At 41.8% G+C, this 70,935-nt stretch overlaps 4 protein-coding genes and 2 non-coding genes across 7 annotated transcripts; 3 read left to right on the plus strand and 3 right to left on the minus strand.

The window, feature by feature from the left end:
• Window positions 1-2,031: 2,031 nt before the first annotated feature.
• brd1a (bromodomain containing 1a) lies at window positions 2,032-20,698 on the minus strand. Its single transcript, XM_037696069.1, has 13 exons — window positions 20,672-20,698; window positions 17,102-18,521; window positions 15,482-15,638; window positions 15,147-15,278; window positions 14,935-15,063; window positions 12,275-12,587; window positions 10,731-11,045; window positions 8,358-8,924; window positions 8,084-8,225; window positions 7,576-7,709; window positions 7,004-7,113; window positions 6,564-6,718; window positions 2,032-2,727 (listed from the first exon to the last, which is right to left on the minus strand). Exons 2-13 carry the CDS (start codon window positions 18,502-18,504, stop codon window positions 2,544-2,546), a joined length of 3,741 nt encoding a protein of 1,246 aa, XP_037551997.1. The 5' UTR covers window positions 18,505-18,521; window positions 20,672-20,698; the 3' UTR covers window positions 2,032-2,543.
• Window positions 12,709-12,781, minus strand: trnak-cuu. Its single transcript has one exon. It is a non-coding gene; the product is annotated as a tRNA-Lys (tRNA).
• trnak-cuu lies at window positions 13,689-13,761 on the plus strand. Its single transcript has one exon. It is a non-coding gene; the product is annotated as a tRNA-Lys (tRNA).
• A 2,991-nt stretch (window positions 20,699-23,689) lies between the features above and the next one.
• alg12 (ALG12 alpha-1,6-mannosyltransferase) lies at window positions 23,690-37,461 on the minus strand. 2 transcript variants are annotated; one of them, XM_037695677.1, is made up of 10 exons: window positions 37,291-37,461; window positions 35,616-35,748; window positions 35,363-35,536; window positions 35,087-35,281; window positions 34,906-35,009; window positions 34,579-34,802; window positions 34,257-34,426; window positions 32,693-32,768; window positions 32,335-32,613; window positions 23,690-23,718 (listed from the first exon to the last, which is right to left on the minus strand). In XM_037695677.1, exons 1-9 carry the CDS (start codon window positions 37,447-37,449, stop codon window positions 32,370-32,372), a joined length of 1,479 nt encoding a protein of 492 aa, XP_037551605.1. In that variant the 5' UTR covers window positions 37,450-37,461; the 3' UTR covers window positions 23,690-23,718; window positions 32,335-32,369. The 2 variants fall into 2 exon arrangements, with proteins under 2 accessions (XP_037551605.1, XP_037551604.1); XM_037695676.1 differs by lacking the exon at window positions 23,690-23,718 and having other exon boundaries at window positions 31,537-32,613.
• Window positions 23,697-31,444, plus strand: zbed4 (zinc finger, BED-type containing 4). Its single transcript, XM_037695675.1, has 2 exons — window positions 23,697-23,836; window positions 27,488-31,444. The coding sequence occupies exon 2, from the start codon at window positions 27,618-27,620 to the stop codon at window positions 31,353-31,355; it is 3,738 nt and encodes a 1,245-aa protein (XP_037551603.1). The 5' UTR covers window positions 23,697-23,836; window positions 27,488-27,617; the 3' UTR covers window positions 31,356-31,444.
• A 265-nt stretch (window positions 37,462-37,726) lies between the features above and the next one.
• On the plus strand, window positions 37,727-43,263 carry creld2 (cysteine-rich with EGF-like domains 2). The gene is made up of 10 exons (XM_037695660.1): window positions 37,727-38,103; window positions 38,290-38,372; window positions 38,617-38,727; window positions 38,914-39,005; window positions 39,133-39,309; window positions 40,527-40,625; window positions 40,960-41,043; window positions 41,258-41,353; window positions 42,725-42,865; window positions 43,205-43,263. The coding sequence occupies exons 1-10, from the start codon at window positions 37,954-37,956 to the stop codon at window positions 43,261-43,263; spliced, it is 1,092 nt and encodes a 363-aa protein (XP_037551588.1). The 5' UTR covers window positions 37,727-37,953.
• The last annotated feature ends 27,672 nt before the right edge of the window (window positions 43,264-70,935 follow it).

A 70,935-nucleotide genomic window follows, 5' to 3' on the forward strand; every position in this document is an offset into this window, starting at 1 on the left:
GTCCCTCCGTTTAGCCTTCACCCCAATATGAGCATATAAACAAATAAAAAGGCTTAAGAGGACGGGTTGTCTGTCGCTCTTTGTGAATAAAGAGGAAATATTAAGTTGGAGGTGTTCAGTGGCTGTGTATCTTTGTACATAGACTCCCAAGACTTGGAGAAAGTCTTCCAACTGGTTTGGCATCGATTTACGTTCAGCGGCTCAATACACTGATTAAAAACGGCTTATTTGATGAGTTTCGATGCGTGCATGAGAGGAGAGATGGCTTGGGCTGAGGAGAGCAGGTGGACGCAGGTATGCTGAATTTGTTGGGTGTCTTGGCAATGATGTTTTCAGTGGAGTCACAGCGCCCCCGTGTGGACTAAGACTAAAAGGCAGCTTCTGTTTTAAAGGATTTGAGCATCTTCTATAGCTCAAATATTTATTAAACGTATCATTACAATTTAGAAAAGTGTTCATTTTACTCTAACATTTGTGTCTAGGTTTCCAGTTATTTAAGTTCATGTAGGTGTTACATGTTTTTGGATTTGCATCAGACATGTTTAGACGTCAACTGCTCCTTTAATTTAAATGACAATTTAGTGTTAGTGAAAATAAAATATATACATTTACAATAAGAGTGCAGAACTGTTTCCTGAATCGACTTACGAGGGGTTCAAACTTCAGGCAGAGGCACTTGTGTTTATGTTAAATACGTTGACTTTTACTGGTTAAATGTTGATAATTAAGCCAATTAAACAAGTTCAGTGACGACGCAGCAGAACTCTTTTATTGCGTTACAACGGAAACCAAAATAACCAAAGCCTTGAAGGGTTTCACCCCAAAGTCCTTGAGTTTGTTCAGAGAGGAGAGAGGCAGGGGACCAATGAGTACAAGGGCTGGATGAAACAAAGACCCAGTATGGAAGAGAAGAAACTGGAGGCAAAGCCCCCAACTGGCAGGTCCCACCAGCAGATGGAGGAAGTGGCTGGAACCAAAATGAGAGCATGGCGCCAAAGGGACAGAACAAGTGGTGAGATGTAAGCAAGTGACTAACATCAAGAAGAAAAGGCAAGAAATAAGAAAAAAACGTAGCAAGTCAAAGTATGGTGGTACCAGTGTCACTGGATCAGTTGGGACTGTGGAGCAACAGGAACCTCAAAGATCTCCATCCAGAAGAGTGCAGCCAAGACCTGGGTCAGAACCCTCACGCATCATACTTTAAGCTGAGAATACAGGACTTGCATGTTCTGCTGGTCCATGTGGGGTCCGGCACCTGGAGGTGAAAGCTGACCACCTGGACGCTGTGCACTCCTGCAACTTTAAAACAAACATTTACTTCACCCGGCTCAACGTTTTAGCTAGTTCTGTAAACATGTCCAAAATACATAAACCACTATTAGTAAAATAAAGCAGAATTACGTGTTTATATTCATGTTTTTATTTTTGCTACAAAAACAGTCCCCCGCAATATTTTTTACGCCCCAATTCAAAAATAACACTACTGCAAAGTACAAAAAGAAGTATACCAAAAAACTACTGATTACTACCCAGAAAATAAAAGGAAGAATCATAAAAAAAATGAAATGTCTCCAAGTCTACAGCTAGAAAATTACAAAAGAATGTACTTAAAATAAGGGCAAAGTCACTTTAAATGTCTTTGAACTATAAAGTAATACATTATTTTTATAATAAGTTAACGCAGGCGCATCGTTTTACGACCACAAAGAAGTAATCTGACAAACGCATCACTTAAAACACTTCACCTTCGTTTTTTTTTGGCAACATCTTCTCGCGCACCAGAGAATCAAGCGGTAAATAAGTTCTGGGTAGCAACATTTTTTGGTTTCTTGAGAACAATTCCTTCAGTATGAGCCTCAGCGACAAACATAAAAAAAACATTCAAATCATATAAATACCATATACGAAAAATATACCAAAACTATTTTTTGTTTCTACAAAAGGATTTGTGTGAAATGGAAGTTTACTTTATAAACCTCAATAACTTAATAACAGAGAAATAGCTGTTTTTGTTTTCATACCTATTCTCCCCAAATTATTCTTTTTATTTTTTTGATCATACAGCACTCGTGCTGTAGAGGCAAAAAGAATATAAATATTAAAAAACCCTGTACAGTGGCCCTGTATGTCATGATATAAGTTAGTGTCAGGCAGCTGTACACATCATTTACAGTTTAAATACAAAAAAAGGCGATTTGTGTACAAAAAGAGCTCACTTAAATATGGATATGCAATAATTCAAAACAACACATTTGTCATTTACAGCTTATATTGAAGCGTTGTCGTGCCGACGCTGCCGACGTGAAAGCGGTCGCTCTTCATTTGAAATGTTTGTGGAGTGAACAAATAAAAATAGGACTCTTATTTTGCACAGCTACCAGCCTGGAGGTGGAGAGAGAGAAACAGACATTCATTGCTGAGAGCACCTGCTACAGCAGATGCCCGGTAAACATTTCAGTCTCCTGCAGAGACCGAGTTGATGAGGGATGATGGGGGGGGGGGGGCTTTTTGGTTCAAGGAGGGGGTGCAGATCTGAGCCATGGTCAGTCCACGTCACTGAGGTCGCTGACTGGCTCGTCCTGCACGATGCTCAGGTGGTTCATGGCGCGGCTGAAGGCGATCTGGACGGCCTTGCGGATGCTGGACGAGCGTCCTTCCATCATTTTGATCTTGTCGATGGTCTTGTCCATCCCGAGCGGAACCATTTTGGATCTAGGAAGCCACTGCCTGAGGGGGTAAAACAGAACCACGGTTTGGATGTTTTGTCCAGATATGCAGTCCAGGACAATGTCACACTTTTTAAAAAGAAACAAAAGTCCAATCCCAGTCACCCTCTGTGCAGCAGAACCTTTTAATTCGTTTACTGTAAATGTACGGATGCAGCACACAAGTCAACGAGGTCGGAAATAAACATTTAGCTTCTACGAGTGATTCAGCAGAAAGAAATCATTTGAAGTTTTGAGATTTACTTTTATGTTTTTTTTTTTTTTTTTACTTTGTTTTTTTTAAATAATACATAATACAGTCCAGTACATATCTAGTACTTACCAGGTATTCACAAGGTCATTCCTAGTACTGAACAGTGTACACTCTTAGAGCCTTATGGGGTACACATCTGGTGCCTAATGGGATACATATGTGGTACCTAAAGAAGTACAAGCCTGGTACATAACTAGGAACGTACCCAGTTCCCAACAGCGTGCATGCTTGGTACTTTCTAGGTACAGGTTAGGGTTGTTTTATAAAGTTACTTGTTACCCTGTACTTGAGGGGTATATAACTGGTACATATGGGGTATGTACCTAGAAAACGGATTCCAAAAAAGTTGGGACACTAAACAAATTGTGAATAAAAACTGAATGCAATGATGTGGAGGTGCCAACATCTAATATTTTATTCAGAATAGAACACAAATCAATTCAATTCAAAAATACTTTAATAATCCCAGAGGGAAATTATATGTTGGGTAACTCATCATCCTGGTTTCATTAATGAGTTATTATAGATGCTGACGGCTGTGGGCAGATCACAGATCAAAAGTTTAAACTGAGAGAATGTATCGTTTTAAGGGAAAAATCTGTTGTTTCCAAATTTCATGGCGTCAACAAATCCCAAAAAAGTTGGTACAAGTCCATTTTTACCACTGTGTGGCATCCCCCCTTCTTCTTACAACACTCAACAGACATCTGGGGACAGAGGAGACCAGTTTCTCAAGTTTAGAAATAGGAATGCTCTCCCATTCATGTCTAATACAGGCCTCTAACTGTTCAATCGTCTTGGGCCTTCTTTGTCGCACCTTCCTCTTTATGATGCGCCAAATGTTCTCTATAGGTGAAAGATCTGGACTGCAGGCTGGACATTTCAGTACCTGGATCCTTCCCCTACGTAGCCATGATGTGATTGCTGCAGAATGTGGTCTGGCATTATCGTGTGGAAAAATGCAGGGTCTTCCCTGAAAGAGATGACGTCTAGATGGGAGCATATGTTGTTCTAGAACCTGAACATAGTTCTCTGCATTAATGGTGCCTTTCCAGACATGCAAGCTGCCCATGCCACAAGCACTCATGCAACCCCATACCATCAGTGATACAGGCTTCTGAACGGAGCGTTGATAACAACTTGGGCTATCCTTGTCCTCTCTGGTCCGGATGACATGGCGTCCCAGTGTTCCATAAAGAACTTCAAATCTTGACTCATCTGACCACAGAACAGTCTTCCATTTTGCCACACTCCATTTTAAATGTCCCCTGGCCCAGTGCAAACGTCTGAGCTTGTGGAGCTTGCTTAGAAATGGCTTCCTCTTTGCACTGTAGAGTTTCAGCTGGCAACGGCAGATGGCGTGGTGGATTGTGTTCACTGACCATGCTTTCTGGAAGTATTCCTGAGCCCATTCTGTTATTTCCTTGACAGTGGCATTCCTGTTTGAGGTGCAGTGACGTTTAAGGGCCCGGAGATCACGAGCATCCAGTAGAGTTTTACGGCCTTGACCCTTACGCACAGCGATTGTTCCAGATTCTCTGAATCTTTTGATGATGTTATGCACGGTTGATAACTTAAAAGTCTTTGCTATTTTACGCTGGGTAACACCATTCTGGTATTGCTGCACTATCTTTCTGCACAACAATGGTGGAATTGGTGATCCTCTTACCATCTTGGCTTCTGAGAGACACTGACACTCTGAGAAGCTCTTTTTATACCCAATCATGTTGTCAATTGACCTAATTAGTGTTAATTGGTCTTCCAGCTATTCGTTATATGCTCAATTTCCTTTTTCCAGCCACTTATTGCTACTTGTCCCAACTATTTTGGGATTTGTTGACACTGAAATTTTGAATCAACATATTTTTCCTTTAAAATGTTACATTTACTCAAATTAAACTTTTGATCTGTCATCTATGTTATATTATGAATAAAATATTGACATTTGCCAACTCCACATCATTGCATTCAGTTTTTATTCACAATTTGTTTAGTGTCCCAACTTTTTTGGAATCCAGTTTGTAGTACATACCTGGTAAACACCAGGCTGTATAGTAATCTCTCGTTTATCGTGTGGGATCCGTACCCTGAAGCCCTGCAATAAGTGAAAAACCGCAAAGTAGAAATAGTAGTACATGTAGTTTGTAGTAGTTTATTTTATTATTTATATAGATATATTTTAAGGTGTTTTAAACCCTTCTCACACTCTTGCAATATTCCAAATGTTTCTAAACTCTAAAAGCTCTAAAAGTGCACAGCATGTCATGATTTCAGCTCCCTGCCTCCTCTGCTCTTGGCCACCTAGCAAACTCTCTTGGCCACGCCCACTTCTCTGCTCAACAGCTGATCAGCTGCAGCAGGAAGTTTATCCTGCAGCAGTACGGGCTGCACAAATATGCAACAGGTGCTAAATAATTTAAAATACTGTAATCCATTTTAAATAAAAATTCCATGCCGATTTTAGCGACTCATCCATCAATCAACTAATTGTGTGTCGTGTCCAATCTTATTTTGAAAAACTGAGAGCGAATCCGCAATAAATGAAGCGTGAAGTAGCGAGGGACTACTGTACTGCTACCCTTTAATTATTTTAATGGTGGGTTTTGTCGTCTTTCTGCTGCTCCCGTCTTCAGGAGGTCGCCACAGTGAACTAACTTGCACGAAGACTTGCTGATTGTGTGGAGCAGGGGGCTACCATCGCATTGTGTCAAACTCAAGGCCCGGGGGCCAAATGTGGCCCTTGCTGACATCTCATCTGGCCCTCAAGATGATATGTGAAACGTAAAATACTTGTATCTCTTGGATTTTTCCAGTAATCTTTGATTATGATGTCAACAGCACAACAGAGAACATGAAATGAGACCAATCAAACTCTTGTTGAGGAACCTGTGACCAAGAAAAGATGTTGGCATCTGATTAGAGTTCATGTAGTTTCTGAAATTGGCCCTTAATTTTAAAAAAGGTTTTAATTTTGGCCCCATTTTGTAAGCGAGTTTGACACCCCTGATCTAGGGCATCCGGGGGAGCAGATGGTGGGGGTTGAGGGCCTTGCTCAAGGGCCCAGGGTGGGGCGAACGAGGGTGGATGCTTCACATTTTCCACCCGTAGTTTGACGTTTTCGGTCCAGGGGATCAAACCAGCAGCCTTTCGATCAGAGGCTCGCCTTCTCTAAACCTCTGTGCCACCACTCCCCGTTTTATTTATTTTCATAATCAAGTTAGTTTGTTATTAGAAAATCACTTTAATCAACACCAAACTGAGTGGAGCACAGAAGATACTGTCACACCAACAAAAGCTGAAATATTTTGCAAAACAAAGTTTCTTCACAACGTGTTGGAAGATATTTACTCATCCCGATTCTTGGATTGATAACACACTTGTCTGGCATCCTTCGACAATAATTTAATGTGGACTCAGGTGAAAATACCAGGAGCCTCTCGAGGCGAGAGCCATTTGTTTTCCTCCTGACAAGCGGAGCCACGCAGGCACAGGAGAAGAACGATCCGCTGACGGAGACGTTGACAGGTTTACCCTCGTAGAAGCTCGTGTCGGCTTAAATCACTCGGGCGGGCGGCGGCACTCACCAGCTGCGCTTGTTGTCGAAGAAGAGAACGAGGAAGAGCTTCTCTCCGGTCTTGTACTGCATCTGCTCTCCAATGCGGAGCACGTCCATGGGGGGAGTGGGGATGGACACCCCGTTGTGCTGGCAGCCAACACGCGGCATGTGGGGGTCTATGATCTACTCGGAGCAGGAAAGAGATTTTGGGGATGGGGTGTTACATATGCATGCGTGCAACCATGCATTCACAACAGTTTGAACCATTTACGAACGCAGTAGTGTTGACAGTTTTAAATGGGATGGCGCCATCTGGTGGCGAAACTGAACACTGCAACCAGTAATTAATTATTGCTCCAAACTAAGATTTATCAGGCTTTAGTGCATCCTAATAAAAAAAAAAAAAAAAAAAAAAAAAAAGGTCAAGGTCAAGGTCATTCAAGCATGCCGTCTGTGCTGCACACTCACCAGGGCAGGGTAGGAAGGGTATCCGCTACATTTGGCCCAGACTAGCTTTAGGGGTTCCAACACAACTGTAGCAGCGCTAGCAGGCATCCAAATATTGCTGTTGCCAACCTCTACAGAAGCGGGAACACCAAAAAAGTTACGTGCGCGTTCGTACACACAGACACAGATTTTAAAAGCCAAGTTATACAGAAGCTTTAGGTTAAAGACTTGTGGGGACAAATGTTTAGTGTACAGATGCTGACGTGGCAGGCCGAGTCTTTCAGCTGCTGTTAACTTCCAACAACTCGTTCTATGCATGTATAAAAAAAAACAGATGTGTGCACGTTGCATCAGCAGGAATGTTCAGAACTGGGGTCATATTTTGAAATAGTTAAAAATGGACACAACCTGCAGACATCATTAACAAAAACAGACAAAAATCTTTTAAAAGTTATAAAACATCACAGAGAACGGAGCTTATTCAGGCTGCTGTGCATAAAAAATGTTAATTCAGCATTTTAATGCATCTTCACACCACTGATATTTTATTTTACTTTAGAGATCAGTCTAAATATGTGCTTTATTTGTGTTACCTGCAGCGATTCGTGCGGCTTTTGCAAAGTTTCCAGATTCGATGCAGGCGATGAGCTCGCTCTTATCATCCACAGTGTTCCTCCGGACCAAAGCAGGCTTCCCCTTTCCACATTTTGGAAGACTGAGAATTGTACTGAAAGTACAACAAATACAAGAGAACAACTTTATCCTAAAAAGCACCGATTGCCAAGAATCTTTAGAAGAGCATAACAGGACTACAAGTGTTCCCAACTCTGCTCCTTGAGGAACACCATCCTGCATGTTTTAGTCGTTTCCTGCTAAGACGGCTGATTTTAATAAACGGGTGATTAAGAGTCTTCTGCAGAACGAGATAAGGTAATTAAATCCCTGAATCGTGTGTTGGAGCAGGGAAACAACTAAAACATGCAGGATGGTGTTCCTCAGGGAACAGGGTTGGGAACCACTGCCTTAGAACAACATAACCCACGACTGAAACTTGTCCCCACAGTTAATCTGAACCGTAAGAGGCTGCAGAGTCTGGATTACCTGGTGCTTCCCGGTAAACTGCTACATGACGATATGGAGGACTCGGAGGCGCAGCGTCTCCGTGGTTCCACAGGTCGACTGCTTCTGCTGGTTCGCTCCAGTTCCTTCTCCTCCCCCAGGTCCAGGAAACCTCTCGACAGGCCTGAGAAATGCCAGAACCAGTTTTAAAAGCCTAGAAGTTGGATCCAGAACCAGAGCGGCTGCTGTCAGATACAGTTGCCGTGCGGCTACGATCCAAAGTAAACGAAGAAACGTGTCGGTGAGAGGAACGCACCGGTGTCGAGTCGTTTCACACGAGACTCTCCCTCCTCCCCATGCTCTGCCTCTCCCCCGTCCTCCTCATCTCTGCCGTCACTGCGCCTCCTCTTCTTGCTGTGCAGCAGCGTCTCGAGTCGGGGGAGGACCACAGACAGGATGGATTTGGAGCCCAGCTGAGCGCCGTCTTCATCCTCCTCTCCTTCCTCCCCCTCTGGTTTCCCGTCAGCCCCGTCTGACTCCTCGTCGCCTCCGCTCCCGGGGGGCCTGTGCGGCTCGGCGCTGTTTGATTTGCAGAAGAGGACGGCGGTACGGTGGTTGGCGGCGGCCGCAGGCTCAGCGAGGGCGGACACCACGCTCACGTCTCCGTCCAACAAGGCGCTCTGCAGGACGTGGCCGTTGAGACGCGGCGCGGAGGAGACCAGCTCGGGGATGTCCTCGTCCAGCTTCAACCTCTTGCTGAGAGTCTCGCAGTCCAAGGCGGCGTCGATGGGTTTGAGGGTGGGGGGCTCCGAGTCCGAGTCTGAGCGGATGAGGGGGGGTAGAGCGTCTGACAGCTCCAGTTTTGGAGGAAGAGACTTGTCTCCTGCGCAGGCAGACATCATGGGAACAAACAACTAGTCAGAGCAGATGCTAACAACTTTATTCAAGCAAGACCCAATCACCCAGAACATTATGACACCCCCCCACCCCCCAACCTTTCTGTAAAACTGGAGATAATCGTTGTTCCTCTAGAGGAATCAGAGTCGAGAGAGGAGTTAGGTGCTTTAAGACTGTCGTCAACGCTGTGTAAAAATCTAAATGTACAACGTACTTCAGTGGTTTGGAACAAACTTGAAAGCTTTCTCGCATCTTTGAACAACTTTAGGTTAAAGTTAAGTTTTCCTTTACAGCAAATCGATCAAAGCAGGGTTTATCACAGCTTCATGTTTTTTCTTTAAAAGCCTTTTCCTGAATATAAATAAAACAACTGTTTTCCCTCAACTTTGTGTTTCTAGCTCACTTTCACAACCCACTGAGTCCAACATGACAGGTCTGTGTTCTCTCCATAGCTCGGAGCTCGACAGCACTTTGATTCATTCCAACAGAAACGTGTTATAGAACAGCCTTATAACAAGATAAGATGACAAGACAGAGCTTTATTGATCCTGCAGGAAATTGTTGCATGTGTAAACTACATTTTCATGTAGCAACATAAAAGGCTAGTTTTATAGCACTTATTAAAATCTTATACGCGTCTTCATAACAAAGACGCTGTGAAGAGCGAGTCACAACGTCGGCTTTGTGGGACTGACATGAAGCCGCTGCCTGACCTGCCATTCAGGATATTTAGGGCGTGTAATCCTTTTCACATTTATAGAAACAACATGTATTACAGGAAAAACTGTGGCACGTGCACCACATTTCTTATCTATGAAAAAGTGAAGATTATAATGAAACGAGTCAGAAACTCTGAAATTTAAATCTTAATTTAAGTCAGAAAATTAGAACGACAGTAAACAGGCTCGTTTTTATCATGTTCATAAAAATACTTTGATTAACTCGAATTTTTATTGTTATTTTCGTTGAACAGCTCTTTAAGACAACTTTTGTTGTGAACTAATTCTACATAAATAAACCAAACTGAAACAAACATGCCATATTTAGATTAAATATGCCGTTTGTTTGCAGTCTGAACAGTGATCATTGCAGTTATCTGCGAGGTTCAGCCTCGACTTCCTTCGTTTAGATAAAACAAGCCGCAACTTCAAAAACTGCACTTGTAAATATATTAAAGCCATACGTCAGATCTTAAAGTGAGGATAAATGAAAAGATAATAAACAATATTTTACCTGTTGTAGATAGCTCTTTGAATGACTTTAATTTAAAAAATAAAAGTTTATTTCTGACCAGATTGACCAGTTAATGGCTCGTCAGAACAAAACTTAAACTAAAGTCTTAAGATCTTAAAAAAGAGCCATCACTTTAAGCCACATTAACAAAACTCTAACATGTTGTTGCTCTAACATTATAAATGTGAACTATTCATTCCACTGTGGCTTTCTTGCAATAATTGAAGTAAATGCACTAATGAAGTTTAATAATAATTATGTTTCAAAATGCTTTCAAAGCAAGACATCTCACTGAGACGAACGTTTGTTCCCCAACGTGCACGTTGTTGGACTGTGGGAGGAAACTGGAGCACCCGGAGAAAACCCACACAGAAAGACCCCAGGTCCTACCCAGAGATTGAACCCAAGACCTTCTTACTGTGAGGCAACAGTGTTAACCACTAGGCCACCGTGCTGCCAATAAATGTTGTTTATGAGCCAATTAACCACGTTCCAACCGTTACGATTCTAAAACTAGTTTTTACAGCAAACATTTAAATCATCCTGCAGCCTCACATACCTTCATCGTCTGGGAACTGCCTCTTGGGCTTGAGGCTCTCCTCTTTGGGTTTTTCCAGCTCTGGCACAGAGAGATCCGATGAAGACGAAGCCGGTGTCGACGTCGAGGTGGCACAGTGACGGGTCGAGGGAAGAGGTTTCTTAAGGCTTAATTCGTTTCGCACGTCGTTGATCGTCTTTTTGAGCAGCTTGATGCGTTTGCTGCGGGAGGGGCTGGACTTCATGGCACAGGTCAGGTCGAACCTCTCCAGGAGCTGCTGCAGCTGCTTGTCCAGAGGAAGATGCTCCCGATTGGCCGGTTTGAGTAAACGGTCCACTGAGGGGAGAAATGAAACAGGAAGTCAGCGAGATGGAACAGAACTATCAAAAACACAGCTAACTTAAGAAATGGCATTTCCTGCAAAAATACTGTGTGAATGTTTATTGTAGAAGAACTTGCTGAAAAACAGCTGAAGTTAGCTAAAAAACATGTTGAATACATCGAATAAAATACATAGATCCAAATGCCATCTGTGTACTTTACTTGTTTGTTTCTGCTGTGCAGCACTTTGTTTGGCCTTGTTGCTGTTTTTAAGTTCTTTATAAATAAAGTGGTATGGTAAATGTAGCTGAAATGGAAGAACGAGCCAAAGTTAGCAGAAGAATTTGCTGAATAAGGTTTCCATAAGCAGAAATGAGCACAAATATAGTGAAAAAGTCTAAAATTAGCAATAAATAGTTGAAAAGTAGCTAAAAAAAATAAGAAGCTTAAACTAGCAAACAGAATTGGAGAGAGCACAGTTGTACCCAGTTAGGCTGAAAGAAGCCGAAATGAGCACAAAAAAAAGTGGAAATTATCTGAAAAAACAGAAATTTTACCAAACAGCTGAATAGTAGCTAAAAAGGCAGAAAGAAGCTTAAATTACCAGAAGCAAGGGAAGAGAGCGGTTTTGCTGAATAAAGTGTATGAGTGCAAAAAATGTGGAATTATCTGAAAAAGCTAAAATTAGCATAAATTTTTGTAGCTGAATTAGCAGAAATAGCTGAAACTTGTATAAATAAGCTGAAATTAGCAGAAAGGAGTTAGAAGAAGCACAAAAATGTTGTAGTTAGCAGAATAAAGTAGGGAAAAAAAACAGCTGAAAAAAAAAAAACAACTGAACTAAGCTGAAATTTTATATTTTTAATTCGGACCAGGAAGCTGAAAGAAGCTGAAACAGAACAAAATGTGAACGGAGCAGCAAAAGGTTGTGAACACATCTAAAGATTTGAAGGAAGTAAAATGAGCTCAATTCATTTTCTATTAGGAAAAAAATGGCAGAAAAGGCTAAATATTTCAAAAAAGCTAAAGTTGCACCAACACCAAGTCACAGCACCTTCTCCTGAATGAGCTGAATGTTTTGATGCATGAATTGTTGAAAAAGCACAAACACTGTGGAACGAGAAGGATGCTGAAAATGTACGGAACACATAAAAGTTGTCGGAATAATAAATATAAACAATATACTTAATGAGCTTTCACACATCGACCCACTGCAGAAATGGTTTTCTCTGTATCTTTCATACCGTCTTCCCAAGAAAACGACGCTGCTGCTTTCATTTCGGGAGCTTGGGGCAGATGCATGCCACTCTCCGCGTCGAAGCCGATTTTCTCTGCGTCCCGTCGGGCTTTTCTCAGCAGAACTCCCCCCTGGTCCCTGAGGCGAACGGCGGCACGGTAAAAGTACGTGTCCTTCAAGTTGTATTTCATGCAGTTCTCAACGATGAGGTTGAAATCGGCCTCAAACTGGTCCAAGTTGTTGTAGCCCTGGGCGTCGACACGCTGCCGCATGGTGGAGAAGTCCATCGGGTGCTTAATGTGGTCGAGGTAGTCCGGCACCTGCAGGGGACACCAGATGTTAAAAATGTGGAGACCACACACTCCTCTTTTATAAACTCCATTCTAATGAGGTAAAAACAAGGAAAATAAATAGTGTAGAAAAGTCCCGATTCAAAAGATGCGCCCAACGTGGGGCTCGAACCCACGACCCTGAGATTAAGAGTCTCATGCTCTACCGACTGAGCTAGCCGGGCTTGAAGGGAGGGGCGCCCGTTGCTTTTTTCAGCTCCAGCAGCTGCCGGTGAGCTCGTTCTCAGGTGACGCCCTCCTGCTAATGGAGAACCACGTTGCACAACTCCACGTGCACGAGGCGGGTGGCTGCGATTTATAACCCGAGCCATAATATCTGCGTTTGACAGAAACGAGCAGCTGAGGGCGCAGCTCCGCCACGTGTTCAAGGGCAACTCTAAACAAACGAAGCTCTCCTTTACAAGCTCGTTCTTGTTCGTTTGGTGAAACTGATCATTTTAAATGAACGCTGTGTTGTCCAGACACGTGGACACTTGTTCTACAAACGGTGTTTACAACTAATAACTATAATATTCACAGAAATACTCAGCGGTGAGATCATTTCACTGCTCCAGAAGGTCAAATACATCTAGAACAATTTGAATTTTGTGAAAAAGCTGGACATTTTGCGTCAATCCCTTCAGAAAGTGAAACTCGTATAGAACAGATTCATGACAGAGTGAAATATTTCAACCCTTTCTTCTTCTTCTTCTTCTTTCAGCTGCTCCCTTCTTCAGGGGCCGCACCAAGACTTAGTGAATGTTTTTACGCTGGACGTCCTTCCTGACTCAACCGCAGACCACCGAGCTACCACAGCCCCCTGTGGAGCAGAGAGCTGCATCTAGGGCGCCCAGGGGAGCAGATGGTGGGGGTTAAGGGCCTTGCTCAAGGGCACAGAGTGGGGCAAATGAGGGTGGAGGCAGGTGTGGGTGCTTCACCTTTCCAACCACATTTTGATATCTGTTCGGGGAGTTGAACCAGCGACCTTCTGATCACAGGCTTGCCTTCTCTAACCTCTGTACCACCACTCCCCTCTTACGGTCGCCGGCAGCTGCTGGAGCTGAAAAAAGCAACGGGCGCCCCTCCCTTCAAGCCCGGCTAGCTCAGTCGGTAGAGCATGAGACTCTTAATCTCAGGGTCGTGGGTTCGAGCCCCACGTTGGGCGCACCTTTTGAATCGGGACTTTCACCGAGTAGGAGAGCTTAATATTTCAAGCCTTTATTTCTGGTCATTTTGATGATTATAGTTAAAAAAAATTACGACAAACCAAAACTCGGCGTCTCAGAAAATGAGAAAACTCCACAGCCAGCTGTTGGCTCCTTCGTCAAGAGTGGGCAGGAGCCGAGTCCTGCTGGAAAATGAAACCAGCATCTCCATAAAGCTCGTCAGGAAGCACGAAGTCTCTAAAATGTCCTGCTAGATGCTGCGTGGACTTCAGAAAACACGGTGGACCAGCACCAGCAGAGGACATGGACTGAGACCATCACAGACTGTGGAAACTTCACTCTGGACCTCTCCGCTCTTCATCCAGTCTCTGAGACCATGACTTTTAAATGATGTGCAGAATTTACTTCATCTGAAAAGAGGACATTGGACCTCAGTCCAGTCATTTGTCTCCTCAGCAGGTAAGACGCTTCCAACACCTCTGGTTCAGGAGTGGCTCGACTTGAGGAATGTGTCAAGATTCGTCTGTGCACGAGTTTCCAGTATGGAACTTTATCACGAGATTCTAATTTTCTAAGACACTGAGTTTTGGTTTTTCATGATCTGTTCGCCACAATCATCAAAAATTACAAGAAATAAAGGCCTGAAATATTTTACTAATTTATTAGTTTTAACTTTCTGAAGGGAGAGACAAAAAAATCTTCAACTTTTTCACAATATTCTGATATTTTGAGAGGGACACGATGGGAGTCCAATCTGAAGATCAATCATCATTTCAAAGACATTTACATCAAACATGTTTAAAGTCAGATTAAAGTTCAAACAATGGACACAACTACAGTTACAGATGCACCGAACATCAGTTGGGTTTTACCAACAGTGGAAGGGTAACAACAAATTAACAGCATCCGTAATTCTCTGCTTTTATTATGTCGATGCAAAAGATGTAATCGAACACTCAAACGTGTCTCGTTAACAAATTCAATGAACATGATGAGGATGAGATTTAGTTACGCAAAACAGCAAACACCGTTTCCACAAGAATCCACAACTTGGCAAAAGACTTTCAGTTTTCCACAAGTTAGATGAGCTCACAGCATCAAGAGAGTAAAAACAAACCGTTTGCGGAACAATCGCACAAATAAAATAAAACCACGGCGTCTGCTGTAATCACCTCATTGACATCGACCGGCTGGGTGAAGATCCGGGCCTGGTCTTTAGCCTGCAGCTGGTCCAGGAGAACTCGTAGCAAAATACTAAACGGTGTCAACTGCATCTCCAGAATGGTCTCCTGCAGTTTAATCTACAGACGAGAAAAAGAAGAAATGATCCGAGTGTCTCGTGTTTGGTGTAAAACAGTCGTGCATGCTCAGCCACTTCTCCTACCTCTTCCCTCTTTAGCTTCTCTCTCTTGCGAATCAGTTCCAGCAGAAGTCGAGCTCTCTCCAGGTCGTGTCGGAGGCGGTGCCACTCCTTCAGCTGCTCCTTTAAAGTCCTGCTTCCCTCCTCTTTCTGCCTCTGAGGAGAACATGTACTCTTTTTGTTGTCGATTTGACTACACGGCTTCATAAAAGCACCTACACTTGGCAGTACGTCAGCGTGTGCATACACAACTTAAAGAAAAATAAACGGTAAGCATGAAGCTTGTGGAATCAGACTGTATGGATATTTATTCTATCATTTTAATCACACAAAGATGGTGACGTGACAGATGGACGTACAGGCAGTGTGCTCTTCTGTGCCTGCAGGCTTGTCTGCAGGCGTCTGATGAGAGGCACGCCATTCCTTGATAGCCTTTTTAACGTCCAATAATTTAGGACCAGCTCCACAAACGCTCTCTTTTTCTGAATGGACACCTGATTCAGAATGGTTTGTAACCTAGAGGGGGATGAAGGAGAAGTATAAAAAGAAAGGAACCACCACCAACGTATATAAAACATTTCGACTTCACCAGCTGCTTTTAAACATGAGACTGCATCAACCTTAAACAGCCACAGAAAGAACAACACGTCGCTGCTGCTCAAAACGTTTAAACTTCCAGTGATAAACGTTAGCCATGTTAGCTTCTCGACTGAATTTTTAATGTTAGGTTTGCATCTAGGGCAGTGGGTTTTCTCCGGGTACTCCAGTTTCCTCCCAGAGACCAAAAACATGCATGTTAGGCTGAATGGTAACTCTAAATTGTCCCTAGGTGAGAGAGAGAGAGAGAGAGAGAGAGAGAGAGAATGGTTATTTGTCTCGATGTGTCCCTGTGATGGACTGGACCTGTCCAGGGTGTCCCCCGCCTCTAATACAGTGACAGCTGGACATGGGCACCAGTGACCCCCGCAACCCGAAACGAAAGAAGCAAGTAAAGACATAGCTGCCCGGGCCTAATAATGGATGGATGGAAGGTTTGCATCTAGGCTAGCTGGTGGTGATTAATACCCATATTTTTTGCCATATAGGTCGCATCTTTTTGCATAAATTTGCAAGTCCTGCAACTTATACGCTGAAGCGACTAATATGTGTTTTTTCCTCCATATTTATATACCCCATTTTTGGCTGAGATCTGACGATTTCATTCATTCTGACATGAAAAATATGGCATACTAACATTTTCAGCCGCTAGAGGGCCCTCGACTCATATGGCGAGCCAAGTGTCTCATTAATAGGTAAATGTGGCTGTTAATGAGACACTTGTCTTGCCATACCAAGCCACCTTCGTCTCACTCCAGAACCGCTGGAGCAAACGTCAAATCAGCTGCATTTTGCCGCCCAAGTGAAATGCAGCGAATTTGACCATTAAAGTGCATTTATTAAGGAAAAGTTAACATTTAACACACTTTTGTTATAATTTCAAGCAAACAATAGTTTTAAGTGTTAATCTTGTTAAAGTCTTCCTGTGCATGCTCCCGGGGCCGTCAATTGGCAGCCAATCCATTTTTGGCACAACACCAGCCCACATTTCCAGGTTGTCAGCGGTGACGCATAATGGATGTGACTTACACAGCGAAGCAACTTATTCGTGTTTGTCTCCACATTTTTGGATTGATGCAACTTATAGGTGGTGCGACGTTTACAGCGGTAAGTACGGTAGTGTTTTTCTTAAACATACTTTTGTGCACTCTTTATTACACAATTATTTATGTGAAATAAGTCAATGCCATTTCAATTAGAAACTAGTTTCTGTTTCAGTGTTTAGATCAACAGCTTCCTCCAGATGTTCATTCAAAGCCTGATGATTGCATGGATCATTGTTTTATGAATGTACTGCAGCCTTGAAATAGTAATTTGAGGTGCCAAAAGATCCCCACCCTACCAAACAACCCTCCTGAGCATAACACAGCTAGTCTTTGTACCTGTGAGCAGGAATAGTAGGAACGGCAGCAGGAGCTGCAGTTTCACTTTCATCCTCCGGTTCAGGCTTTTTGATTTTACTTTTCTTTTTCCGTTTCCCTTTCGGCTGTCCTGTATCGTCTCCTCTTCCTTTAGCCACTCTCTTACAAAGTCCGTTTATTGGCTTGGGGTCGTCATAGATGGGAAAAGGCCTCCTCACGCTCCCGTTAGGTGTGTGAGCTCCGCAGTAGGCTGTCTTTTTAACAGAGAGGGTGGATTCTCCTGTGTCCGTCACCTCGTTGATCGGCTCCATCTTCATGAAGAGGCCGACCTTTTGGGCACAGCTGACGTGAAACGCAGTGTAACAGTTGGCTTTGTGGCACTGGATGCACGCCCCAACACCTTTCTCCTTGCAGATGTAGCAGGTGAGCTTCCAGCGGGCTGAAGGAATCTGGCTGACACCGTCGATAGGTTCGATGAAGGTAGGGTTGGAGAAGCCGACCTCTGGAATCCAGAGGGCGCACACTACGTGGCCCCACCGATCGTCGTCTGTCTTTTTCACAGCTCCTCCCTTGTTAGGACAAAGGACGCAGTCTGGCAGCCGGGTCGGCGACTGGAGGCAGTGTCTACAAAGCCACTGGCCCTCAGGAGCGTAGGGCACGCCGTAACATTCCTGGTGCACAGCCACGCTGCAGATGTCACAAAACAGGATCGTGGTGCTTTTATGAAACTCTTTGCTCGTACAGATGCAGCAAACGGCGTTCTCGTCGATGGGAGCCTGATTTTCACTCGCCTGGTCCAGACTCTCCAGATATAACTCTTTTTCAAAGCGGTCGATGAGGAACTCAAAGACGTTGTGAGACACCTGACTCATCCCCTCACTCCTACGTTTGTCGTTGACTAAATCCAACCAGGCGTAGTCTTCCTCGTCCATGTCATACTCCGTCTCCTCGTCGAGCTCCTCCTCTGTCATTTCGATGAATTTATAAAAGGCAGCTGGGCGCTTTGGAACTGCTGGCAGGTTGTATTCAACATTGCGAAATTTAGGCTCTGGAAGCTTTGGGACAGCAAGGCTGGTGACGTGATGCTCGCCTGCCTGACCATGACTGCTGATGCCCAGCGCCGCGTTTCTCTTCTCCCGGTTGTTTTTTAACCTGACCGACCTCTGCCGGACCTGCTGCTGAGGCTTCTCTGCGTTCTCCTTGTTGCCTTTGCTCTCCATCATCTCCTGAACCGACGGGTCGTCATCTGAGATAACGTCCAGCTTGTCGTAGATGCTGAGCCGATGGATGTGGCCATCCAGCTCGAACTCCACCATGCGCTGCGCCTGGGCATACGTCAGGATCTGCTTGTTGGGGGAAGGCTTGATGGGAGATGGTGACCTCTGCTGCACCGAGACCCGGTGCTGCCGAGCTTTCTTCTTCATCTCGGCGCTCCGTGTTGCTGTGGAGATAGAAGACAGCATGAGTTCTGTGAGGAAAAAAAAACAAAAAACTATAGTGGCAGATGTGATAAAGTATTTTGCTGATGTTCACAATACGACCAGTAAATCTTTTTGCGCAATAAAACGCCCTAATAATGCAACATAAATGATATGACTGTCCAATTACTTTCCAAAAGGAGGGAAGGTTACACCAGCGTTAGCCTCTTTTGACCATTCCCCATCTAAAAATGGAAGCTATGATATTAAGAGGGCAGGCCTCAAACAACAACAATAAGACTAAGAAATAATAAGGACGCATCAGGAAATAAAGACAAAAGAATGAATAAACAAACAAACGGAACACATGAGGCGGCTGTGGCTGAGTGGTTAGAGCAGTTATCCTCCAATACAAGAGTTGGGGGTTCGATTTCACCTGCGGTCACATACCGAAGTGTCCCTGGGCAAGACACTGAACCCCTCATTGCCTCCGAGGTGTGGCCCATCGGTGTAAATGTGACACAAAGCCGATTATTCTTTGTAGAGATCTAGTAGAGTGCTGTGTGAATGGGTAAATGAGGACAGATTGTGCTGTAAAGCACTGAGTGTCTTGATAAGATAGAAAGACACTCGATAAGTACAGTCCATTTACATAAGGATACTAAAAGACACACAAGGAAATGAATAAAGGCACATGGAGACACAAACAGAACAAGTATGCTGAAGGTAATTTTAAATAATGCAACATAACATAAAAAAGTATTAAACCAAAAGTCATAGATGTAATGTCTTGAATGAGCTGAACATTTTGATACCTGAATGGCAAACGTAGCTGAAAGTATGCCAAAGCGGTTAAAGTCCAAAAAATATTTAAAAAAAACTTAACAGGAAAAACAATAATGGCGAGCCAATCTCTAAGTGCACTTTAAATGACAGGAAAACCAGGAGGTTAAAAAAAAATGACTGATGCTGTTCCGCTGTTTAGTCAACATATTTTGTAGTGCTTCTCTTAGTTCATTTTTTAATACTTTAAATTTAACATTAGTTTTATTACATTGTGGAGAATCCTGGAGAGTTGCAAGTAGTTTAGTAATTATGAAATTGCATTTTTATGAGTCTCCAAAGCTTTCGGAAGAAGGTGTGATTAAATGTTTGCATAGAGTTTAATGGTTTTTTGTTGTTTAGGGGGGGGGGGGGGGGTAGTATTTATTTTAGGCTCTTACGGGAATAAATTCAGTTTGAAAGGCAAAACACAACTTGTTTGTTTGCAGTAATAAATGCTGCAACCTATAATCATAATTAAATGTTTCGATCACAATCTGACATTTCCAGGTTGTGTCGCTCAACTTTAGCTGAAATGTTCATTCATTCAACCTTTATTTTTACAGGTTAATCCCATTGAGCCTCGGGGACTCAATACAAGAGACCTGAAATTATACTATTGTGCGCAGACCTGAAATCTGAAATTAAGGTTTGAAAGCAAAAAAAAAAACAGCAACTATACATTGCGTATTCAGATAAATCAATTTGTTTTTTGCTTTAAGGGAGACCTATAACAGCAACAATAGCAGCCTAACTAGCATTTAGCAAGTAAAGCAGCTAATTATACATTTCCAACTAATAACATCAATTACCTCCGGTTGCTAGGATACCGTTACACACCGACAAAAGAGCTATGCTAACTCGGGTATCTTTTTTATGAACCAAAACGGATTAAAAGCGATATATATATAAAAAATTTATGTTGTTTTTTAGATGACTTTGGGCGTCCTGAAGATTAAAAGCAAAAGAAAGCAGCAATGTTGCAAACTCAAAGTAACGAAGTTAGCTTGTTGTGTTGGAACTTGTAAACGGAGAAAAGCATCAACAACATGAGACGTTTGGGAGACGGCCAGATACAGTTGTGAGAAAATGAACGCGGGGAGAAGGCAACACTTACCAGTTTGATCGAAAGAAGCGTTTCACTCGCATACCAAGTGGAAAAAATGCTAACAATACCGTTAGCTAGCTAGCTAGCTAACAAGAGGAGCGCACGGTGTCAAACAGAAAAGCGACGTTTCGTAGACATATATCCTTCATGGCTGCATGACGTCAAGGCTACAGAAAGGTAAACAAACAAACAAACAAACAAAGCCAAAGCACAAACAGCGTGTGCATGAACAGGTTACCTTACAAAGCAACGGCCTGCAGAACGGGCTCGGATTCCGCGCACAATAGTATCATCCAAAGGGCGAGACTCGGCTCGGTTCTGCTAGTACCGACACAGAGAGAGGCCTGCTCGGCGCCCGAGAGGTTCCGGCGGTGAATTCTGCAGAATACGCGTCGTTATTTGCTTTGTGGGCCATTCAAAGGCTACAGTCGTCGACCACAGGCGGCAGCAGGAGCGCAGACGAACTATCCGCCCACAACAATGCGTTTTAACCCGCAGACAACTCCCACCCGTGCGCGTGACGCCGGAGGTCATGTTTTGGAGTCGTGGGTTTCACACAAAAGAGTCCATCTGTCACGCAGTCGTCGCCGTTTGTCGGTCCGTGCGGGGCGGGCAGAGATCCAAACAAAGCCTGGGGTCTGTGCGGGACCTTTCACAGCTGATCTGGATCACAAACGGTTTAAACCCAAGAAAATTAAAGCGCCAAAGTCTCTACTAACTGTTGCATTCATGGATCTATTAGAGCTCAACATATGTGCTGGGAATGACTCTCAGCTACTACCATAACAAATTATTGATCAATATATGTCAAAGTGGCAGATGATGCGTCTTCTAAAGTAAGTTAGCTGTGGCAGCCATCTTGAAAGGCGTTGGCTGGTTAAGTACTGTACTTTCCGCCGTATACTGCGCTGCCCTATAAGTCGCATCAGTCCAAATATCTCTAATAAAGTGGAAAAAAAACACAAATACATCACTTCGCCGCATAAGTTGCATCTATTATGCGTCACCGCTGACCACCTGGAAATGTGGGCCAGTGTTGTGCCAAAAATTGATTGGCTGTCAAATGGCGGGAGCGTGCACGGAAAGACTAACAAGAATTTAACAAGATTAACAATTATTTGTTTGCTCGAAATTATAGCAAAGGTGTGTCTCAGTTGAACTTTTCCGTAATAAATATACTTTAATGGTCAAATTAGGCCTGTCGCGATAAACGATAAATCAATTAATCGCATGATAAATGAAAATTATCGACCTCATTTTCATTTATCGGCTTTATCGTTTCTTCGTGTCTCTTTCTACTGAAGACACTGACCCCTCCCTTTCTCTTTTCTCTTTTAACTATCCAAAATCACATTTTTGGATCGTTAAAAGCAGCTAAGCTGACAAGCTAAGCTACGAGCTAAGCTAACAAGCCGACCTCGGGAAAAACCTCCGTCTTGTCAAAGCTCCAAAATTCACGGTTGAAACCTGTGCCTTCATGTAAAAAGTTGCTTTTCTCTGTAAAAAGAAGCTGAGAACTTGTTTAATGATTTTTTTTATTAAAAGCTTTGTGTGACAAATGTTATGTTAAAGAGCTCAAACCACACTGAGCGTCCGCCATTTTGAGAACCGAAGAAAAGGAACGAGAGACAGCCCATGTCACGTCAAGAGACGCTGCTCGCTCCCTCACTATCCATCCTTTGGTTCAAACAGTCTTATGCTGCCATCTGGTGGTCAAAAGAAAGGTACTACACACAAAAATTAACCAGCAATTCTTCTTAAAATTGACAATTACTAATTATTGTCAAATTTCAAACAATATTATCGTTTATCGCAATAATTTCTGAGACAATTAATCGCCCAGCAAAATTGTTTATCGTGACAGGCCTAGGTCAAATCAGCTGCATTTCACCTGGGCAGCGAAATGCAGCTGATTTGACGTTTGCTCCAGGAGTTCTGGAGCGAGACGAAGGTGGCTTGGTATGGCAAGCCAAGCGTCTCATTAATAGCCACTTGTAACTATTAATGAGGCACTTGGATTGCCATATTACTCAAGGGCCCTCTAGCGGCTGGAAATGGTAGTGTTCAATATTTTCCATGTCAGATTGAATGAAATCGTCAGATCTCATCCAAAACTTGGTTTTTGCATAAATTTGCAGGATTTGCAAATTTATACAAAAAGATGTCTTATACAGCAAAACATACGGTACTTGTAGACGTACATCCGATGATTATTTTCTGCAAGCTGCATTAAAATTCAGCAAGTGGTTCATGAGATGTTTTGCTAACAGACAGACACAGGCAAAAACATTATTGTTTGCTTTTTGCCTTTTCCGAACAGTTACCAACATTTGCACTGAACTGAACAAAACTCTTAGGAAGTAATCACTGGATGGACATTTACCGATTCATTTGTAGATCCAGTGCAATTCAAGATGGCCGCCACAACAGACAGCAAACACAAAATGACTCCAGTCAGTTTTACAGATACCGAGCTAGAATTTGGCTTGGCATTGTCCCTAACATGTACATGCATGGCACACACATGTGGAATTACTATTGGAGTCAACTTTGTCTGTTAGCAAAATATTCCATGAACTAGTAGGATTTTAATAAAACTTTAAAATTGAATGCACATTTACAAACAGTGACGACATCATTTAACCATCACAAAATGGCTATAACTCGGCCGTCTTTGCAGACAATGAGGTAAAACTTGTTGTGGTAGTAGCTGAGAGTCATCCTCAACATATTTATGATTTGAATATGTAAAGAACCAAAATAAACTCTTTCGTCGAATTTCGGCTGCTCCCTTCCGAAGGGGTCGCCACAGTGAACCAACTCGAACTAAAACTTGGCATTTGTTTTTATTTTGCGACACAGCTAGACCGCCGAGCTACCACAGCCGTCTGTGTGGAGCAGGGGGCTGCCATCATGGCGGAAGGTAGGAGCCTTGCTCAAGGGCCCAGCGTGGGGTGAATGAGGGTGGAAGCAGGTGCGGGTGCTCACCTTTCCCACACGTTTGATGTGGTCAGTCTGGGGCTCGAGCTGGCAACCTTCCAATAGCAGGCTCCTTCTCCCAACCTCTGCACCACCACACCCCCCTTAACCAAAACAAACTCATTCATTCCTGGTTCACACGGGTCAGTGTCTGCACACTTATAAACCTGCAACTTAAAACAAGCAAGCCATTATTCTGTAATGAGTTTTTCGAACCTTTAGCCCCGGATCCGCGAGGAGTCCGGGTCTGGTGACATCACTAGACGAGTTCCTTCCGTCCGACGCTGTGTGGAGCTGCTTCTCCGGCCGAACTGCGAGCGAACCAGGAGACAAAAGCAACAAAGTGAACCCCCCGCCGGATCAATCAAACGTGTCACATTTAACCGTTTAGGAGCCGAAACCCCGTGATCCCACCGTCCCCGCTTCACAGTAAGTACACCGAGCTCGCGTGGGCGTCAGAGAAGCCCCGTGCGGGCAGGACGTCGTGGCGAGTGCCGCTCGTCCGGTTCTGATCCCGTGTGGTTCGTGTTGCTGCCTGGGCCGGGTTCTGCTGCCTCGCCAGGTTAGCTTGTGTCCTGTATGTGGCCTAGCTAGCAGCTAGCCAGCTAGCGTTCGTGGTGCGGACGGTCCGACGCTTATGTACCGAACGGGCACGGGTCAGTCCGTAATAACATTAACAGCAGAAGGTGCCATCGCTGTGAGGATTCGTGCTACAGCTCACGTGACACCAGAGTTTTACCTGTGTTTGTTTTTGTGTTGTTAGCTCGGTGGCTAACAGCTAGCCGCAGAATAGCCAGCGTCGTGTTTACTGCTCGTTTAGCCTCAACCGCATGCGGTATGTTAAGTTATTTTTTGCGTGAGACGTTCCAGAATACGTCGTAAACATGACAGCTTTTCTGTCATTCGGGTAAAGTGAAACTCTGTGCGTTGTTGTTAAACAGTTTTAAAAGGATACAGGCTGTCAGTGTGTTCTGCTGTTCTCTAGCATCTTCCTGACGAAACCCGGAAAACTAACCTGCTCTCCTGCTGTTTGCACTTTAAATATATGCTACTAGAATAAGAATGACTGGCTTGTATCATAACACAAGCTCTGTGTGCCTAAAATAACAATGTGCAATTGTCAATTAAAAAAAGCTGAAATTAATGACTTCTAGAATTAAAATGAGTAACGCCGTGAAACCATTTGTTTGCCGTTGAAATCTTATTTTAAAGGCGAAAGGGCCAATACTGTTTTTGCTTAAATTCTGTTTGGTTTGTCGCAAACTATTAAATCGATTTTAAAGAAATTTGCAGAAATTAGATCAATGATTTTTTTTTTTTTAGAAAACCTAGAAATGTCTGTCAATTTTACAGGGTAAAATCTGGTGTAGTGGTTGCTTGACGTCCATGCTCAAATCAGTTCGCTATTAAAACCAGCCTGGTTTGTCTGTTAGCAAAATATTCCACGAATCACTGGATGAATTGAAAGTGGATTTAAGTCGAGCCGGTTCAAGGTAGCAGCCACAGCTAATGGACTTTAGCACAAAAATGGTGGCTCATGAGCTAACATTTGATGTGATAGTAGCTTAACATATACTTTTAAGTGCTAATAGATATTGCAATATATCACACGGGACTTTGCATGTTATTATTTACAAGTTTGACCAAAGTGCCGACGCCTCCTGCCCTGTCACATAAGATGATCTTTAACATTCTGGTATGTGGGTTATGCATCCTTTCAAGGAACGCTACACATTTAATTATGACGTGGTTTTAAGGTTAGTAGGGCAATGTGACGTCAAGTCATACACTAACAAAAATGGCACAATTATAAAACAGTATTGCTTTTTTAACATTAACTTTATAATGAAGCTGCAAATCCGTTTCTTGTTTATAATAGTTGTAACTGTAACTTCATGGTTATTCCTCTAAACAGACCACTGAATGTGTGGGAACTCTAGATGTCACAACTTGAGCAGTAGTTCTACGGAAAAATACGTTAGCCACCTGCATATAAGAGACATGACACCGTTTGTGGGCCCAGTTCTAACAAAAGATCATGAGGGAACCTTCCAGAGTACCAGTAGACCTGGTTAAACCAGTACCTGTAACTAAAACAACGTTGTAAGGCAGTTCCTGTCCCGCTAGAGATTCAAGTTGCATTTTTTTTTAAACAGTAAAGGTGTATTGAATTTTTGTGGCAGCACTACTGCTTAGTGGTTAACTCTGTTGCCTCACAGCAAGAAGGTCCTGGGTTCAATCCCTGATTAGACCTGGGTTGTTTCTGTGTGGAGTTTGCATTGTATTTGCGTGGGTTTTCCCCGTGCGCTCCGGTTTCCTCCCACAGTCCAAAAACATGCACGTTAGGCTGCCTTCAGGCCTCCTTTGCTAGTGATCTCATTAGGATTTGCCTGGTTAAATGAAGGTTAATAAATTTAAATGAATTAGTCCACACTGCTGCAAAATTAAGTAAAAGTAGATCTGGCAGCATGTGTCGTGTCTTACTTTGGTAATTACCGTACTTGCCGCCGTACACGTCGCATCGCCGTATAAGTCGCATCAGTTCAAAAATGTCTAATAAAGTGGAAAAAAACGACAACAAATAAGTCGCTTTGCCGTATACGTCGCATCTATTATGCGTCACCGCTAACGTTTTGTTATGAGTCACCGCTGACCACCCGGTGTTGTGCCAAAAATCGATTGGCTGCCAGCGTGCACGGGAGGACTTTAACAAGAATTTTTAACAAGATTAACACTTAAAAACAATTATTAGTTTGCTCGAAATTATAGTAAAGGTGTCTCAGTTTAACTTTTCCTTAATAAATGTACTTTGATGATCAGATCAGCTGCATTTCACCTGGGTGGCGAAATGAAGCTGATCTGACGTTTGCTCCAGGAGTTCTGGAGCGAGACGAAGGTGACTTTGTATGGCAAGCCAAGTGTCTCATTAATAGCCACTTTTACCCATTTTTGAGACACTTGGCTTGCCATACTAGTCTAGTGCCCTCTAGCGGCTGAAAATGTTGTTCAATATTTTCCATGTCGGAATGAATTAAATAGTCAGATCTCAGCCAAAAACTGGTTATAAATATGGGAAAAAAAACGTATATTAGTCGCTTCGGTGTACAAGTCGCAGGACTTGCTAATTTATGCAAAAGGTGTGACTTGCACAGCAAAAAACACGGTATGTGATGCTGCGGTTTTGAACAATGTCCAGTAGGAATGCGCGATATACACGGTAGAAACGATAGAAATTTAGTCTACGATAGAGATCTGTCTTCTACCGGCTAACCGCAGTAATGCTGTGTCTGATGTAAAAACAGAGCTGTCAGTTTAATCGTTACTTTTTTTGAGTTGAAAACTTTGCGCAAGTGGCGTTAAAGTATTTTCTTCGAGAGCTAAGTAGCGAAGCTACAAGCTAGCTACAGCCGGCTTGCCGTTGTGTTGCCGTATGTTCTGTAGAAAGTAAGTGTTGGTCATCTTTAGAGAAACCTGCTCTCTGATCTGTGAAAAGAACGCTGTGTTGTGTGATTTTACTGCGAGACCCTCTGGTCAAAGCCACAGACTCATTTTGTGTCGACTCTCCATTGAAGCAGAAGGAGTCGCCCACTAGAGGTTTGGAGGGTGAAGTGTTTCAGTGTAAAATGCTGCTCTGTTGCTGTTCATTTATTAAGTGAGACTGGAAACTGTTAAGAGTTAACAGCATATTTTTTAGTTTAAAACATATGGCTAAAACTACATTTGATATCTTTTGCACTACAAGAAAGAAGCCTAATACTTTGTTTATTATTTAAAAACTCTCTGGACCTAGTAGTGGAATTTTCGTAATTCAAAATATGATGGCAAAAGGACACCCCATGCTTTTTTTTTTGTAAGTTTTATACCACAAACATATTGTGATGTATATCGTTATCGCCACCCTTCACAATACATATCGTGATATGAATTTTATGACATATCGCACATCCCTAATGTCCAGTAGGTTTTAGAAAATAAAAAAGTAAAACGTACGAGGCCTGACTTGTCTCTACACCTGTATGTACGATTTTTATTTTTTTTTACGTTCACACAAAGATCTAATCTATTTTCTTGTCTCTGTAGGTTGCGTGCCGAGGAGTGCAACTATTTTCAGTAATAAATGGAGAGGGACACGCAGGCGCTCTGTGGCACAGACACCAACACAGACGTCACATCACCTGCTTGAGCGCTAACAAAGTGAAAACGACTAACTATGGAAGCCTATTTCGCTGACACTGCTGCTATGGATGGGGAGGAAGATGTTCCTGACATGAGTGAGGATTTAGGATTTAGCGACTCTAGTGACTCCACAGAAAGCAAAAAAAAAGAGGCGAAAGGAAGCTGCTTGAGAATTGAGGGGCAGGAAGGATATGTGTTCAAATCTTACAGCATTAACCCTCATGACGCCTCAGACGCCATGTCGCCGGCATGCTCCTCAACACTGGATAAAGACCCTCTCCCCTCCTGTTTCCATTTATCTTCTCAGGTAGACAAACGGCTGGAAACGCGTCGCACTGATTCCGCTTCTCCTGACACTGACGCTGAGGAACACACGGAGAGTGAAAGGTTTGAAAATGGCAGCGGATCAAGTGAACATATCAGAGATGACCTTGATGATGCAAATGAAATGGAAGAGGATGCGCAATATGATGACAGATTAGCATTTGGTAGCTCAATTGGCCCCTTTTTACCTAGAGATGTTGACGATTATAGTAGTTTATTTGGGGGCTATACAAGTACTCTTTATGATGTTGCCATGGACGCTGTCACTCAGAGTCTTCTGTCATCTATGAGGAGTCAGGCCAACCCGAGGAAGAAATCTCCCGCTTGGAATCATTTTTGCATATCTCCCCGAGACAACACCAAAGCAATCTGTTTATACTGTATGAAGGAGTTCAGTCGAGGCAAGAACGAGAAAGACCTTAGTACGAGCTGTTTGATGAGGCACGTACGAAGGGCTCACCCCACTGTGCTTCTACAAGATGGAGATGCATCCTTTCATAACCTGCCCAGCTTTTTCGCTTCGTCTTTGATACCTTCCTCCCCCAGCTCACCAAAAAACGGCGACTTCAGCAGCATTCTCGCCTTCGCTTCAAAGAACACTTCACCGTCCACATCCTCAGCTGAAAATTCGGACACATCGCCCAAAGAAGTGCTACCCAAAGTTGAACCAAATCTAGACCCGTACGCCAGCGTGGACTCTGTTTGTGGCACCCTCTCAGATTTACATTCCAGTGAAAATAACATCGAAGACATGTCAGACGGAGTGCCCGAGCACCCTCCGGAGACCCCTAAAGTCTCTAGCTCCCGCCGCAGGTCTGCTGTGTGGAAGCACTTTTACTTGTCACCTGTTGATAATTCCAAAGCAGTATGTATTCATTGCATGAATGAATTCAGCAGGGGTAAAAATGGAAAGGATCTCGGGACAAGCTGTCTTATCCGTCACATGTGGAGGGCACACAAGGAGGTTGTAATTGAGGAAAATGGACAGGGAAATCACATTCCCCTACCCTATACAAACCCACCCTCACTTTTGTCCCGTTCACGTCTACATGGTTCACTAGATATCAAAAAAGAGTCGCCCCGTCTTCTGTCCTCACCAGAAACAGTATCTGATGATCTGCCGCAAAGCATGGAGGAAAGTATGGACATTAAGAAAGAATGTGAAGAGGCGATGCACCTCTCAGTGCACAAGTCCTCTTTCAACCTTTCCTTTCAAATGCGAGGGGGTGATACGCCACTCACTTCCTCACCATGTGATCTCTCCGAGGGTCCCAGCTTCAAACAGGATCACGCAGTTTTCCAGCAAAACAAAAGGATAATGAAACGGGTGAAATCTGAAGTGTGGCACCATTTCACAGTCTCACCAGTCGACCAGTTTAAAGCACTGTGCCGTTACTGTCCATGCGTCATCAGTCGAGGGAAACGGGGCGACTTCGGTACAAGCTGCCTAATGAGGCATCTTATGAGACGTCATCCAGACGTCCTGAAGAACCAAAAAAGCACAGACAAGTCGTTCCCTCATCCCTACATCAACCTCCCCACAACAAACACAGTTTCAGCCAAAGAAACTGACAGTCCCACCATTGAGAAAAAGCCTGTTTTCAGTAAAAAGACGTCAAAACTGTGGAACCATTTCTCCATTTCACCCACTGACCCTACAAAGGTGGTATGTTTGCACTGTAGCCGTACAATTAGCAGAGGCAAAAAGACTACAAACCTCGGCACGAGCTGCCTCTATAGGCACATGCAGAGGTTTCATGGACATTTTCTTGAAAGTAAAAATACTATCTCAGGTATTGTGCCGTCTGCTGAAATCCGTGTCAAACAAGAAGTCATGGACACAACCGTTTATCAAGCAGAGCAAAACTGTGAGAGGTTTGATGACGATCATCCGGTTTCCAAAAAGATCACCAAGCTCATTGCAGAAATGCTCGCACTGGATCTCCAGCCATCAACTGTGGTAGAGAACGCTGGACTCACCAGACTGCTGGAGTTGCTCCAGCCTCAGTACTCTCTACCATCTTCGTCTTACTTTACCAGCACTGCCATACCAGATATGTATGAAAAAGTGAAGAGTGTTTTGCTGACCCACTTAAAAGAGGCTGAAGCAGGTGTTGTCCACTTTACATCAAGCGTTTGGGTCAGTAGTCAGACAAGGGAATACCTGACCCTTACTGCCCACTGGGCGGCATACGAATCAGTTGTCAAACCTCAAGGTCAAGACTGTCACTGTTCTGCTCTCTTAAGTGTCTCACAAATAGAAAGTGATATGCACGACATCCCAAAGCAGCTGGAATATCTGTGGGAGTCTTGGATCACGTCAGCGGGGCTGAAGAAAGGCTTCACTGTAACAAATAACAGCACCATCAGGCATATGTTGGATGCACATGGCCACGCCACCCTGCAGTGTTTCGGACACACGATCGATCTCATTGTAAGTGAAGCCATAAAAAGCCAGAGGATGGTTCAGAACGTTTTGAGCATTGCACGGAAGCTCTGCGAGCGCGTGCACCGCTCGGCACAGGCAAAGGAGAGGCTGATTGAGCTCCAGAGGGCTCACCAGCTCCCAGAGAACCAGCTGGTTCAGGATGTGCCGTCCAAATGGAGGACCTCCTTCGTCATGCTGGAGCGGCTGGTGGAGCAGAAGACTGCCATCGACGAGATGTCAGTAGAGTGCGATTTCAGGGAAATAATCAGCAGCGACCAGTGGGAGGTCTTACTGTCGGTCTGCAATGCACTGAAACCTTTTGAAGTGGCCTGCAGGGAAATGAGCACTCGTACTGCCACTCTGGGACAGGTGATACCACTCGTTCACATTCTCAACAGAAAAATAGACCTTCTGTTTGATGAGACCGTGGGAATAGACAACATGCTCAGGTCTTTAAAGGAAGCAATGGTGACCAGGCTGTCTGCAATTCTGCGTGACTCACAGTACACCTGGGCAACCATGCTGGACCCGAGGTACAAGACGTCCATGTTCACAGAGGAAGAAGCCGAGCGCTGTAAGCTAGATCTGATCCAGGAGCTGGACTTGTCCTCCTCTACCTCAGTTAACTCTTTCTTGCCCAACGGCTACAGTGAGGACCCAGTTTCATCCAGCACTTCTCATTTAAACAAGAACCTCTGGTCAATGATTGACATCAGGCAAAAGATAAAGACGGAGGAGAGGTCCTCGGAGCTGGACGTGCTGGAGTATCTGGAGGAAGATATTCTGGATCAAACCTGTGACCCCATGGACTATTGGAACCTGAAGAAGTTCCTGTGGCCTGATCTTGCCAAAGTAGCTGCCCGTTATGTGGGCTGCCCCCCCAGCATCGTCTCAGCAGAAACGCTGTTCAGCACCCCCAGTGTCAGCTGCGCTCTGAGTCAGGCCAGGCCAACGCTGGACAACATGGAGGGTCTGCTGTTCCTGAAGGTCAACCTCCCTTTGATTTGTTTTCAGTACTGAGTCTGAGCATTAAGCATCAGGACCAAGTTGCATAGCTGTGAAACGGGAGGCGTTTGTAAAATATCATTTAAACACTGATTCTACATGCAAAGGCCAGATTGAATATTTTATTGTTTGCTGTACTACTGTTGAACACTTTGGTTCTGTTGTGAAGAACAGTCTGGGTAAGAAGGGAGGGAGGGTTCGTCTAGCTGTAGGGGTTGGTGATACCGTGGTTGTAAATGTTTTTTCTTGATCGTTCCGTCTTCTCTCCCCTTGTGCCTTATCTAAAACTACTTCAGGTCAAAAATGCTGTAAATATCATTGAAATTGTGCAGAATGTCAGGATTCTTTCTGTGTTTTTTTTTTTTGTTTTGTTTTCTGAATGAATTGTGCAAAATTAAATGCTGTGACTGAACAATGTTTTAAGTTAATGCTATTTAATTATTTTGTGTGTGAATTTGAGGCTGATGGTACAGCTTTTAAAACTTTTTTTTTTTTTTTTACTTGCTGATATGTTTTTCAAGATGATCATTTATAATATTGCTGTATTTTCAGAATAAAGGGGATTTTTTTGTATTTAGTTTGTCTTAAGCACAATTTTATGTTGGGGGTTTAAATTATGGGTTTATTGATTAATACAGTGTACTGTACATTTTTCTATGAAATTGATTTATGAGCTTAATTTGATAAATGTTCTAGCATTGAAACTGGACAAATTCTCATTTTTGTGGTTATTTGTAAATAAAGGTTTTCAATTTACAATATTGTAATACAAAAGATGGGAGTTGTGTATAGCTGAGTTTTTAAGTGCAAGGCTCCATTTGCTTTTGCTCCAGTTTCTATTGATTTATTGAATCTGCAAAATACACCAATCATATTCTGATGTAAACAATGCACTCATTTGTTGGGGTAACATTTTAGATCTGTACTGCAATGTGAAACTTGAAGAAAATCCTTTTTTAATCTATAAAACGTGTTTTAAATCACATTTGGTCACCTGAGAAATCAACCTTTTAATCCAGAAAACTCCCGTTAGTGTTTCTCTTCTTCCAGCCGGTGTGTTCTCTCCATCAGGACAGTTTTATTCTCTAACTTTATGCTGACGGGAGGGAAGTGAGCCACGTTGAAGGCCGTGTTTTTGTAGCCCTCAATGAAAATCAGGGGCCGATGAGTGTCCTGGAGCTGCAGGATCCTGGTGATGTTGGCCTCCATCAATAAGTGCGAGTACATTCTGATCTCGGGGCTCGTGATGCTTAAACCTTCCCGTTTGTCATATCTGTGAAAATAAATACATTTTAAATGTTAGGGGGGCACATTTTGCACAAAGCTCCAAAACAACTTGTGTAAACACTAACCTCCAGTTTTTGTTGAGCTCCATGAAGCGTGACGCGCCCGTTTCAGCAACGTACGTGTCGATGTGAACGGAGACATCTGAGGGGAAAAAGACATTTTTTAATTATTGTTATTAATTCCCAGATCGCTTTTCCTCTAAATTAGGGGCTGCTGCAAACTGGCTTCTTGTAACTACCGGTAATCAAAGAATGACCAATGTTTACATCGTATTACAACAGAAGTAAACTTGAGCAGTTTAGTTTATTTGCAAGAAAGTAAAAAACAGGATTCTGCTCAATGAGTTTTGTCTTTTTTTTTAGCAATAAAATCTGTCATAAATGCATACAGCTTATTATAAAACTAAAAAGGAGTGCCTCTGACATAACCAGGCACCCAAAATGTTTTATCTGTACCGGTAGATTCAATCAATCTGAACAGTTATTTTCTTAAGTACCGGTAGAAATATAAAGTACTTTTTATACGCATACAATACAATGTGACAAACTAATTTTTTTAGTAAAACATACAATTTATTCCGTATGTTTTTAAAGGTCAAGACGTACATTGCTTTAGTTCTGTACTATTAAATCAGCAATAATGCATGGCAGACCCCTACCCTAAGCAGATACAGTATATTTTAGGGATGCATAATATCAGTATTGGCCGATATTAGTGACAAAGTTAAATATCGGCCATTCCATCAAAAATAACTCCGATATAAAAAGGCACTGTTTTAGTATGACAACACAGTGACAAGGACGCCTGCAGCACCAGCACAACTTTATGATGTCACGCACGCTGTTGAGTTTAGTGAAAATTTGCACTGTTCGACAGTTATCACTGCGTTAAATGTCATGAATAAATTTGACATGAAACTACTCCAGTTCGTTTATCGCGGACTCGCTCTATTGCGGTTTTTCACAACAAGATTGGACATGACACACAATTGGCTGATTGTTATTTAGAACCTGCTGCACCTTTGTGCAGCCCATACTGCAGAATAAACTTTCTGCTGCAGCTGATCAGCTGTTTTCCGTGCAGAGTGTAGAAGTGGGCGTGGCCAAGAGCGCTTGCAGGTGGCAAACAGCAGAGGAGGTAGGAAGCTAAAATGATCTGTGCTCTTTTAGAGCGTTTAGAAACATTGTTTAGAATATTGCAAGAGCGTGGGAAGAGTTTAAAACACCATATATATATACACACACACTAAAATAAACTACTATTTGCACTACTATTCCTATTTCACGGTTTTTCACTTATCGCGGGGCTTCAGGGTACGGATCCCCCGCGATAAACGAGGGACTACTGTAATCCAAGTTGACGTGTTACATCATTGTCAGCCCCCCTTTTGGCATCTGCATTTGGAAGCAGGCCAGATTGACAAAGACCATGCAGAATAATGTATTTTAATTTCACAGCAAAGAAAGCTAAGTAGGTCTAGGTAAAAAAATAAATCAGTATTGGATATGAGCCAAAAATCCAATATTGAGCATCCCTAGTATATCTGAATTTAAGATTAGTACAAACTTCACTAATCTCTGTGTCCTGAATCTGTGAGTTCAAGTCAAATCAAAAGGATCTGACTCCAACCTGCTGCAGCTGGCAGAAGCTCGTGCAGTTTCTCCAGTCCTCGAGCTCCAGGGTAGTTGTAGTAGGAAACATGGAGACAACCAAGAGAGTACGTTGTGTTGATCAACAGCTGGCCAACCACAGCTGCAGAGCCCAGTTTGTACATCCACGACTTCTCATAGTTGCACAAACTAAATCAAATAGAAAAAAACGTGATTATTAAAAAAGAAACGTTACATTAAATATATATATTTGGAGTGTTCTTAGAGCGTATTTCCTGCTCTAAACTCCATAATAGGATTCTTGATGATTAAAAAAAAAGAGGTTTTGTGATTCGGCTCACATGAATGAGCAGCCGCGTGCAGCAGCCAAATTGAGCACGGGGATGGTGTAAATGATGAAGCGCAGCTCCTTGTGAGGCAGCAGTGAATAGATGAGAATGAAGCCCACTGTGGGGAGCAGCAGAGGCCTGATCCGCCTGTCAAGGAGGCCGAGCGGCACAAAGAGCAGCGTGCAGCCCAGGGCTCGAGGTACTGCGGAGTAAAAGTACCATAAAAAGGGCGAAGTCTAAGAAAGAAGTTAAGAAAAACTTAAACTAAAAGCTAAGTCAGTTTTCAGCATCTAATTTGGTTTTAGATAAACATAAAATGAATGACTTTTAAAAGGATACTCCCCAGTTGGAGCTTTTGTTGAGAAAAGTGTTGTACCACAGCACCTGGCCCTCAGGCCACAAAAATTTCCGCCAAAAGAAGGAGTCGACAGACACCGTCAGAGCTGCAGAGCGCAAAGAAAATAAGAGTCACTGTTATACACATATTACTTAGAATATAACGTGTGAATTAACCACTCACCCAAGGACAGGATCCCAGCCGGAGCAGCGCAGTAAATCAGCGTCAGCAGCCCCAGCTTCCTGCTCAGCAGTGACCTCAGTAACATGAGACCCACGAAGATGCAGAGCTCAGACCGGAACACGATGACGACCAAAGCCGAGAGGCTGATGAAGCGAGCGTATTTCTGAGCCATCCAGGATGTGAACGCTACGAGAACTGGGAGCAAAATTTAACTGTCAGCACGTCTTCAAAGAGGGACAGACAATTTTAACTGAGGCTTTCAACAAGGAGTCTTGCCTATAGGGAGAGCAAAGATGTTCGGGAGCGTCCTCGTGCTGTAGAACATCAGGTGAAACTGGGACGCGCACGTCAGACAGAAAAGAGCTGCAACTGTGGAGCCAAACTGCCTCCTCACCTCCTTCTGCATGTGCCACAGAGCGGCGATGACGCACACTCCCAGCGACGCTCGGACTGCACAGAACACACATTTAGAATGGTTCTGTTTATTCTCTGTAAAAATACAAATAATCTCTTTTTTAAATTTATCTACCTGTAATCTGAGTGTAGAATTTAGGTGCATCCAGCAGATGTGACAGGAAAACAACAGGGGAGCAGAGAGTGGAGAGGAACAAGGGGCCGAGGAAAGTCCGAGGAACAACACCGGGGAATTCATGATGGTCATACTGGAAGACAGGAGGGAGATTTGACAAAGTATTTAAGTTATCCAAAAATATGTTACCATCTTAAAATGTGACATTTTAAATACATGTAAATATATTGGTACATTTTTTACATACATTTTCAATTGGTCAAAATTAAAATTCTAGACTCAATTTTCCTGAATTTTCTTTAAGTTTTGGTTATTTTTGACACCCAGTTACACAAAATTACTGTAAAAATGTACAGTAGACTGTACGCAGAGCAGAAAACGATGCTTCTGAAAAAAATTGGTGCCTGTTTTAGTAATGACTTTATGATCTTAATGGTTCACACTGGGGTTTTTTTAAACACAAGGTGTACTGGTAAAACTATTCTGATTCAGAGTACAATTGAAGTGTTAATGACATTTTGTAGCTCTATAGAGTATGCAACACATGGCAAATAATTTGCTTTTTCATTTTTCATAGTACATATTTAAGTTTTGTGCCGTTTCCATGATGTATAACATAAAACTCAAGTACTGTGCAAACATTTGGAGTCACTTCTAATTTATTTCTTCTTTTATTTCCAAAGAAACCAATTTTGGAATCAAATTATAACAAAATTAGTGCAGATCTAAAACTTCACAGTATTCATGTCAAAATTTGAATATGTAGTGTATATGAAAAGCACTCCGAAAAGTACCCCGCCTCTCGCACCGTGATTGCTGGACATACGCACCGGCGATCCCTGTGACCCAAAATGGAAGAAGCGGGTAAACGATAATGGATGGATGGAAGAAGGGATAGTATTTTGAAATGCAAGTGTTTATCCTCCATTTTCTTTTACTTCTTAAGATATAGAAAATATTAAAAGCAAAATCCAGTCATTTCCAAACTTTTCAAGACAGGAGGAACTCTGCTCACAAAAACAGCACAGGCACAAATTAAAGACATACACGTTTTCTTTTCACTTGTTGCTCACTACAGTTTGTGATTCCACTTGACAACTTAAAATAATTTACTTTCATTTTAAAAGTAAAACGTGTTCAGATTTCATTCATCCTTATAAAAATAAGTCAATTATTAAACTGGCAATTTCCGAACATAATTTCAGTTTTAAAACTGTGATATAATTAACATTTAGAGTTAGCCATAAAAAGTTTTGTGTGGCCATAGTCAAAACACAGCAATTTTATTTTAGCAAATTCTATCATAAAGTGTTTACAATTAAAGTAATAAAAATGATGGCCAATAAGGTTATATAGTCTCATTTATAGTCTGATTTTTTTTTTAGATTAAACTTTTGTTATCAATATTAAAAAAAATGATATTCCTGAAATAATAAATCATCCTTCTGTGATCTATTAACACTTTTAAAGAGCTGAAACTTTTTTTTACTATCAAAAACCCTTTTGTTTTGATAGTTTAACCATCAAGTTTTCCAATGACTTAACTTATTAATTCGATTTCATGTAGCTTTATCAGAACTACGTAATTACAGTGAGCGATACAATAAAAACAAGAACTCACAGCGGTTTGAACGTTTGTGTTAGCTTGTTAGCACATCATTTAATGACTGCTTACCTTGTCAAAGTCAAGTCTGTGATACAAAATGTCGTGTGCCGCCTGTAAATTGAAACTCTCTTCAACTTTAGTAAACGGACAAATAAATAAATGCAAAACAGCGACAAAAATCAAAAGAAGCAGCAGTAGAAGCCTCACAGCTTTCCTCTTTTCAGCCATGACAGCTGAAAGCTCGCTTTCTATCACTTCCGGTTAACGCCGGAAGCAAAACAAGTTTTCACAACCGCTGAAACAAAATTATTTTAAAGCAAAATACAATTGAAACAGTGTTCTTATACGATTATAATCATTTGGAAAAAATGTGTTTAAACGAAATTTATTTTAGAAATATCAACGTTTGACTCCATTGGATGTCCCGCGCGTGGCGGCTTGTGATTGGCTGCAAAATGATTGACAGGCCAACTGACCAATCGCTACAAGCCACAATCCCGACTCCGAGGCTGACGCGGAAAACTACAACCGCATCCTTTATTTTCTGTCGCCGGCATGTAAATACAACTTTGCGGTGCTTTGCATAGATAGCGCTATCTTTGATTTAATGTTAAGAACGGCTCATTTAGATGTTTCCGACCTTTGTGGCTCGTTAGAACTAGCTGAAAACTCGCGTGTTGAGGGGGTGAATCGCGATTCCTGACATGAAAGTGTGACTGAATTTGGACTACGATGATGCTGTCCGCATGTCCACAGCTGAGGCTCCTCAGGCTTTTGTTTTTTATAGTTCTTGTTTTACTTTTTCAAGCCAACGACGCCAAAAAGAGGGATCTGAAAAGCGCCTGTAGCACGTGTCAACAAATTACTGACAATTTCAAAAAGGTCAGATGGCAATTCAAAACATCTCTTGTGCATTTTTTTTTTTCATTTTATTGACACAAATCATCCTGTTATTGTGTGTTTTATAGTTATTTTAGATGCCACCAACACCTCACAAGGCTGTAAATGCAATGGTTCCTTTCCATTCCCTTTTGTTGAACAGTATCTTGTGTTTTTCTTGATTTTTAGGGCTTTGAAAGAACAGCAAAGCAGAACTTCGGAGGAGGCAACACAGCCTGGGAGGAGAGGAAACTGTCCAAGTATGAGACGAGGTGAGGCTGTTGCTCCGGTCCAAACTGCAGGTCAACCTGCCACAGACGCTGTTTGCTTTGCTCCATATATGCAGGGTGTTGCCCTCACCTTGGAAAGATTATCAGTGCTTTGGATAACAAATAAACTTGTGAATTTACGCCAAAGAATCAGCGTTTCATTCAAGAATACGTTATTGAACCGTACAGTGCACAAGCTGTCGGCGGTTCTTCATAAATTCTTGTTCACGTGTTCTTTGCTGTACAGTGAGATTCGTCTGATGGAGATTTTAGAGGATCTGTGCGAGAGCAGCAGCTTTGAATGCAACCGTATGGTGGAGGAACACGAGGAGCACTTTGAGACGTGGTGGTTTCACAAGTGAGTGTTAGCGTTCACTTCCTGCGAGCCAATTTTACAGCTATCCAGCTACAACTGAACGTGGTAGTAGCTGAGGGTCATCCCTTTAGTTCATGGAACGCTAAACCTTTAATTTGCTGTAACTAATTTGCTTGACTTGTTTAATTTTTGCACCTCTTTGTGTTTGCTTCCCCTGTTGTGTCACAGGAAAACAAAATACCCTGATCTGCATAAATGGTTCTGCGTAGAAACCATTAAAGTGTGCTGTCCAAAGGGAACGTTTGGACCAGACTGCAATGGTGAGAATAAACGGAGCACAACCCAGAAGCACATCCTTAATGTTTTCAGCAGATTATACGAGCCCGAATCCACCTAACCTCTGCTCCATCGAGCAGTTTGCTGACCGACTTGTTTTCTGTCTTGAAGCTTGTGTCGGGGGTGCGGAGTCGCCTTGTCACGGTAATGGTGACTGTGATGGCGATGGCACTCGTGGAGGGAACGGAAAGTGCGACTGTAACCACGGGTATAAAGGGGAGTTCTGCTTGGACTGCATCGACGGTTATTTCGGTGTAGAGAAGAATGACACGTTCTGTTTGTGTGCAGGTAAAAACACGGCTGAAGATCTTTTGTTAGTTAAGCCAGTATCGCCTCGTGCTTCTCCCGACTGCAAACAGCATCGTGTGCGTGTGTGTCTTGAAACGTGCTCAAGTGTTTTCAGTCTCCTTGCGTAAGTGACATGACGGCTCATCTGTGTCACATGGAGTTTTAACGTTATTAAAAAAACACACACTAGATTAATGTCTTCAAAAAGATGCAGGGATCTGAAACCTGTCTCAGTTTAGAGTGGGTCACGTCGGCACGGACTGAGTGTTTCACACCCTTTGGGGCTTCTTACCCTGCCTCATAGATTAGTGGAGAAATAATCGGAGTAGTGGTATTTTCATGAGTCCGAATGAACAGTACATGTCGGCAGTTGCACCCTCACCAAACTATATATAAGTGTAATTACACAACAAGTCACAGATTCATAGTACAGTATACTGTCCCTCGCTACGTCACGGTTTGTTTATCGCAGACTCGCTTTGTCGCGATTTTTCAAAATAAGATTGGACGTGACACAATTGGCTGATTGATGGATGAGCCCCTCGATCGGCATGGAACTTTTTATTTAAAATAAATTATTTTAAATTATTTAGCGCCTGCTGCACATTTGTGCAGCCCTTACTGCAAGATAAACTTCTTGCTGCAGCTGATCAGCTGCTCTGGTGCAGAGATGAGAAGTGGGCGTGGCCTAGAGCGCTTGCAGGTGGCTGAGAGGGAAATCATGACATTCTGTGCTCTTTTAGAGCGTTTAGAGTTTAGGAACAATGTTTAGAATATTGCAAAAGTGTGGGAAATATTTAATATGCCTTATACATAAATACAAAAAAAAACCCTACTACTTGTACTACTATTCCTACTTCGTGGTTTTTCACTTATCGCAGGTCTTCAGGTACGGATCCTCCGGGATAAAAGAGGGATTACTGTACAAGTGTTTTAAAGTAAAGGTTGAGGGACAAGGAGCGCAGGACGTGAGTCAAAATGGGCAACTAAATGATGTGTATGGCCTCGTACTGGCAGAGCACATGAAAACAGACCCTGCTTTTCAAAAACTGGTTGCACTACTTGTCTTGCTGGACGCAAACACTCAATCCAGCGAGACTGCGACTAAAGCTTTGCTTGTTGTCATCACTTAACAGTTGCAGCTAAAGGAACTACAAGCTTTAGAGGGGTTTTTTTTAGAACGTGTGGAGTAATTTTGAGTTCATGTTCGCCCACAGAGTGTCATGCTTCTTGCAAAACCTGCAGCGGCGCGACCAGTCAGGACTGCGATGAGTGCAAGGAAGGCTGGGAGGACGATGACCAAGAAGCTTGTGTTGGTAACAGCAACGTCACGAGCTGCGTGAAGTTCTGACAGTCGTCTTATCAAAGTAGTTTATACCTGAACACATGAACGATGGATTTATGACCTTAGTCTCTGTAGGATTCATTTCTACTTCTGAAGGAAGAAGGAAAAAGATGGACTAATATTGAGATGCAGAACAAGCACAAAATGCTTTTAAATGTGTAAATAATTGAGTCAAATTTAGAAAAATAAACTATTAATCCTGCATGTAATAATCGTAATTTGAAGGAAGCTGAATCTGCAGTTAAGAGGTTTCATTTTTTGTATTTGGTCAAATGCGAATCACAGCACAGGTTTATAAATTGCAGATGTGAACGAGTGCAACAAAGACCCTCCTGTGTGCAAAGATGACCAACACTGCCTGAACTCTGAAGGCTCCTACTCCTGTAAAGGTGAGAACAGGTGGCGTTTCAGCTTTGGGATACATTACATGCAGTTACCTTTTAAAAAATTACTAGTAGAAGGGAACTGTTCGTCCTGTTGGATGGAATATCTATAAACAAATCATATTTCTTAGTTTAATAAGTCTCAGACAGGAAAACCATGTTCCTTGGTGTTATAATTTAAATCCTATTAGAAATGTTTGCCTGTGTTTGTCCTCCGCAGCCTGCGACAGTGCGTGCATTGGCTGCTCTGGACCTGGTTCTGATAAGTGCCAGGCTTGTGCCAGCGGGTACCAGGATGTAGATGGCACCTGCACAGGTGAGGAGGAAATACTTCACCGTTTGTTGCAAGGTCTTACAACTTCAACATTAACAAAGACAAAAATCGTCCTCAACACAAACTGCAAGCGCCAACACATCTTGATCATTTACTAGCTTTGACTAAAATGACTGACTTCATCCCTTCTCATCAGAAGATGAGCTTAGTTTAAAACTCTGGGGCTAAGGAATGCTAGGCTTCTCATGAAGACTATTCAAGTGTAAATAATCAGATTGAATTTGAAAAGATTTAGGTTGAATTACGGAGAGGTATACAGTAGTCACTTGATACTTCGTGGTTCGACTTTTGCGGACTCACTCTTTCGTGGCTTTTCAATGCAGGATTATACATGATGCATGACTGGAGATTGGGAAAAACAGACCCCACCCCCTCCTTTCTCTTTCTGAGGCTGTGACAGCCTCAGAAAGAGAAAGGAGGGGGTGGGGTCTGTCTTTCCCCATCTCTACTGTTCAGTCTGTGGGAGCTGATACCTGAGTGAGCAACATGGATTGTTTATTTAAAATAATCAAGCGCGACCCAAACCGAGCCTTTGGTCCAGCCCCTCGATGATAACCGAGCGGGCCAGGCCACCGGGAAATGTCCCGGTGCTTCTGATGGCCAGTCCGCCCCCAGTGTCGTGCCAAAAAGTGATGGTCTGCCAAAAAGAGATTGGCGCCGCGGGAGTTTTTTTTTTTTTTTACCATTCAAGTGCATTTATTAAAGAAAAGTAAACGGAGACGCACCTTTGCTATATTGTCGAGCAAACAAATAATTGTTTTTAGGTGTTAATCTTGTTAAATTTTGAAGAACTGAAACAGCGAGTCCTCTCGTGCACGCTGCCATTCGATTTTTGGCAGACCATCACTTTTTGGCACGACACCGGGATTGGCTCAGTAACCGTAGCATCAGTCTGTCTCCTCTCTTTCACTGTGCTCTTTTAGAACATTTAGAACATTGTTTAGAACATTGCAAGAGTGTGGGAAGGGTTTATAAAGCTTTAATATATATATGTAAATACGAAAATAAATATAACGTCCCTACTTTGCAGATTTTCACCTATCATGGGGTTGTCTGGAACGTAACCCCCTGTGATAGGTGAGGGACTAATGTAATACCAAATGTATTACGAAATGATCCAGTTTAAAAGGATCCGGAACAATAAATCTCTAGGTCGTCTGAATGCAAATTAAACAAGCAGTTTAGAACAACAGACTTGTTTTTATGTTAGCCTGGAGTGATTACAAAAACATAATCCAAGTGTATAATATTACTGGAATCAAGAGAGATGAGTTGGCCTTTGAGATCAGATCAGTGGTTTCGATGTAGAAAAGAAGCCTTGGCCTCAGCACTGTTGTGGTTCTTGTCTTTCAGACATCGATGAATGTTCTCAGTCAGAGCCCGTGTGCACCAAGGACAACCAGGAGTGTGTTAACAGTAAGGGAAGCTACGTGTGCGTCTGCTCCGGTGGCTATGAGGAGCGAGACGGCGAGTGCGTCCAAACCCAAGAACAAGGTGAGGCTCAGCGCTCCAGCCACGGCATAACTCCTGCGTGAATGCTGAGTCAGCATTAACACGACCGTTTCCCTGCTTATAGTTTATTCTGTTCATTTGTTGCAATCAAACTACTTCTGCACAGTTTGTGGAATTTAACCAATCATCTATCAGAACGTTCAACTTAAGCAGAAACAGTTTATTTTTGAAAAACAAACTTTACAGAAAGTCTCAGAGAACTGCATCGGTCTCTGAACCCTCTAAAACCTTTAGTGCTCTTTGGCCTCTGCTTCAGCATACATCGTCTTCTTATGCTTCCTGTTTGACTTGATGGTCTCATTGTCCTTTTTTTAACGTTAGAGACAGCGGAGGACTCGGAAGAATTACAGACGACCTCTAGTCCACACGGTGAGCTTTGATGTCAAAACTGGGACCCGCCTGAACGAGCGCACCGGAGCTTCATTTGGACCGTTTTCACCACATGCACTTCAAATCCCGGCTGCTATAAAATCTCATTCAGAAGATGTTTTTCATGCATTGGATTAAAAGATAGAAAATGGGACGTTTACTGCTCCTCAGTATGAATTGCTCATGTTGTTGCATCAAAGATGTTTCAATAAAGATCAATTGTGTTAATTTCTTTACATGCGCTGCACTTTTCTTAGACCTGTCTAAAACTTTTGACACTGTGGATCAGAACATTTTGTGTCATAAGCTCTCAGAAATTGGTTTCTCAGATCACACCATTGGTTGGTTCTCTATCTCTCAGATCGGAGGCAATGTGTTCAACATAACGGTACTTCCTCCAGTTATTTAACAGTCAACAATGGTGTACCACAAGGCTCAGTCTTAGGATCCATCCTCTTTACAATCTACATAGGTAACATAGGTCAGAGCATCCCTGATGCATCCATACATTTCTAAGCTGATGACAGTTATTTATTGTTGAGCTAAAACAGTTGATAAGGCTTTCCAGCTTTTGCAATCCACCTTTGACATGATCCAGTCAGATTTGTTCCGTCTCAAACTTGTCCTAAATGCTGACAAAACCAAAGGGATGCTTTTTTTCAAACAGGAAGTCATTCCAGCAGTTCTTACTCTGATTTTATCCTCAAATGATGTCTCTATTGAGTTTGTCGATTCCTACAAATATTTGGGTATCTTGGTCGACTTTACTAGGTTTTCCACGTGAAGCTTAAAGAAACTGAAAGTTAAACTGGGTTTCTTTTTCAGAAACAGATCCTGTCTAACTGAATGCTAGGAAACGCCTTGTAACTGTAACTTTCCTTCACTCCACTGATTACGGTGACATTTCTATGAACGTTCCTACAAGAACCCTGCAGATGTTGGACGCTGTCTATCATGGTCCACTAAGATTCAAAACTGGCTGTAACTACCGTACTCACCACTGAACCCTGTATTCACTGGTTAACTGGTCATTAACTTCACATAGACTCTCACTGGTACATTTTCATCTTTAAATCACTTCTTGGTCTGCTGCCTTCATACATCTCCTCCTACATGTCACTACGTGAGTGCATCTACAGCGTGCGCTCTCAGGACATTATTACCTGCAGTGTTCCCTCAGTGAGAACTGAACTAAGCAAAAGGTCCTTCTCCTACTCTGCTCCTGTTTCCTGGAATATCTTGCAAAAAGATCTGAAGCTCTCGACCTTGACCTCTAAGTGACTAAACATCTGTTAAGTTCCTGGCAAAAACCAATGCAGACATGTTCCTGTTTTTAGTTTTCTACACCACCTTACAACCTAGCTTTTTTTTTTTTTTTGTGCTACTTTTTAATTACTATTTTATTTTCACTTGTTAAAGAAAAAAAAATTGTACGCATCCTTTGATTGTCTACTGTTGTTTCTGTTGTCCACTGTTGTCATCACTCTGTTAAAATCGGGTCTCTCTTGTAAATGGTTCCCTGAGGCTCAATGGAAATAACTTGTATGAATAAAGGTTGAATGAATGAATGAACATCTCAGTCACAAGTTAAATCTGAAGGTTGTGGTGATTGAGCACGGCCACATGATGGTACTGTTGTCTTTAGAAATGTGTCGTCCTCCTGTAAATAAGAACCCCGGTGACCTAAATGAATCCAGAAATGTTTTTCTGCTGTTGTTTAACCACCAGCTCAAGCCTCGCAGCTCAGATATTTTCATGCTAGATAAGATTTTATGGCTTCATATCTGCATTTACCATACCTGCATCAATTTACAAAAACATGGTGTGAATATTTTTGTTTGTCACAGTTCTGTGTTTATAATTACGCAAAGAAATCATCTATTGTAGTATTCAGCTCTTTTCCTTAAAGTTGATATATTAGCTGTGGTAAAAAGCTCTTTGAACAGCTTTCGTTTAAAAAAAAAGTTTAATTCTGACCAGATTGACAAGTCAAAATTGACTAATTTGAGATGGGTTTTCATCACGGATCGCATGCTCTTTTATAAACCTTTACACTGCCGTCGATTTTATGTTACGTTTGCAAGAGCAAGCAGCAGCTAGCTGTAGCACTTCAGGTGCAGCAGTGTTGTATTCAACGATGCACTGGGAATAATTTCAAACCAAGTTCTCCAACATTCGCAAGAGAAGTCTGCGATCGCACCTAGAGATTGACGAGGTACAACAAAGATGCTGCAGCTGGGTGGATGGGGGGGACTGCATCATCATTCCCACCATCCAGGAGTGGGTACCAAGCTCCACTGACACGTTCTGAGGAACTGAAGTCAAAGAGTTGACCTGAAATTAAGGGTACTGACCAAAGTTGGACATGAAACTGGAGAAATACCAAGAGTTGGAAGAGTGGACAGTAAAGGTCTCAGAGAATTTGGTGCCGTGACCCCCCCTTAACTGGATGAGTGGCTCCTGCAGATCAGGAACGACCTCAGAGAAGCTCAGTCCAAGGAACAGCTATGATGCTCTGCAGAACCCTCAAGCTGCCAGACCTCTGGCAGAGGGTCCAAGCTTGAAGTAAAAGGAAAAATCAAAACGAAACATTTACACCATTGATTTTATTAATCAGTCAAAGTGCAGATTATCTTGGTTCAATGTTGTCTCTCATAAAGGAAGCATTGACGTTCCCGTCCTTAAAGAATTTGTCCGGCTTGAATTGTGGTCGTCTGTTCCAGGTCATTTCACTCACTCGGGATTCTCTTAACAAAAGAAGACAGTTCAACCCACAGCTCCTGTCCACCCCCCCACCCCCCATCCCCCCGGGCAACAAGACTTCCTTCACCCTCTGGGATGATGTCAGTTGTTTTGACTCGCCAGGCCTGCTGGATGGTGGAAGAAGCAGCCAGTTGAGACTCGTCAGAGTTGGTAGCGAGCCAGCTAAGATGCAGACTTCTTCAAGTGTTTATGTTCATCTTTTTTTAAAAAGCTGCCGTGGCTACAGATAAAACAAACCATAAACCGTTATAAACCCAATTAAAGCCTAACGATGGGTCAATCAGACAGACTACCAGGAACATTGAAACCCCTGCGTTGTATCTAATAATTCTTTTATGAATAGCTCAAAGGAGAAATTGTTTTCTCATAAGAGGTGAGTAATATATGGTCCTTAGTGAGTACCAGCATGAGTCAGTGTACTTTGCAACATTCATCCAGCTGAATACGGTCTTTATTACATTAGATACGTTTCATCCCATAGAAACAAGATGCTCTCTGTCACTTCAGGAACAGCTCAAGCTTAGAGATGTTGCTATATATTCACAACAGATTCACTTTTTTTTTAATTTACCTTTATTTTTGCTACGGTAGCTCAGTGGTCAGTGTGGTGGTCTTGAATCTTTAGGCTGCAGGGTTGAGCCCAGGTTGCATCAGGAAGGGCGTCCAGAGATAAACAATGGCCAGATCTTTGTAAGTCTCGGTGGCGACCTTTTGAAGAAATGAGCAGCTGAAAAAACAACAATAATTTTAATATTTGCGGCAGAGAATCGCAGAATTGATGCATATATGTTTGGAGTTGGGTCATTTATTCACACATATCAGTCTGGCGTACAAAATGGTTGTGAAAATAAGGTAGTTTTGCTTCATAAATGTAAGACATGACTTTATGGCGATTGTCTCCAGGAATGACAGAAGACATTTAAATTTTACTCAACTTGTGTTCCAATTGCACGTCAGAAAACCAGAAGAATTTGCAAAATGTTGCGCACAGTGACCAGGCTGCCATTAGCGTTACAAACTTATACTAGCTAACATTTCAGGGGCAAGGTAACAATGTTGCATTTTGAGGTTGGGGCTGGTCAGGAATTTCAGACTTTTGGAGTCCCACTACCAAGTACAAACAAAATACATTATAATTCAGGTGGCTAACACTAGCATTAGCTAACATCAGCTAAATCATCTAGATAAAATGTTACCCATCTTTGCTGCAGAGAAAACACTTGCTGTCTTGTGAATGTTACTGATTGCGTTTTAGTTTGAGACATTGTAAGAACAAATCACTTTGAGTGCAGCAGCCACATTGATTGAAAACACCTGGAACTGTAGCTCCAAATTATCCTCGTTTGTGTTAAGACATTTATGCATGGTCACTCACATTAACATGACTGATTTTAGTAACACTTATTTCATTTTGAAATAATTTTGTCTTAAATGTTTTAACTTCTTTCCCTTTTGGGTCATGACCCCTGAGCTGAATCGTGACAAAATGGGGGCTCGTCCGGGATCTGCATCGAGGATCTGACCAAATTGAAAAGCTAACGGCTGGTTTGAGCAGGGAAACACCAAAGTGCCATCTTAAACAGCTCCAATCTCATAAAGACTGGGGCTGTTTATACCACTGATATTTTAGAAACCTTTATAATACTAACAATTTCATGTATTATATTTCTTTACAGTGAATTCAATGGTCTTCTTCAAATGCAAATAGAGACAGCAGCTAGTTGCTGCATTTCTGGTGCAGCCTAAGGCACTTCCAAATATTTTCCCTGTAATGTAAAACTGATGGAAATATAAATGTTAAAAAAAAATAAACCTGTGCAAGAATCACTATAAAATTTGAGATTGAAGTTGTTTTAAAATACAAACAATCCACTTTGATCTAGACTAGCTGTTAGCTTGTCAATCCACTCAGAATTATAGTTCTTCAAACTCGTTCAAAGAGCTCTGATGGTTAAAATATTCATTGTTCCTAACCTTTCCACAGAACCACAATTCTAAAGATTTAATTCCTTTTAACAAACAACAGAAATTGTGCGACACTTAACAAAACTGAACTCTCGACCTTTAAGCTCTTTGATAAATCCTAAAGGAGACTTGGCGAGCGACTTCATGATTCTCACTGAAAGTTCTGATTTCAGTGTTTTGAACTGAAGCGCCCCTTTAATCGCCTGGTTTTCCTTGAGTTGAATGAGAGAGCTGCTGATTCCAAACGTGGTCTCGCCTTTCGTGCAAAACGTGCGTCAAGATGTGTTACACATGCATGTGAACACAAGCGCTGAGGCTGGAGGGGCACCCCGCTCTTTACTCCCAACCGCGGTGGTTGTCTTCTGCCAGTAAACTTCAGCTGTGCTTCACAGCTGAAGTCCAGCTGTAGCAGGGTGACTACGAGGACACTGGCTGAAGAACAGCTAGCATCACGTGGAGCAACAAACAAAAATAAAAATGTGCCGACACAAAGCTCACTGCTATCTATTCCATAAAGAAATATGTTTATTTTAGTTGACCAGGGCATCTTTCTTTATGTCTAAAGGCATCAAATTGTGACTGCTTTTTTATTTATTTATTTTTTTTAACAAAGCTATCCTTAACTGACAACCTTTATTGTTTCATTACAAGCCGGTAGAACAAAGATAATCATAGCACCAACTTACACTAAGGGAAACTGCGCGCCAAACTAAAAGCCAGATGTGGCACCATGTGCTTTTGTTGTCTGTCAGCGGTCTGCACCGCCTCTCATGTCAGGCACTCCTTAAACTTGCTGCTCATTTCTGATGCGGTTGACTCGGACTTGCTTTCTCCCAGCTGGACGCTCAACCAGCAGCGAGTTCAGTAAGCCGGACAAATTGGGGAAAATGTGGAGGGCAGACCAAACCGGAGCTCAGATATGCAACTTCTCAAGGTGTTGTTGGCTAAAGGACGTGTAAAGAGCTTCATTGTAAGAAATGAAAGCAACACGGTGGTGTAGGATTCTCAGGCTTTGGCAGGAAGTGAAAGCATTAGAGCGCCGTGGAACAGCTGGAGCCGCTTGCCTGAGGTTAAGGAGGGGAAATTGGAAATCTGTTGTGTGTGAAAGATAAATAACGCACCGACTTGCAGCCTGTTTGACCCCTGAAACCCCAGTGACCCTAAATGCTGTATTTCATCAGGGTGGAAATGTATTTTATTGTCCAGCAGCAAAGATGAACATAAATGCCTTTTAAATCTGAGTTCATAATTTTACATGGCGACTGGAAGATTGATTTATATTACATTAACGGTTTGTACACAGAAGTAATTTGACTGTATGGAAAAAATTATAAGCAAGAAAACAACTGTATGAATCCTGAATCAGTGATCACACAATACAGAATAAGCATTCCTTCATGTAACGCACATCACCCACCATCTTTCATGCCATACTTTTTAACTAAAATCAAATTATGTTGAGAAATTATGACGTTTTGGTTAAATGTTGAAAACATCACAGAATATGTTGTAAAACATTAGAGTATGAGGATGACTCTCAGCTACTCCGATCCAGATTTGAGCTCAATAGCTGTCAAAATGGCTGAGTTATAGCCACTTTTAAAATTAGTTGTGGCAGCCATCTTGAATCAAGTTGATTACAAATGGTAAACTAAAGAAAATGCATTTCCTGAAAAAAAAAATGCAGTGTGAATGCTCATTGTTGAAGAACTTGCTGAAAAACAGCTGAAATGGAAGAACAAGACTACCAGTAACTTATCAGAAAAAAGCAGAAAGAGCACATCCTTGTTGAATTATGTTTAACTTAACAGAAATGAACACAAAAAATAAGAAATTAGATTTAAAAAAGGCAGAAATTAGCAAGAAACAGCTGAAAAGTATGTAGTTTAAAAGGCAGAAAGAAACTTAAACTACCAGAAGGAAGTGGAAGCTGAAATGAGCTAAAAAATATACATGAGGAATAAATTGAAAAAGCTAAATTTAGCCCAAAAACAGCTAAATAGTAGCTTAAAGAGCAGAAAAATCTGAAACTAGCAGAAACAAACTGAAAGGAGCCTAACAAGCTGAAATTAGCAGAAAGTGCATTAGGCTGAAAATAGCAGACATTACCATGAAAAACTTGAATTTATCTGAAAACAGCTGAAATTAACTAAAAAATGTAAAAAAAAAAAAAACATTAAAAAAATTAAAAGCTAGCAGAAAAGGTAGAACAAGTTTAAATTAACAGAAGAAAGCAGAAAGAACACATTTGCAGAAATGATCACAAAAATGTGGAAATTATCTGAAAAAGTTTAAATTAGCAACAAAACAGATGAAAAGTAGCTAAAAAAGGCAGAAAGAAGCAGAAGTAACCAGAATGAAGTGTAGAGAGCATGTTTGGGCTGAAAAAAGTTTAAATGAGTGCAAAAAATGTGGAATTAGTTAACAAAGCTAAAATTAGCACAAAACAGCTAAATAGTAGCTGAAATAGCAGTAAAATGTGAAACTTGCAGAAATTAGCAGAAAGGAGTTAGAAAAGGCATTAAAATGTTGTAGTTTGCGAAAGAATCTAAAAGGAGCACAAAACAGCTGAAAAAACATCTGAAATTAGCTGAAAGTAGCTGAAAAAATGTTTAAATTTGCATGAGGAAGCTGAAGCAGAACAAAATGTGAAAGGAGCAGTAAAAGATTGTAAACACATCTAAAGATTTGAAGGATGCAAAATGAGCTCAATTCATTTCCTATGAGGAAAAAAAAAAAAGGCAGAAAAGGCTAAATATTTCAAAAAGCTAAAGTTGCACCAATACCAAAAGTCACAGCACCTGAACGAGCTGAACATTTTAAAATTTGTCGAAATAGCACAAAAATTGTGTAACGAGAAAGATGCTGAAAAAAGGATCACAATCGTGTGAATGCTTCATAAACGTTCACACAGTAAGTTGCAGATGTGCATCCAGATGTGCATACATTCTGTGACTTTTATTAAAATCCATCCACTGGTTCTTGAAGTATTTTGCTCTTGCTACAGACAAACAGACAACAACATTATCACCCATTACCTTTTGGCAGTGGGTGATAAAGTATTTAGATCATAAGACTTTTTCTTTTTTCACAACAGTGCCACAGCAACAGGGAAAGATATATTAGCAAAACATTCAAAAACACTGTTATTTTGATTTGTTTTAAAAAGATTGAGATCAGTCTCAATAATATGGACGAAGCAGACATTTTTAATTATTCATTGTATGAATATAAAACTACCGGGTGTTAGCTAGCAGTCTCTCTGCTGTGCAGCGGTTTGACAAGGAGGCAGGACAGATTTATGTTACTCACCTTTCTTTGATCTTAAAGTTAGCACCCATGTCTCCGTGTCTGCCCTACACGGGCAGCTGTTTGTGTGTCTGCATAAAGGTATGATGAGATTAGGCTTCAGTGTGTGTGTGCGGATCAGTGGATCAGTACAAGGGGACTGCATCATCTGGCCTCTGATCTCCAACAGCCATCAGGAACAAGAGGAGACAGTTGTGTGCTTTTGATCTTGCAGGGTTCACTTTTTTTTTTATTGTCTTAAAGTCGTCTTCTCTTGTGTTTTAGTCATTAGGGTGCACAAAAGGGCTGAAATTAAAATAAAAAATAAAAAACTTGCCACCTTTTCCAATCAGACAAACACCTGCATCAGTCAGCTGTTATGAAGATCCTTTAATTTTGAGCAGATCTCTGTGTACGAACCACATCTGGGGATGTTCTGGAGTGATTCATGCAAAGACTTGAGCAGCAGACCCTTTGAACTCCGTGGATTGTAGCGTGTGCTGTCTGCAGATCGGGCTTTATTACCACAGATGGCAACAGATCCCATTAGATTAGTTTCTGGGAACTTTGAAGGCTGGGCGAATACCTTAGATTGATTTGTTGTGTCCAGTGAACCAGTCCTTGTCAGTATTTGCTTTCTTAAGTCCTTTTTCTCAGACGTCTTCAACTAAACACGCTCATACTTTAACCATGAAGAGCATGGCATGCTGCGCTTGTAGCAGCTGATGTAACGTAAGCTGCTGGAAGCTCAGCGGTCGGAGCACTAAATTATTGTCTCGTGGAATATTTCACTATGAAATGCAAAAGGGGGTAATTTCAAGATAGCGAGTGCAACAGTGGAGCTTGTTCTGTCATTTTGAGTCATTTATCTAATTATCTCGAGATAACTACGCTTGTTTTATGGAAACAAATTAATACTTTTACGCTCATTGTCTTGTGTTAATGAAAAGATATTTCAAAATCATAATTACATTAAAATACCAGCTGCCTTATTTCTCCAGAGTTGTTCTCGGTTAATGTGTTGGGATTAGCACTCGGCCACTACCGCGCCAAATTTTAGCTCAATATTTGTTCAAATGACTCGGTTTTAGCTATTTTTTGTGTTTGCTAAAGTTGATTTGCTGTAACAGCCATCTTGATTTTTTTTTGGGGGGACTGAGTTCTTCATAACAACGTGTCCAGTGTTAGCCAAAAATACTTTGCTAACAGACACATGCAGTTGCACGGGCTAACGCAGAGTCAGTGTTGAAACCACGCCCATCGCTCAGTTGGATGCTCAGCGTTCAAGACGACTGCTGCACTGAACACCCGTCGACAAACGATTATAAAGAAATACATGAATTTATACCAATTGACCAGACAAGCAAATGCCTTGAATACCACTGGACCTTGATTTGTGACCTTGACCTTGAAGTTGGGGGGGATGAAAAGTGCGCATGACACCCCGTTTGGTGATGATGCATATGTGTATGAAGTTTCATTAAATCTCCTGAGCAGATCAGTTTATTTATAGATCGCCAAGTCACAACAGAAGTTGACTCAGGGCACTGAACAGAAACATCCACATACACTAAAAAACTTTGACCTTGACTTGTGACCTTGACCTAGAATTTGGATGGATGGAAAATGTACACAACTTATTCAACCTTTACTTATACAGGTTAGTCTCACTGAGCCACAAAGACTCATTTACAAAAGGGACCTGTTCCCGACAGAATATATAAAGTTCAGACAACAATAACAATAAACTACAATAAAATACAGTTAAATTAAAAATAATGTTATAAAACAATAAATCAGGTTGCCATAAAACAAGGTAAAACACTAAAAACAAGAACATATTTGCTTTGATTTGTTTAATGACCTTATCAAATGTTTAAAATCCCCTGAAGAAATCAAGGTGGACAACTTCAGTTCCAGGTTACAGGAGCTGAGTAGGAAAAGGTCTTTTTACCAAGTTCAGTCTGCACTGAGGGAACGCTGCAGGTAATGATGTCTTGAGAGCGCATGTTGCAAATGCACTGACATTGTGACATGTAGGAGGAGATATAAGAAGGTCACAGACCAAGGAGGGATTTATAGACAAAAATGAACCCGTGGGAGAGCCTACGTGTAGATAATGATGACCAACTGACCAAGGAGTACAGGGTGCAGTGATGCATCCTGTACTCCTGTACGGTAGTTACAACCAGTTATGAATCTTAGCATGCCATGGTAGACAGCATCCAACATCTAGAAGGAGCTGGCAGGGGCATTCATGTAAATAATGTCACCATAGTTTTTCATTCAACCTTTATTGATACAGGTTAATCCCAATGAGTCTCGGGGACTCGTTTACAAGAGAGACCTGAATAGTCAATGGCTGGTAGGAAGGTGGCGGTTACAAGTTGTTTTCAGAGTTAAGCAAGATCTTTTTACATAGATCTATAGGGCTATAGATGATGCATGCGTGTATCACGCTTTGTTCAATAGTCTTGAGCGGATCCGAAGTTATGGGCAGGACAAGACAAAGTTTATGGACAGATGGTCGGAGGCTACACCAGAAAGAAACCAGCTAAATGTATACAGACTTCCAGCTTTATGCTTTTCCGGTTGAGCTGCTATGAGAAGGTGCTGCTGATAGGACTGAGTTTGCTGCAGCTCCTCTCACACTGAAGGTCTTTTGGATAAAAGACGAAACGCTTCAACAGAAGAACCCGTCCAGAGGACCTGACTCAACCTCGTTGGGTTTGTTTAGGAAGGTCCAACCCGTCAGAAACTCTTAACACATTCACCTTTCTACTCCGTTTGATTCAAAGTTAAACTGAAGCTGAAAGTGTGACCTACTTCACACTAGGGGTGTGAAAGCTTTTGCATTTTATTAGCCAAATTTTGCATTGTGAACCTATTTTAACACCTGTAGTAACAAAAAATAAAATAAAATCACTAACTAGCGCCTCACATCAAAGGCGTATTTCTCTCACTCTGCTGGACCCAACTTCAAAGTGTTTTCCCAAATCTTTTTTTTTTTTTCCACAACCAGCTGTAAAGCCCCGGTGGAGGCGGAGACCTCTGTTCCCTTCTCCTCGTGGTGGTGTGTGGTTGCCATGGTGCTCAGGTGGTGTTGACACTGGAGGGTGTAAACAGGAGGAGAAGGAGCAGGGAGGCGGTGCGGAGGGGGGTGGAGGAGTCACACACTGAGGCTCACAACAAATCTTTGTGGTATGGTGGGTTAGTGAGGCCGGAGGGTCACAGGTTCACTCACTGTACGCAGCTAAACACTCAGAACACAACCCCGATTTAAAATATCAGGACTAATATACGCCTTTTGTCATTAAGAGAAAATAAATAAACTTTTATTAAGATTCCCACCACATAAAGTTGTGACAGCTGATGTCTTAGGCTCTTATTACAATTTATTTTTTACTGATAATGACGAATAGCTGGAAATCGCGTTATTAACTCTGTGTGTTTATCTGTTAGCGAAATATCTCGTGAATCAAAGAATAATCATTGGATTATTTTAACTCGATTTGAGATGGCCACCACAACCAACTGACCTTAGACAACAGAAAAACGGCTTAGATTAAGCCAGTTTTACAAACGATGAGCTAAAACTCGGAGTGGTAGTAGCTGAGCATCACCACCAACACGTGTGCACTACACATGCACAATATTATGCTTAAAACTTTTTGCATTACCTGTATGTCCGTTAGCAAAATATCTCAGGAAGCACTTGATAGATTTTATTGAACTCTTATGAATTAATCATTGCTTGTCCATCTACAGTTCTTCACCTTTTGGAGTTGATGGTAACTCAAGATGGCCGCCACAGCTAATCGACATCGGCTAACACAAAAATGGCTGTAACTTGGTCACTTTTACGGATATTGAGCTGACATTTGGTGTAGGAGCTGATAATCACCGTTAACACTTGCTCAAAGCACATCTTGTGAGATCTCAAAGCAAACAGCACATCTGATGTTCACAAAGCTTCAGACTGTACTTGGTTCCTCTGCTGTTTTGGAGGCACCTGAGAACGATATATTAGTTTATAAATGTGATGATAACTAATAGTTATTAATTAATGGTTCTACTCTTCGAGTCCAGTCAGTGATCATTGTTTCGTACAGGCTGCTAACAGCTGGGCCCTGATCTTTGGTTAGTTTTCTAATCGTGCCTCGGTCCGATTCTCGTTTTACTGAGCCGTTAAGAGCAGGGGTTCCCAATCCTGATCCTTGAGGAACACCATCCTGCATGTTTTAGTTGTTCCTCTGCTCTGACACATTTAATTAATGGGTGATTAACAGGCTTCTGCAGAACATGGAGAAGTAATTAAATCACTGAATCAGGTGATATAAATATGGAGCAGGGAAACGACTAAAACATGCAGGATGGTGTTCCTCAAGGACCAGGGTTAGGAAACACTGGTTTAGAGGATGTGCTCCCCTGTAACATAAAAGGAAAGGACACAAGTCTTTTTTGAGTCTTCAAAGCCACATGAAAGCAAAGAGCAGCTTATCGGAACAGGCATTTTGTTCCCGGTTCTAGCCGGCTGGATAAGAACCAGACCCGGGCTCTGGTGTCACTCTGTGTGGAACTCATTTCCTGGCTGGTACCGCTTCATATGGCTTTGTTTTTTCTGGACAGGAACCTTGAAGAAGAAAGAGCAGCAATCACAGGAGGGCTCAGCAGCTCAGCCACGCTGACCACCACTGATGGCAGTTATGCAACCGAGAGGGGCTACTCTCGGTCAGAACAGGGGGAGGTGTGTGTGACACGTTCACTTCAACAACCTCAGGAGAAAAACAATCTTTTTGTTTTGTTTTTTTCCATGACTGCAGTTCTTGTGAAGGACAATTTGAAAGTGGCACCTACGTTCAAGAGGTTTGGTGAAGGAGAACCCAATGAACATTTCAAAGTAGGGCGATAATGTTGTTGCCAGTGTTTGTGTGTAAAATTCACAACTGGATAACGTCTACAACTTGGCCACAACAGCAACGCAATTTAAGCAAACACAAAAAAAGCTAGAGTTGGTAGAGCTGTTTCCTCTCAGCGAGGTCGCTGGTTCAAATCCCAACCTTTCTAGGCAAAGTTTGCATGTTCTCTCCGTGCATGCGTGGGTTTTCTCCGGGTACTCCGGTACTGTGGTTTCCTCCCACAGACCAAAAACATGCATGTTAGACTGACTGGTGACTCTAAATTGTCCCTAGGTGAGAGAGAGTGAATGGTTGTTTGTCTCTGTGTCCTTTTGACTGGAGAACTGTCCAGGGTGTCCCCCGCTTCTCACAGTGACTGCTGGATACGGGCACCAGTGACCCCCCACGACCCGAAAAGGAAGAAGCAGGTAAAAGATGATGGATGGATAAATGAGCTGAAATCGTGAGTGGTAGTAGGCGAGACTTAATTCCCAACACATACTGTATTTTCCGCCATAAACGTTGCACCGCCCTATAAGTCGCATTAGTCCAAAAATGTCCAATAAAGTGGAAAAAACATAAATACGCCACTTCACCGTATAAGTCGCATCTATTATGCGTCACCGCTGACAACCCGGAAACGTGGGATGGTGTTGTGCCAAAAATCGATTGGCTGCCAAATGGCGACCGTGGGAGTGTGCACGGGAGGACTTTAACAAGAATTTAACAGGATTAACACCTAAAAACAATTATTTGTTTGCTCGACATTATAGTAAAGGTGTGTCTCAGTTGAACTTTTACTTAAAAAATGCATTTAAATGGTAAAATCAGCTGCATTTCGTCAGGGCGGCACAGTGAAATGAAGCTGATTTGACGGTCGCTCCAGGCGAGCTGGATGAAGGTGGCAGGCTATGGCAAGCCGATTGTGTCATTAATAGCCACTTTAAACTATTACATGACCCAACAGCATGCCATACTACTCGAGTGCCATCTAGCGGCTGAAAATGTTAATGTTCAATATTTTCAATGTCTTAATGAATGAAAACGGTCATGTTTCAGCCAAAAATTGGTTTATAAATATGGGGGGGGGGGAAAAACATAAATACGTTGCTTCGTTTTATTTTATTTTTCATTCAACGAGGACTCATTTATAAGAGAGACCTGATATAAGTTGCAGGCATGTAAATTATGCAAAAAAACTGCAATTTATAGGCTGGAAAATACGGTACTCTAAGCTTTGAGTGGAATATCTCACAATTTTACAAGGCTTGACCAAAAAGGCTCACACTCAGAAATGGCTCAACATTAAATGATCGAAGCCTCAAACTGTAGCATGAAAGGCGGTGCGTGATCTGCATTCTTTTCAGGAATGCTAGGCTTTTTTTTTTTTTTTTAACGGAGTGAACTCAGGCTGCGAGGTTTTCAAGGAAGAGTGTGCGTTTGCATTGAGAGCTGTGCTGATGAGTCTGCAGTCGGTGACGTGGGGGTGAGGGGGGTGCAGCTCTGCTGGGTCAGCTAAGCCTTGCCTGTCACCTCTCTGTTGGCTCAGCACTTTTGGACCTACATCTTCCATGTGGAGCTACTGGTCCAGTCCTCGGAGACAAACGCTACACTGAAGTGGACATAATAAGTCAATATTTAAGTAATACAAGTTATTAAAAATGGATTTGTAGTTTTAAAAATACATTAAAGACTTAGCGTTCCTTGAAGGAACAGATATCACCCCCACCTTTCATGGCAGAGAGTTCATCTTAAGCTGAAAAGTGATGAACGAGTTGCTGATTTGGTCAAACATTGAAAATAACTTTATGACACTTATCAGACTGAATTCCTTCCTGATACATATAATTTGTTTTAATACAAAAAACAACAGAGTATAATAATATTTAGTTTTCTTATCACACTTTAAAAATATAATTTATGTCACAGACTGCTCTTTAAAAGTCAACACGTGTGTTTTTAACGTTTGAACACTAGATGGTGTCCGGTGTGCAACGTGAACATCTGTCAGCTCCTCAGCTGTGGGCCACACACACACACACACACACACACACACACACACACACTCTGGGATCTAATGGGCAGAAACATCTGGACACGTGTGCAGCTGAAAGGCTGGATGCAGCTGTAGGCAGGAATCTTCCAGCAGAGTTTTTCTGCAGGCGGCCTCGCTTGTTTTACTGCTCGGAGCTGCACGAGCTTCTTCACCTCGGGAACTGAAGCTTTGCGTTCACAACCTGCTGGGTTTGATGCCCTTCAGGTTGTCATCGTCGTTGGTTTTGTTTAAAATGACGCACCGATAATGTGTGATTCAGAATCATTTTTTTAATGCAAGAACGCTGAGAGCTGAATGTGTTTGTTGAAATTTAATTAATTAATTGTTGACATTACAACAAGCAGAAGTTAAAATCAGTAAAACAGTTACTTAAAAGATAAAATTTACAAAACGGCAGCAGTGAGATAAATCATCTCAATTTTTCCAAAAAGCTAAATATACCAAAGCAGTAGCTTAAAGCGAAAATTTGCTAAAGCATTGATAAAAGGTAACATTTGAAAAAATATAATAAAATCACAGCAGTGTATGCAAATGCTATATATCTTTTATTTACCTTGGCCCAAATTTAACAATATATGTTTGTTTTAGCAGAAATATAATATTCTTGCCAGGAGGGAGACAGGGTGAGCTGAAACTAGCTGCTGTGCTAGAAATCCAGTAGTCCGTCCCTTAATCACAGTTCAACTTTTGCAGACGCGCTCTTTCGCGGTTTTAAAACGTAAGATTGCACATGACACACGATTGTCAACTTTAATATTACTCACGCGATTGGGACGATACGGGATAAAAAGTTAACAAAAAAACAAAAAAAACTTCGGACAGGCGTCGCTATTTTGTAGTTTTCTTTCAATAAGCCTATACCGTTATGCAAGTCAAAAGAACTACACTCCCCAGAAGCCAACAGTGCTTCTGGCTGCTGCTTTCTGCTGAAATGGCAGTAATGGAGGGAGGATCTATCTATGAAGCTCACAGAACTGGCAGTAAAGTCTCAAATAATCTTGAAGCTGAACTCGTCCTTCAAGTTGTAGTATCTTCATGAGTACCTGGGCTGCAGTTGATCCAGACTCAGTGTGACCCGGATCCTGGGGGCTGCAGGGAACAGACAGCGGCGGGTTCGGCCTGGATCTGGTCACTGCAGTGCTGGCCCGGACCGAGGTGGTGGACTACATCTTGGGCAGCCTCACGTGTGTCTTTCCTGGAGCGGCAGCACGCACATCAAGCAGGTGAGCTTCATCATGCTGCAGGGTAGCCGAACCGGAACAGAGCCCGACCGGAACCAAGCTGCTAGTCTGAAGACTTTGTGAGTACCCATACAACTTTTAGCAGTACTGTACAGTACATCTACGCATGTTGGTAAAATGACGTAGGTTTAAGAGTTTAGAACATTGCAAGAGTGTGGGAAAGATTTATAAAGCATTAAAATATATAAAAATACTTAAATAAATGTAGCGTTACTACTTTGCGTTTTTTCACCAATCGCGGGCGTGTCTGGAACGCACTGTACTTTTTGGACACATCTTTTTGCATAAATTAGCAAGTCCTGAGACTTATAGTTCGAAGCGACTGATTTATGTTTTCCCCCCATATTTACCACCTTCGTCTCACTCTGGAACTCCTGGAGCTTCATTTTGTTGCGCCGCCCAGGCGAAATGCAGCTGGTTTGACCATTAAACTGCATTTATTGAGGAAAAGTTCAACTGAGACACATCGTTGCTATAATGTCGAGCAAAAAAATTGTTTTTAAGTGTTAATTTTGTTACATTCTTGTTAAAGTCCTCCCGTGCATGCTCCTGCAGCCGCCATTTGACAGCCAATTGATTTTTGGCACAACACCACCATGTGTTTCTGGGTGGTCAGTGATGACGCATAAAAACGCACAATAGGTGCGACTTATAAGGTGAAGCGACGCAATTAGGCTTTTTCCACTTTATTAGACATAATTGGACTGATGCGACTTATATGGCGGAAAGTACGGTAACCCCTGCAATAATCACGGGACTACTGCACCATTCGATTCCATGTAAATAACTGGATAATGCAGAATTTAAAGCAACGTAAAGGTTTATAAAAGAGTTCACTCGAGCCACTATGAAACTTTTGAGATGAGAGCTGTCTTAAGCCGCTAGCTCATGAATTCAGTCAGAATTAAACCACATTTCTTCAAACTGACATCGTTTAAGAAACTAGTGAACTGTTCCGCAGAACATCTCTTTAAAAGATCCGAACTATCTCTTTAAACGACATCAGCATCCCACTCTTTGATTTAACAGGAAACATGTCTTCCTCCAAACTTTTATCGCTGATCAGGTTGAGACAAGACGGTACACACAGAGAAGAGCTTCCGGTGCTTCGTCTCATTGCTGAAAATGTAAATTAGGCGCGTGAGCAAATGACTGCACAGCTTGATCTGGCAGGTTTACATAATACTGGAACCTTTTCAGACTTCCCATGGCCAGGCAGTAGCAGCTCTGGCTTGGCCTACATCCTGTTTCTGAAGCTATTTAGTGATGGTTCTGAATGGTTCTGGTAGAAAACAGCATGGGATGGTGGAGAATGGAACAGTGAACAGCCCACGCACCAGCTTTCCGCAGCCCCCATACAAATACGTTCGCATGTGAAGAACCGTAACTGTGTTGGCAGCGAGGTCGACCGCGGTGCACGTCCACTAAAAACAATCAGGTGGAAAACCGTAAACGACAAACTCAAGATCTGGAATACATTTGATTGAATCAGCTTAAAGCACAAAAGGCCAACACAGACATGCTCACTTGACTCTTTCCATCTTGCTCTCGCCTACACAATGACATGCTCTCACACATGTTTGTACGTGCCAATGCAGAACTCCCAGATGGACTACTACCAGAGAAGCAATTACATAACAATGGCCTATTACAAACAGCAAACTTTTAATGTCACTGTTCAGACACTGAAAATATTGTTTTATTTTATGACAAATACTACGCTTAGCTAATAAATTGTCTTGAATGTAACAGCTTGTTAATGCCTAGGTTACTATTTAAGGATCCTTGCTACGATGCTAGATTGTTTCATACCACCTACCAGCCACTGCTCTAAACATTAAGACCAACTTGCAGTAATTGATGCTTTTAACAACGCATGCTCATTTAGTTATTTACTCATGCAGGACTAATTAATAAAGGAGAACAAAATGTTTACACGGAGAGAATACAGTCTTACTGCGTGATAATCCCAACTGCTGTGCGGTTTAGGACCACTTCCTGGTTCATGTTTTGAATGAAAACTGTGCAGTTCAAAAGACTATAAATGAATTAAAAAAAATAAAATAAAAAAAAGGCTTCAGGTACACAAACATGTGCTGCTGCTAATTCTGCTAGCCTAGCATCTTTATATTCTTTAAGTTTCACTGGTTCATTGGATAAACGTGGAATGAGATACATGTGATATGTTCTGGTCTTGCTTGTGACCAAAATTTCCACTTTATGTTTTCCAAGAAAAAAACTATGATGGCAAAATAGACACTTTGATACTTTTGTCTTGTTTTGTTTTTCCAGAGAGGGGGTGTGCAGTAAGTCTGAAGGCATCAATAGCAATGACTATCATTTAGATTAATCGTGTATAAAATTATTATTATGGTAATCAAAGCATTTGACTAACCACTATACATCTATTTTGTACACATTTTGAGCCTGTCTCAACAATCTGTCAATCAGCGAGGTACAATCAAGGCACTGAGCTGGAAAACACAACAAAGATCACATGATACTTCTATACAGGTGTAACAATACATTGATTTACACTGATATATCGATTCAATGATTAATGATTCGGTTATGTCGTGGCAAAACTAAAACATTGATTCATATCGTCATCTTTAAAATACGCTTTTATTTTGAAATTTTCATGGCACATCTGTGTCACCATTTCCGTGCGCGGCTGCGCTCTGCGGCCGCCTCAGCAACAGAAAACACGGATAATGAAATTCACTCTCCTGCTGGATTTAAATCAACTCTGCGGAAATATTTTGGATTCTGACAGAAGGACGGCTCAACAGACAGAACTCATGTCGTATGTGGTTAAAATACTCGGGAAACAACAAATTTGGCCGTTCACCTGAAGAAGAAACACGGCATTGACAGTCATGTTATGTAAGCTCAATATCTATTTTTGTTTCTTTATAAGTTAAAGGTAATCAGGGCACTTTTAAGTTAACTGGTTTAAAAAATGCACTTAAACATGAAAAATGTGAGACTGTACTGAACAGGTCATTTATTTTTATTTTTTCCTTAATTAAGAAAAATATTTATTTTATTTAAATGCCTGGTGCTTGTAATAACAGAAATAAAATGGTTAAATCATATTTGAATTGTTTTTGTAAATTTATTTATATGTAAATGAGAGGTATTTGATATCCCAATAAATAAAGACTTGTGAATCGAATAGAATTGAAATTGTATCGTGACAGACTTTGATTGAGAAAAATCGTATCGTCATACAAACAAATCAATATAATATTGTGTCGTGGTAAAGCTGGTGATTTACACCCCTAATACATGCATACATTTCTAAAGTCAAATTGAAAAACGATGAAAACAACTGGAGTACCCAAAGAGAATCGATACAAACTGGTATTTTGTATGTACACAAAATATCTCATAAACCAGTGGGCATATTTTAATAATAATAATGCTCAAAATAATCACTGGATGTACATCAAAAGCTGATTAAGTTTTGGAGTTAATCCAATTCAAATGGCCACCACAGCTAATGGACCCTATTAAGCACAAAAATTGCTATAACTCAGTAATTTGTACAGATGGTGCACTGCAGTTTGTTGTGATAGTGGCTGAGAGTCATCTCCAACACAGACTTTAAGTGCTAACTGCCTCGCACAAGATCTACGTTCAAAACTTTAAGAAGGCTTACAGAGTGTTCTTACAAAAACAAACAAAAAAAAAAAGTTAAAAAGTGAATAGAACTTGAGTGACTGAAGCAAACAGGATTTGTGATGGTTTCGAACCGTCACCCTGTCAAGGAGCGCGTTACGCAACTACAGCTTGCAAAAGAACAAGATGTGACTGTTAATCGGGTCCATCTCACCTCATCCCCTGCCAAGCAGCGAAGCCCCTGTCCCTCATGGCCCCACATGGCTGGCAGAATGTTACCATTTACAAGCAGAGCTTGGTGGTGGGGTAACTGAGAACATATGTACCGTCTGCCACGTACACGTGCCACACGTATCTTAATCCAACTCACGTCCTTCCCTCAAATCATACTCTCAATGGTATTTGTCTTTTCCATAAAAATCCATCTTACTCACATTTTCCCTCAGCTACACAACGTTTGTACTCCTTTCCCCATTTAGCCCCGTCCACCCAGCTTCGTATGTCCTAACAACAGGGTCAGTGTGGCCCACTGGCGTCTCCTTGCTTCTCCACTGGACACCAGCCACTCTGTTTGGGTGCAAGAGGACCAAAGAGGGGCCGAAGGGACTTTCCACTCACCCAGCACCACAACGAACTTGAAGACCCAGGTGAGCTTTAAATTCTATTTCTGCATCAGTCAGCCCGTATCTCCAGCGTAGCTCACCTTTCCCTTAAATACCTGTCCAAAGGCTCAACAATGTGGATTTTGTCAGGGCACCACACTGGAAGCTCTCTGAAGTGGATTTACCCCCTTTTTTTTCCTCTTCCCCCCTACACACACTCCACTTAGCCACATCAAACAAACCCCTAAACAATAGTGTTGTTGTGTTGGTAAGTGTTGCCTAGGAGGTAAATACAAGATTTTCTTGTCATCTCCCTCCACCAGCTCTGCTTGTGAGGGTTTTACGGTCACCTTAGATGCAACTCGCAGTGTAAACAATAGGTCCTTTATTGAATCTATGATTTCTTAAATGAGACAGAAGAGTCAAACCTCTGACTTTAGGTCATGGGGGATACATCTGTTCTCTCTTGATTGAACTAAATGCATTCTGTTAGTGTGTCTGAACTTGATTTAGCCTTAAGACATGTTGCCACTCTAATGACTCTGATTCATCTCACATGAGTGTCACATGACCTTACTGGCTTTCATGTGCAGCGTCGATGACCCATTGAGTTTCTCAACTAAACAGAAACATGATTTTCAGACCATTTGAAGCGATATTCTATGAAAAGGTATGAATGATTAATAGCTAACCCACTGTAGACAGCTCTGTACACTGACTGCTGGGTTATTTTGATAATTCAGTTGCTGGGTTAAAGATGTTGGGTCATTGGCTGGGTTGTTTTGACCAACTACTGGGCCAAACTTTTGGTACTTTAGTTGTGTCAGAAATTAACAGTCATTCTACCTGATACTAATAGTATAGCTAGCACCAACCCAAGTTGTAATTATATAGCTCAGAGTTGTTGTTTTTTTAAATCAATATAATAGTTGTTCTAATTGAACAAATTAGTCATTTTGAATCCAAAAAAAGGTAAATAACAAATAAAGTGAACTTTTATTTTGTAGTTGAAGGATGTTTTGCAGGGAACTTTTTTCCATTTCAAAGCCAGAAGGTGTCCAAACTTTAAACTGAATGAGATGCTCCAGTGTGTAAGCAAGATTCACATGCAGGTAAAACTCACTTCCCTCCGACTGAAAAGTCTTCAGGTTCTTGTGACCAAAACGTCTTTGCTTGCCTGGCTCACAAAAAAGATGTTTTGGTCACATGTATGAAGGGGTGAGTTAGCGGGACAATGACTATGTGTTAATGCTCCATTGTATATGTTACGTATAGTATGTTTTAGAAAATTGAATTATTAAACTCCTCCACTGTTCTAAGTTGGCTTTTCTTGTTTGATGTAAATGGCCGCCCTCTCTCAAACAATCTAACCAAAACAACAGTTTTGACCCACAAGAGTGTCTCTATCCTTAAGTTTTGTCCTGAAATACTGGCTCTACTGTGTTTTAGTCATTTTTATCCAATTTTTAGGTTGAAAACGCAGTATGCAGGGTCAAACTGATAACTGACCTTCGCTAAGTTAAAACTACCCAAGAGTGGCTCAGTGCTAATTTGACCCAGTGCTGGGGTCAAATTAGCACGGGGTGCAATTTCCCCAACCCCATCGGGGTTTCGTTGGGGAAATTCGGCCAAAATGGTTGGGACGGGGAACCGTCCCAACCTCAAATTGCATTGGGGTACAAATTTGTACCCCAAATTAGCAATTTGGAGTACAAATTTATCACGTTTTCATGTTACTGGTTAAAAACCCAGAGTATAAACAGAGACACGGGAGTCAAACAATCAGTAAAAGCTATGTTTATTTAGAAAAAGTAAATGGTAAATGGACTGTACTTATATAGCACCTTTCTATCTGATCAAGATAGTCAAAGTGCTTTACAACGCAATCCGTGCCCACATTTACCTATTCATACAGCACTCTACTAGATTTCTAGAAAGCTAATCTGAATCTGTAGAGATTAGTCAGAGCTTTATCACATTCGTACATCGATGGGACACACATCAAAGGCAATGAGGGGTTCAGTGTCTTGCCCAGGGACACTTCAGCATGTGACTGCTGGTGGAATCGAACCCCAACTCTCGCATTGGAGGACGACTGCTTTAACTACTAAGACACAGCTGCCCTAAAAAGTGAGGTGGGAGTTGGAATACTGGGAGAAGTTGTGGTTTCTGTTGGTTGCAGGTTGGAGAGGGAGATGACCAGATGACTCCAGGAAGGCAGAGCAGACCAAGGTGACCAGGAGATGTAAAATGAAAGGGAGTGGCAGGACAGACTTGAAGGATGAATGGTAAGGAGTAGAGATTAACCTTAATGTTGTGGTTGTAGATGGCAGATCCAGTAGATGAGTACAGGAGGGCACGAGGAGCTTGCTGAGGAGAATCATGAGTTGGTTCCAGAAACAGGTCTTACAGAGGAACAGGAGCAAATGACGGACAATGATCCAGCGTCGTCTTAATGGTCCAGGCGACCTTAAGTACCAAGGTTCCTCGTTAATGGAACTGGAAACAGCTGATGAAGATGTGCTCTGCCCTGCCACTCAGAGGCTGACGGAGGTGTCCTCACCAAATTGGACTGTTTAATCCAGCAGTATTTGGTGTGTACAATAGGCTGTCCATATGAGAACGCAATTTGTACCTCAACAACAACCCTGTTTTCCAGTGACATCACTGTTCTTCAGTTAATTTAGTCCTGAGTGGATAGGTAAAGAACCCAACTCAAAACACAGGGCAGACAGGATAGTGGTTGAGAAGACACAAAACACAGCGTAGATGTGAACAGAGAGAACAATAAGAAACCTAAATACTGGAAGAAAGCTCAGGAGATGAAACACGGGTGCAGACAATCACTTCTGCTGCTTACCATGAAACTAAACCCAGGATGGGAACAACATGAACTGAAACCAGGGTTTCAATTTAAGTAATTACCTGCTCACATCCTTCCCTTGGTTCTTTTTCTTTGTTTGAAAACATCATCAGGGAAAAGCAGGAAAATTTCTAAGTACATAGGAAGGGAGGAACAACAACGCAACACAAATTCAACTAAAAGCCGAGCACTAAAATTACAATTGCATTCAAAAATGTTCGCCAGAAAGCACCTTAAGTGTTGGAACAAACGTTTTCTTAGCACATCGTCATTCAAGCGTGATTACATAAATCGTACTAACAAAATCAGACATGAAAATATTGATTATATGTGTTGAGAATAAAAGAAAGCTAAGAAAAGGCTCAAATGTCAACAATGTTTTTAATTATACACTTCTAATTTATGCTGTTCACACATGACCTTATTATTTAGACAAAAACTTAACCTGTTGTTGTTTTAACTGATGTTACCACAAAGAATAAGATAATGGAGTGGAATTAAAGTAGCATATTGAAGCACATATTTTTTAAGGATTTCATCAACTCTTTCATGGCTGCCACTTAAGAATCTTTTGGGGCTTTGCACCATACTTTCCATTGTGCACGTCACACTGCCATATAAGTTGCATCAGTCCAAATATGTTTAATAAAGTGGATAAACATAAATACATTGCTTCACTTTATAAGTCGCACCTATTATGCATCACCGCTGCACTTCCAATGCACTTTGACGGTCAAACAAATCAGCTGCATTTCAAAAGCCGATACGCGGCTGCAAGAGCGCGCAGTGGGACGACACGCTGTGCATTTCTTCAAAAATTAACGAGATAACCACCTAAAAACAATTATTGTGTTTACTCAAAATTATAGCAAAGGTGTGTCTCAGTCTAACTTTTCCTTAATAAATGCACTTTAATTGTCAAATCAGCTGCATTTCACCTGGGCAGCGAAATGAAGCTGATTTGACGTTTGCTCCAGGAGTACCGGAGCGAGACAAAGGTGGCTTGGTATGGCAAGCCAAGTGTCTCACTAATAGCCACTTTTACCTATTATTGAGACACTTGGCTTGACATATTACTCGAGGGCCCTCTAGCGGCTGAAAATGGTAGCGTTCAATATTTTCCATGGCAGAATGAATGAAATCGTCAGATCACAGAAAAAATTGGGTTATAAATATGGGGAAAAATGTATATTAGTCACTTGGCTGTATTAGTCACAGGATATGCTGATTTATGCAAAAAGGTGCGATTTGTACAACAAAAAGTACAGTAATCAGTCATCAGCCTTTGACTTTTTGCTTAAGTTCTACTAGACAAAATTTAGAAACTAACTCAGGAGTACAAAAATGATTTGAGCACAGGCCATAAACTGAAAGAACAGGGAAACAAGGAAACAGGGAACATATCACCTCTCCCAAAATGAAAAATATCATAAATTCTGATTGGTTTTGTAAGCTTGGAGATGGGAAAACTGCTTCCTGCTGCTAATAAGACACACTGTAGAACAATGAAAAGATAAATTGGTATCCTAATGTCAGAAATGGAGTGAAATAGAATCAGAAAAAAGCATCTGGGTGGGTCATGGGGAACCAGGGTACAGTGCTGCCAACCTGGAGGCAAGGTGCTTTGGACCATACTGGTCATCAGTGCAACCATGTTCACAAGCAGTGTAACTAAATAATTGTAACTTACACTGAGTAAAAGTGAAGAAAAATAATTAAAAAAAAACTTTTTAGTGAGAGAAATGTGAGCAGACCATCAATGAAATGAGGTAACAGATAAAAATCCTTTTATGCAGCAGATAGAAGCACATAAGCTGAATAAAAAGATGTCAGCACAACTAAATAAAAGGTAAAATCTAACTTTTGTTATTTAAACAGAACAAACTAATCCCCACGTAAGACTTTAAGAAAGGTTATCTGTGGTAATGACACTAACATACTGAAATTAAGCACCTGGATGTCAATTGAAGTTTGTAGTTTTACAGCTCAATGTAATTTTCCTAAAACGCACAGTGCATTTTTATCCAGACAGTACTTCTTTACTCAAATCACATTTAACAGATTCCTTCATATTTCATGCTTTGACTGTAAAATTTGTGCTCCTTCTTTGCCATTCTTTCACTAGTATTATTTCAGATGACAATGCTTCCATGTTACAAGAATGAATCCTGCATTTCCCTGATGAAGCAGCAGGATGTTGCTGATGCTCATGGGTTCTTTCAGCCATCAGGCCCCAGCTAATAACAAAGGACTCAGTCGCCTGCTTCGACCGATTAACCAAACAAATGCCACCATTGGCACAAAACATGTCTGTAAATGCACGTGGGCATTCCTAACATGCTTGGCTGTTTATGTGGCAGAGGGTTCAGAGGGGTTCATCCATTTGTGTGCGTTGCTGAGGGCAAACGTACTGCCAGTGCATGCCCTGAGTGAACTCCGATGAAATCACTCTTTTCTCTTGTCGTGGCACCTGCTGAACCCTTCATCAACATGGAGGGTCCTGTGATTGGTTGGCAACATGGATCACAGAGAAGAAAGCACCCTTTCATTCTGAATAAAACCTATTTTGACGTTCAATACAACACCAAGTCAACAAAATACAAACTAATAATCTGTCCGGCATGATTACTGAATACCATAATGGCAGGGAAACGATGAATCTTTGCTCATTGACATTTACCACTCGATTTACAGACTCTGATGTCATCAAACGCTTTAGTCCACAGTCTTACAAACATGTTCATAAATAAGACAGTCCAATCGTAAACTACTGGGAAAAAATTGTACTCAGGTAAAATTTCTCGAGTTGGAGTTCGCAACAGCGCCATCTATAACACGAGGGATGGCAGTCATCCACCAGCATCAAGAAAAGAAGGGAAGAAAAGGAAGTACGGTCAGATAGCTCTACAACCTTCCCTTTCTAAAGGACTAGGGGTATCTGTATGCAAATTGAACTATGACGAGTGAAATGAGCTGTTGAGTGTTCCCTTGGTCCTTAACTGGACATCAAAATGAGTAATGATTAAAAGATTTCCCCAACAACAACCGTTTCAAGGAACTTCTTCAACATCGATAGGCACCTGTTCCATCGATGTAAGCAGTCGCAACGTGTGGAACAAATCTTGCAAGAGATACTGGCACATGTAATGTAATGTAATGTCATCACAATGTCAGCACTGTATGTTTCCATACAATGGCGAAATTAGTCTCTGCGTTTAACCCATCCACCACCAGGTGGTGCAGTGGGCAGCTATTGAAAGCGCCCGGGGGGCATTTTGGGGATGAGGTGTGCTGCCCAGAGACACCACGTGATGTGCAGTGACTGGGGATCGAACCTGGGACTTTCGGGTCCCAAGCCGGCTGACATGGCATTAAAAGCAAAAACATTTATGCTTTTGAGATTGACGTGTCTTCTAGGAAAATTGAGGCTGCGTTTATGAGATTTAGAAACGACAACAGGATTGTTTAAGGAAAAGTGTTTTCATGTGGACAAGGCCTAATCTTTACATAAAACCTATTATTCTGACCAAATAAAATGCATACAAAAAAAATCACAAGTCAACATATAATGAATAATTTAATATTTTATAATTAGCAAGAATCAATGATTTATTAGTGTATGTGTCAGTTCCCCAAGGGGCAATTTGTTTAACGGTCAGTAGTCACACAAAACACCCGTACTAGACAAGACATTAAGACATTAAAGTAACAGAAATCATCACTGTTCATTGAGAAGCTTGATCACTACAGGGATGAATGAGATTTTCAGTCTGTCCCACATCTGGGCAGCAGATACCTGCGTCCAGACGGATGCAACCTGAACTCACCATGGGGTGGATGATCAGGATCTGCCAGAATCAGCTGGCCTTGTTCACTGATCTCACCTTGTGTAGGTCAGTGAGGTTCTGCAGGGCTATGTCAGCAGTTTTGCTGCACATCCTGACAATCCCCGAGAGTTTGTTCTTGTTTTTCATGTCAAAAGTCCAAACGAACAGATGAAGGGAAAAGAGACTCAATAAAACATGAATAAAACTTTTTCATAAAAGTAGAATCAACATTAAAACCACAGAGCCTCCGATAAAAATACATTCTCTGGTAGGCCTTTTGACAAAGTGAGTTCACATGGGGGTCAAAGGTCAGTTTGTCATAAAGAACAGTTCCCAGATATTTATACTGTTGCACCACCTGAACAGCTTCACCGTTAATGACCACAGGAGTGACAACTGAAGAGTCTTTTCTAAAATCAATGACCACCTTCTTTGACTTAGAAACATTTAACGTTTCAATTATTATTATTTTTTTTTTGGTAATATTGATGCGAACGTGAATATTTGTAAGAGTGTATACGACTGCCAGCTGCTGCTTTAACATCGCATGTTATTC

The sequence above is a fragment of the Nematolebias whitei genome, chromosome 22 (assembly GCF_014905685.2).
Source record: "Nematolebias whitei isolate Nwh7 chromosome 22, NemWhi1, whole genome shotgun sequence".
In the NCBI taxonomy this organism is placed as follows: Eukaryota; Metazoa; Chordata; class Actinopteri; order Cyprinodontiformes; family Rivulidae; genus Nematolebias; species Nematolebias whitei.

Coding starts and splice junctions, on each gene's coding strand:
- brd1a (XM_037696069.1), bottom strand. CDS start 18,504: ATGAAGAAGAAAGCTCGGCAGCACCGGGTCTCGGTGCAGCAGAGGTCA. Junction 11,046..12,274: donor GTCGTTTTCTTGGGAAGACG/GTATGAAAGATA, acceptor TTCTCCCCTCAG/TGGACCGTTTACTCAAACCG. Junction 8,226..8,357: donor TGTGAAACGACTCGACACCG/GTGCGTTCCTCT, acceptor GGCATTTCTCAG/GCCTGTCGAGAGGTTTCCTG.
- zbed4 (XM_037695675.1), top strand. CDS start 27,618: ATGGAAGCCTATTTCGCTGACACTGCTGCTATGGATGGGGAGGAAGAT.
- alg12 (XM_037695677.1), bottom strand. CDS start 37,449: ATGGCTGAAAAGAGGAAAGCTGTGAGGCTTCTACTGCTGCTTCTTTTG. Junction 34,803..34,905: donor ACAAAAGCTCCAACTGGGGA/GTATCCTTTTAA, acceptor CTTCTTTCTTAG/ACTTCGCCCTTTTTATGGTA. Junction 32,769..34,256: donor GCTTCTGCCAGCTGCAGCAG/GTTGGAGTCAGA, acceptor TTTTCCCCTCAG/ATGTCTCCGTTCACATCGAC.
- creld2 (XM_037695660.1), top strand. CDS start 37,954: ATGATGCTGTCCGCATGTCCACAGCTGAGGCTCCTCAGGCTTTTGTTT. Junction 38,728..38,913: donor GAGACGTGGTGGTTTCACAA/GTGAGTGTTAGC, acceptor GTTGTGTCACAG/GAAAACAAAATACCCTGATC. Junction 42,866..43,204: donor CGTCCAAACCCAAGAACAAG/GTGAGGCTCAGC, acceptor TTTTAACGTTAG/AGACAGCGGAGGACTCGGAA.